This window comes from Boleophthalmus pectinirostris, unplaced genomic scaffold (assembly GCF_026225935.1).
Source record: "Boleophthalmus pectinirostris isolate CB_2022bp ecotype Guang Dong unplaced genomic scaffold, ASM2622593v1 HiC_scaffold_8, whole genome shotgun sequence".
NCBI classification, from domain to species: Eukaryota; Metazoa; Chordata; class Actinopteri; order Gobiiformes; family Gobiidae; genus Boleophthalmus; species Boleophthalmus pectinirostris.
In genome coordinates, this window is record NW_026571515.1 from 21,064,754 (window position 1) to 21,125,701 (window position 60,948).

Below are 60,948 nucleotides of genomic sequence, written 5' to 3' on the forward strand. Positions count from 1 at the left end.
AGTGTGTATGGGTACATGTAGAAGGTGCTCGTCATGTGTGAGTGTGTATGGGTACATGTAGAAGGTGCTCGTCATGTGTGAGTGTGTATGGGTACATGTAGAAGGTGCTCGTCATGTGTGAGTGTGTATGGGTACATGTAGAAGGTGCTCATCATGTGTGAGTGTGTCTGGGCACATGTAGAAGATGCTCAAGATGCGTGTGCTAAAATATCAAAATATAGCTATATTGTGATACTAAATTTGCTGATACAGTATCGTTATCGTGGGCTTCTGTATGTGCATTTCGACAAGAGTATTTTTTCTTATATTTTACTAAATAATTTTGTGACAGTGCTACAATTTTGAGGTTTGTTCAGAGAAAGGAAACTTGCAAAACATTTGACATATTCACTGTTTTAAATGGTTACAGCTGGTTTATTCCATATTTATTCCATAGTGCTTTAATAAAAAATACTGTTATTAAAATGTACTGTTTTTAAAAAATAGTGATATATTGCAGAATATCATGTGCAACATATTGATTATCACACGTATCACCATATCATGACAATATTGTATTGTGAGCCATGTGTTGAGTATCATATTACATTGTAAGGAATCATTTGATGCCCTGCTCTAGTGTTCACCATGTGTTAGTGTGTATGGACACATGCTGAAGGGGCTCATGTGTTGGTGAGTAGGGGTCCATGTTGAAGGGGCTTACTGATGGTCCAGAAGACGTCTATCCAAACAGGATGAATCATAATGATGGGCACGTTGCATCTTCAGTAATTGCGTGAGGGACCTTGCTGTTGTGCTTGAATTTGTTTGTGTTGTTCCTTCAAGGTCCACTGCCCCTCCAAAGGACAACCACTCCTTTGGCCCTCTCCAGTGGCTCCACAACATGGCAGAGTCCAGCCGAGCAGAAAAAGGGGTCCAGTCCCTGTCCCGGCTGACTGGCACATCGCTCACATTGTGTGGATGGATGGGACAGAAGGGAGTAAACACATGTAACAAATAAGCAGACACTCATGTGGAACATGGCCACTTATTTAGAACGCCAGAGCCAGGAGCTATGCAGCACTGCTGCAGGGGACACAGCTCTCATCTGTTTACATATTACCTTCATTTACCAATAAATGCACAGAGGCAGCCTTTTATTTGCTCAGCTCCAGGGAAGATATGGATTTATTATTACTGTACTTAAATACTGGCAACATGAGTAACTCCTCCAGTAAAAGCACATTGAGTCTGTCACCAAGACAGTGCTCACAAATATTTTGTAACTTTGAAAAAAAATTCCAATTTCATGTTTATCACAGAAGAGTAAACTGTCAAAACCAGAGAGTTTAAGAGTTCACTTGACCCTGAAAACTTTGTAATATTTGCGCTGTAGATGTGTATTTCTTCAGTTCTGTTTCACAGCCAAGCGAGAGCAGTTTTAACTCAGCAACAACAGCTGCTCTTATTTATGAGCAGCGAGAAAGTATTTAAAAATCAATGCTGTTCCAAGGCCCCAAACAACATGACACCAAACATTTCCTCATAACTCTGCAAGCAGCATGCTAATGCTAACTCAGCAATGGTTGTGGCTACAAATCCAGGACAACATAGAATTTATGCTTTTGATTCTGATGAAAAAACACAAGTGACTCTGGTGCTCTGGGATCTTCTTATGACGACAATTCTGTCTGCAGTACAGTGCACATTTTGGCTGTGAATGCACCTGTGGAATATAATCTATTGATTATTCTATTGTCTATTGATTGTTTTATGATAATGTGTTCTGTTAGTTATTAAATAAAAATATAAATCAATTTTGAAAAATTGTAATAATGTCATTTTAATTACACCATTTAAAAAAAATCATTATTTAAGCAAGTAGTTGTTAGGCTCACATGTGACATTTTCAAATATTTTTTTATTTTCCAAAGCAGTCCCAAAAGAACAACCAAACCAACCAAACCAGATTTTTTGTGTGTAACTGTGTAGTCCATTAATTCAGGAGTTAACTCAGAAAGTACTTTGAAACTGCACCATCCATTTTCCTAAACAACATACGGCTATGCTAATAAACAAAGCTATATTTTGCAGTTGCTGCACGGGCCCATATGCCTGTTCACCGCCCATACAACACAGCAGTGAACAGCAGGTGGCTGGGAGACAAGGATTAAAAGTGTGCTGGCTATGGCTGTGGCCTGTCGTCCTTTGATAGAAGCTAACAAATAACACTGCGGAGGGACTGCGTTTCCTGGTGCTTACGCTCATACATTTTCAGGCCTCTAATTTGCTTTTTGTCCCCAGCGATTTGATAAATGTTGCAAATTAACTGTAACAAATTCTCCACCTGTTCCAGTATCCCTGTGTTTATGTAAGCAGGTATATTTAACAAACCAATAAATTACAGCAGTAAAGCCGCTTGGATCATAAAGAATATGTGCCGTTGCTCTTAAATCAAAGTAGAAATGAAGTGGTCTTGAGTACTGCTGACGATTACATATTGTGGCCCCAGAATGTTTTTATATACACGCTTTCATGTGGCACTTACTATAGCAACACACAACACTACATCTATTATGGTGGTGAAGGCCAATGATGTCAAAGAGCACTGTACTCACTATACCAGTAATTAAATTAGTCTGTGGCAGTCTAAGACCAACTCAAGACAGCCTACATTTAGGTGGCATATCTGTGGGAACTACAGTTTCCCCATCAAACTAAAACATGCACACTGCAGTACAGTAATCCTCCAACTACTATGTGCTCCTGACCGAGATCTGCTCACTGAGTCCTGGTAATTGCACAGTCCAGCATTACCTCTTGAAGAATTGACCAAATGCAGATAAACTATTTCCCTTATAAAACAATAAACAAGATTACTAATAGAAAATACAATTGTTTAGTAAATATAAAACTCCAATGATTCAGTTCTCTGCCCGCTGATTGAAAGTACCTTTTTCAAGGGCAAAATCAACTGGACCATGGAAAAAGCTCGAGAACCACGCCTTGTTGTGGATTGTTTTCCCTTTCTGTCTGCATGTTGCTATCAGCACAAAAAGCACATTTCCGAGTGTGAGTGGCGTCTCAGCAGGCCACAGTGTAATTAATCATAATCCATCAGTGTCACTGACAGCCTTGAAAGAAAATATGCCAGTTTGTATTCCCTCATATGTATTTGAATGTTTACCTATATTATGCTATCCCACTTTAATTGCATATGCACGTTATGCTATAATGTGACACTGGCATCAACATTCTAAATAGCTGTGCTTGACAAAAAATACCTTGCTATGGCTGGTGAATAATTTATGATCTCACTTACTGTGTACTGCTGGATGTAATTATTGCTTAGCAGTGAAGACGGTCATTAATAGTAATTTACTGACATTTTCCATCAGAACAATCACACAATGTCAACGTGTGTGCTGCTCTGATTTGTGTTATTTTCTCAGGTCAATCTTTATAGCAGACCATATAACCTTACAAAATAAAGATGTTAGAAACATTCAGTAAATTACTGACAAGACTAATAATTACAGACACCCATGATCATTGTGTGGTTCTACACAGCTCCTCACTCAAACATCAATGCATCTGCATGAGGATCTGCTTCTACATGTGCATGTGCACGTGCATGTGCATTTGCTCTGCATCTGCATGCGCATAGGAACCTACAGTTCCACCCAAGCCTGTGTTAATGCTTCTTGGCACTGATCGAAGTATAGTGTACCATCATCCTACACTCTGTTGAACATGGGAGATTGATCACATATACTATCCTTTGCAGAGAAGGCGAGGCCATGTATAAGTTTATGTTAATGCCAATGAAGATGTTGGACTGGGTATTAAGGAACTCTGCAAAATTCACAGTACATCTGTCCCATGGGTGGGCCAATGCGGTCTCCTAAAGAACCACTTGAGACAACTGCTGCACATAGCATGTAAAACTGCATGTAAAACTGCAGCACCACCAGCCCAGTAAAACACAGCAAAAACATTATATCTAATGTATCTATCTACACAGTGACTCACACAATTCAACTGCCACTGTATTCAGAATGCCCACAGCACAGGGGACTAAAGACTGTTTTAAGACACATTTTGTTGTGCCACCTCCCAGAGTGCAGAATCTCAAACTGCAGGTTCAGGCAGTGGGAGGGGTCTGATAGTGTATTCTTTATTTAGCTTTATTTAGTGTCCTCAGGCTCAGCATCATGTGATTGTGCCTGCAGTCACATGAAACGGTAAAGCACTGTGGAATCTCTGTACACAGATTCTATCATTTGTGTATTGACCCTGATGCTACTTAGCTTTCTTAGGAGTACAGTCTCTGTGCCAAGTTAGTTTATCACTTAAAATGGAGAGCAGAATCATAAATTGTATGACAGAGCTTTAAAATTAAAAGATGTCTCCATAATTGGAAATGATAAAAACATGGCTTGAACAATTTATTTTCTATGCTTTAATGGGATACATTATTTATTGCTATGGCAAAATGACAATATAGCTTTCAAGCCATTTTTATTTCTTTTGTGTTTTTTTTATTTCTTTTATTTTTATTTTTGTTCACTATCCTCAGAGATCATGATAATTGAATAATTTGCATCTCATTATACTAACTTTTTATATTTTAGCAGATTTTTTTAACAATATGGTTAAGGCTTTGTGTTATTGTATCAGTGGCACAAAGTGGTCTTTAAGGGTATGCGCGTCACTTCATTTGCACTTGTCACTTTAAGACTCAGTAAAGGGTTGAACTTGGGAGACTAGTTTATAGATTTGAATGGTTTCCTTTCTTTCTGCAGTGAAGTCTGGTGGGGCTTGTGGTGGTCATGCAGAAATCACAATGATACGACAGCAGAGCACTGGTTTAGTGTACCCCCAGTACAAAAGCTCCAGAGTCATTTTTCAGGCTATACAGCTGTGATGTGATGGGCCTTGGCTAGCACCGATACGTCATCATAAAAGCCACTCAGTGAGAGGCTGATAGCACTGCAGCGCGCACACACAACTCCTCCATCTGCTAATAAAGTGCACATTTACTGGTCATGGAATCTGGCCTGCATAAGTGTGCGTAAGGCAGCTGAGTTATAGTTATGGACCTCGAGGGGAGAAACGTTTAAGGTGCTCCTTCAGAAAACCACATATCATACCCACACAAACACAGAGAACTAAACAATCTGACAAATGCAACTCTAACTGTACTGTAGCCAATATAAAATGAATAATTATAGGAAAAATAATATTGACTTCCAAATGTAGGTTTTAAGCATGTTGCGTAAGTGTCTTATCTCTACTGAAGGAGTTGATGTTAAAGTGTTATGGCATTTTATGTGCCATTTATTTGCACTTTAATGTGAAATTGACTGGACACTCAGAAGCATAAATCACATTTTGGTGTGACCAAATGAAAAAATGATTGGTAGCTGTGAGAATGGGACAGGCATGAGGCTGTTATCCTGTTTTTTATAAAGTTAAAGAAAATGAGTTTCAAACATTTAGTAAGTTTTAAGTACGATCTTGTGATGAGTCCTCCAGTTTCTGTATAACACTGCACACTGCAGGATACAGTGCATGTATTTGTGCTTGGAAGCCTATAAGATGATTACAGGATGGGCACACTGTTTTGGTAATAAGCCTGTATGACAGTTATTTTATCATTCCCCCATTGTAGCCTATTTACATCAGTTTTAATCAGCAGTTATGTGGAAAAAAAACACAGATTGAGGTTTCCTTAGTAGCTAATGTAGCCCAATCTGCCCCTAAATTCCCTTTACATAGGACATAACCTAGTCAGTATTTCACAGTGAATAGGCTTCTGCCGTGTCTTAAAAATAGCCAAGTTCCTTCTTCCTTCATTATGATTTCTTTTTTGCAACATCCGCCCTTGGGACAAGTACACTCACTGATGTCATGAAGCAGCTGCACCAGCCAATGTGCCATTCTTTAAAGAGCTTTTTAGAAGTAACCTGGTGCTCATATTTCTGTACCTCCTGTCCTAAAAAGAAAAAGTTCACACAGATTTTTTCAAAAATATTAACTGTGTAGGTCTTGATAGTTTCAAATTATGCAAAATAGACTCTTGTGAGATTTAAGCCATGTTAGAACATTGTTACTTCTTCAAAAACACACCAGAGTTTTGTTTTATTCACCCTTTATCTTCAAAGCTCAACCTTAAAATGTCCCACCTTAAAATGTTATGAAGTAGTAGTTTGGAGATTAACAGCTGCCTTTTACCTTTCATTGAGTAGAAATGGGGAAATCCAGGGCTAGAATGGGTTTGTGTGTTAAACATGCGTGAATGAAACACAACTCCAGGTATGTTTTTGATCAGGAAACAACATTAGAACTTATAAAATAACGTAATATAGGCTCTTTAATGGCACATGTGAAAAAATGCTTGCCTAGAACAACGCGTAGATGAAGCCTATATGTAAAATCACCACATCTCCAAGATTTATAGGCTATAATGAAATGTTTCGTGTCTTCAGTTTAGAATATATTGCCCGGAGCGTAAAGTTTTTTCCCACTTTGAGGAGGAAGTAGGACACACTGTATATTCGTGCGTGCTGTGGGCGCTCCTTTAGCCTACCCGTGCGCGATGGAGAGAGAGAGGGAGGAGAGCAGATGGAGAGCGGTGGACTCCAGCTAACTCCGGCTCCAGCGCTCCCAGAGAGGAGGGAAGGCATGCGTTTCCGGCGTTGCCTGAAACACCGAACCAAAACGCCTTATGAATGACAAGAACTGGAAATAACGCCTTACATTGAGGGTGAATACGCTACTTTTCTTTCCATCGCCACGCGCATCTCCAGGGTGACTCGCGCAGGTGACTCGGTGCCTGTACAGTAAAGTTCGTCTCCTCGGGTCCACAACCTTTTGCGCCTTTAACTGGGTTTTCTATTCGAAGCCACCTGCAGCCTGCGTTAACTTCGTTTGTGGTTTTACGCAAAGAAACGCTTCCAAAGTTGGAGGTAGGCTGATTGCGACGCAGTGGGAAGAGAAGGAGAAGACGTCCACAAGTGCTGATTTCATTTCCAACAGCACCGACGGCACCACCGAGAGGAGACGAGAGACGGGGCAAAACCGCGGGGGACCCAAGCGTTTTCTCTTCAAAATGAACAAAAGCAAGTAGACTATGCTGCGTTTAGTTGAGAACTTGTAACAAACTGGTGACATTTTAGCCCGGTGAGTGAAAAAACCTCTAAGTGGATATGCGTCTCTCAGAGGGATTTTAAAAAGGGGGGTTACATCTGTTCCCTATCCTTTTTTAGAAGCTCAAAATGGATGCCGACGACAGGCTGCGGAGACCCCACTGGATTAGCCACTTTCTCGCTGATTTGGGTGACATCTGAAGCCGTGTCGAGTGTACAAACTTTGGATTACCTACGCCGACAGAGCTGCAGGTGTAGGATGCAGTCTGGAGTGAAGACGCTGTCCGCAGGTGGAGGTGCGTCACTCTGCTGCCTGCTGCTCCTCTGGCTCATCTACTCCCATCTGCTCAGAGAGGGTAAGTCTGCACAGAGGGAGCTATTAACGGGATCTAGCGCTTATTGTTCCTCTGGGGTGCAGGTGTACAAGGGTGGTCGATCCAACTGGCTGAGAAAAACACATGAAGACGCTTTCTGTGACCTTGTAGGCTGCTGGTATTGTGGTATATCACAAAAGAGTAAAGTTTTAACCCCCGAAAAGGTCCTATACTACACAAAATTGACTCTTGTGAGCTTTAAGTCATTTTAGAGTGTCATGAAAAACATATCTGGAGTTGTGTTTTGCCTCATGTTTAAGCAACCCTTTATTATTAGTCTGTCTACATCTCCAAAGCTCAAAATGTGAGGTCATGAAGTGTTACTTTTCAAGTTAACAGCTCCCTTTACCTTTAGTTCAGTAGAAATTGACAGCTCCAGGGCTGAAATCATCCACATGATTCAAATGAAGGAGTATGGAGTTTAAAAACACAGTAGTGCTCTTCCAGTATTACCACATGACATCACAAGGTGAAACAGAGTGTTTTCTGTTTGAGAGAAGACCTCAGCCTAAATCTGCAGGGTTTGTGTGTTAAATGTGTATGAATGAAACAAAACACAACACAACTCTAGGTACGTTTTTGATGAGGAAACATTATGACATAGATCCGAAAATACAGTAATAAGAGCCCTTTAAAATGTGTTTTCATTTATTTCTCAATAAAAGCAAACTATCAAGCTCCTGGGCATAAAACATAAAAGGAACGCTATAAACCACTTATTTTCAGTCCAATCAAACAGTCTCATTTTAGTGATACTGGCTTCGGCTTTGAAATGGGAATGGTCAGGACCCAACAGATGCTCAGTCAATGTTAGTTCTGTCACAAAAACACATTTTGAAACACAACACATTGCTACAAAGAAATAGAATGATAAACGATAATACGGAAATTGCCTCATGCCACTGACATAATAACAATAATACAAAATAGTGAACCATTATTTAAACATACGGTATCATTAAAAGGCCTGAGCTGCAACAAATAAATAGCAGAATGAAGCAATAATTAGCCACAGAAGCCACTTACTCAACCCTCTCTGGTCCAAATCTTACCGTATTACAGCAAAAATAACAAAAATCTCCCCACTTTTGCCAAAAATCTAAACACGATAAATACTGAGCTCCATAATACACTGTTGCAGTTACCTTATATTGAATGATAAGTCGATATAGTAATTATCCTTACAGGTCTACCAACAGCACATATTTACTCATCCTTATATTTACCCCAAAAAGTGGGATTTGAAATGGGATGTCCCTCTGTGCATAGCCTGTTACTATTAGAGTAAATCAGACAGCAGAGGCAAAAGCTACAGAGAATCAGCTTCACACAGAGTCCAGACATTTGTGTATAGCCTGCAGGGTTCAGGGCCAGCTTCAGTTTGAATTGGGAATAATTTTAGTCTGGCATTAGGCAGAATGATAAGAGGTTAATCTGCTAATCATGCTGCTTTGAAATGCCAATCAAACATGTCACGCACAGAGCTTTGATGAAGACGTAGGTCTAGTGCTGTGCTTTTTTATTTTCCAGTTGGCCTTTGTTAGAGATCATTAATGCATGCCCTTTAACTCCCTGTTGTTGTGGCTTCTGTGACCTAACCCGGTCTACAGCGTTTGAAAACCTGCACAACACAAAGCACTTCCTTTAATTCCTAAGTATTTTACTATTTCTACTGCCATTGCTTCGAAATAGTTCCTCTATAGGGATGCACTTATAGGCCTACTTGTACCTGCTAATGACTTTATGAATTATGTGAGTACTACTCTCGAGGACACTTCTGTGTTTAAAAATAGGTGTGTCCTAGAATTAATATCCATTTCTGTTTCTTCTGATAAGACAAGAAAGTAGAAAAAATCTCTTTACCGTGTTTCAGTGGACAGACTTACGCCTTGGTCAAGGTGTCTCTTATCAGCTGTTGTTCCCAGACGTGATCAGTTTGACAGATCTTGCAGATTGTTGCCGGCCATGTGGAAAACAGAACATAATATTCAAACAGAAGACCATTTTCTAAATATACCCCAAAGCTAATGCTTTTAGAGTTTTAATGGAGGTGGAAGGGGCGATGATTACCCCACTATGTTTGTGATGGGAGCTAGTCGGACTCTTCCACAGAGCCAGACGGTCCGATCTAAAAAATATGCAAGATCATTATCATTCCACAATTGCAGTTCAGATGATATCACGGCTGAGACAAATGTTTGTGTCTCTTCGTGAAGAGAGTGAGCTCACATGCTGCATGACTGCTCTGACCAAAACTCACTTTTTCAGCTCAGCCTGTAAGGCCTTGTAATGCAGTAGTCTGTATGTAGTTATTGTGTATAATTTAGCAATTCAGATTAAATTAACATTGTTTTAAAAATTCATGATATGGGGGTGTGTGTCATGATACTGGTGTGAATGTTTTGTGTACAGCCGTATGGAGCCACTATGACTAATCATCATCTGCACACACGACCATTTTCTTTTTTTTCTTCTTCAATAAACAGGCATATGCATTTATTGTGCTTTCAAATCATTGAAACCCCACAAACTCTATTCACAATGTTACTAACAAATCCATTTGTGCAATTACACTTTTCACTCTAGTGCCCAACACCAGTGGATGTTCCACGGCCTGACATTGGCCGTCTTCCATGCGACTAAACAGTGTGTCACTCTAAAAGGCTAGTACAAGCTTAACGTGCTAGGACACATAGGGAGATGTCGAACACTAAGTTTGCAGATTAGATCTTTTAATCAAGCAGTGGCCGGCAGTATAATTACCGCTGTGGAGGAGGGATAGTGTCTTTGGCAGTGTGCCGAGTACAAAAGTAGACAGTGATGTGAAAAATGAACTGTCCGTGGTGTGCGTTGAAATGTGCGCCTTTTGCTTCTAATTTGCTGTGTCTTAAAATGCCCTGTCTCCCACCTGTTATTATAACCCCAGAATGAAGCTTTTACCATAGAAACAACTTTGGCCTCCTCCCTCAGACATCTCTTATGGACACATTTTCTGTTGAAATGGTCATGATTACGGCTTTACTGTGTAAAAATGACTTAATGAGTCCACTCCATATATCTCTGATATTCCTTGATTGTCAAAGCTCTGCTCATGCCTCAAAATATTCTTGGTTCTTTGCTCACTTAATCCTCAGAGCCATGAGCTTTAAGAATGGAGCATGGAGTATTCTTGTACTCTTCAAGTCCTTTTGAAACAGGCTGCTCTGTCCAGTCTTGCTGTTGGGAAAGTTGTATGTGAACTATGTCTCACAAAATTGCTCTCTTTGGCCTTGTACAATATGGATGCATTTTCCTGATGATATGGCTGCTCAGTTTGACCAAATCTCTTCTCTCCAAACTAGGGCTGCAATCTAATTATTATTGTAGTAGTTGACTAGTTAAATATATATATATATATATATATATATATATATATATATATATATATAGAGAGAGAGAGAGAGAGAGAGAGAGAGAGAGAGAGAGAGAGAGAGAGAGAGAGAGAGACAGAGAGAGAGAGAGAGAGAGAGATAGATATAGATATATAGATATATATAGATAGATAGATATAGATATATAGATATATATTGATAGATAGATATAGATATAGATATACGGAGATATATAGTGATATATATATTGATTAGCCAAGTCACACAATTTTTCTGTAGTACATTCACATTTTTTGGAAATTGATAACCATGCCATGCCCAGGGTACACTGGGGAGATATTGTTTTCCCTACTGGTATTTAATATGTTGCAAAAGACCAAGTAAGCCAAGCTGCATGAATTAATGAGAGTTTTCTTCTGCTTGTTTTGCAAAAGACATGCAACATACAAGAAGCAGAGAAGAGCCCTCAAGCTTTTGCTCTTTGCAGTCTACATTTATCAGAAATTAACCATGAATGTGGCAGTCAGTGTAGTTCACATTTAAAGTTTATTAACCTTTTACTCTGAAGATCACTAATGCAAATGACAGCTGCACTTGTTCTGTACACTGTTCATGATGGGCACATTTTAGTAGCCAGTTAGCACAACCCCAGAAGGGAACTTTCTCATCACATTTTGCCAAATTTGGTGCTGTTACAAGGGAACTATGGTTATGAAGTTTGATCTCAGGCAAATTGAAATCAAATTCACCAGTTGTCCATCAGCAAGATTGCAGCTCTCCACAGGGACCAGAGTGAGCCGAGAAACCGGAGTGAGAGTAGTGGACCGGTGGGCAGGAAGGTACGGCCTTGTGAAGAGCCTTGGCTATAGCTCATCTGTCACAGCTCCCAAGACAGGAAATCAAAGCACAGCAGACCTGCCCGAGCACACCATTGGGCCAGTGCCCGCTACAATAAATGGCCTGTCAGACGCTCGCCACGTTGCCAGTTTATTCAACGATAAATTTGAAAATGTCTGGATTTCCTTGCTTTCCGCTTCAGTGGTGCAGCCAAAGAGCAGTGGCAGACCTCTCTGCTTTGCCGACCACTCGCCTTGGGGACTGCTGTGAGTGTAGGTCAGTAAAGTGTAGAACTAATACTCTACAGCAAACAGGAGCTCAACATAGTACTGTCCATGACTGTAACCTGTCTTATTGTAACTGGGAATACAGAGCCAATTTGGGTGTCCCACTATCATTTAAAGGGCCTATGTTATGTTATTTTCTGATCTATGTTATAATGTTGTTTCCTCATAAAAAACGTACCTGGAGTTTTGTTTTGTTTCATGTGCACATTTTAAAACTCCACACACCTTCACTAGAATCATTTGCATAATTTTAGGCCTGGAATTACCAATAACTTCTGAACAAAAGGTAAAAGAAGCTGTTCACTTGAAAACTACCAGTACATGACATCACAAGGCAGAACAGAGCATTTTGATCTTAAGAAATGTAGACAGCCTAAGAAGAAAGTGTTACTCAGCCATGTGTGAATGAAACAAAACCCAACGCCAGGTATGTTTTTGATGAGATAACAACATTCTAACATGACTTCAAGCTCACAAGAGGACCTTTAAAACGCACATAATATCAGATCTGTAGAAAGGCTGCTCACAAGAATGATTTTTGGTGTATTTTTGAGGAATAACATTAAATAAATACTAGAACTTTAATGCCAGTCTATGGAACGTTCAAGACAAAGCAATAACATCATGAGACAAGTAGGTGCCCCCCACCCACACAGAAAGTGCACCTAACAATGTAAAGGCCTCAGGCACAAGACAGCATATTGACCGGCTTACTAAACACAGCTGTGAATGCAATAAGAAGTGGTGAGTCATGGCACTGTAGATAGCTATAATATCTCTGTTTTGTGGTGATTTTATGGACAGAAATTGAAAATTCTCTGGTATTGTTTTTGAAGCAAGTGCATGTTACATCACCACATTGTATTTTAAATGATTATTGTAAGTGACCGAACTGATTCGGAGAAAATAAAAAAAATATGCTTAAACGCATGGCTTATATAAATCATTATTTTACAGTTTATTCATTTTAATTGCATTATTGATCAAAATGACTTAATAGAAAGGGAAAAATGTGGTTACTTGCAGTTCAAAGTAGCCCAAATGAAAGACAAAAACAATAACTTATTCATGCCGGAATTACTTAAAATCCAACTTTGAGGAAATGAATGATGACAGCAAACCATTATAATATAGCTAAAAGCTCTTAAAAGTGGATTTTGCATAATATGTTTCCTCTGTGGGGTAGAGTGATGGCCTGCCAGGTTATAGCTGCCAGGTCGAGGCTTATGCCTTTGGAGAAGACAAACATCTATGGATACAGCTGAATGAGAGCAGATAGGATTTGTTCTTGTACATGTAGGTAATTTAAAACCAGGTTAAAACTGGTCCTTAAGGTCCCAAGTGTTATTCAGCTGTACATTCAAGCATCCTGAGCACATGTTGTAATTAGTGCGTCACGTTGAGTTGTTTGAGCGCTCCAATCTGTGAGTGTGGACGTAAATAAGTGTCCTGCAGAGGAGAAGCACATGTATCCTGTCAGGGCCCGGCTGCACAAGCTGTCGATGCCAATGACAAGCCTCTTATGAAATATGTCCACAAGCTGTGTCACTAAATTTCCACTGACTCGCACACTACGCAGCTTCATTTATTTTATCTCCATGGGCAGTCCAGTGCTGTGGCATTGACTGTCCTGCTGCTAATAGCAGAAGCCTCAGTTTTGTGTGGCATGGTGTCAGAGAGTTTTGATCTTAATAAACATCTAAATAATATCTCCTATTGAGAGTAATCAATTGAGCAAAATCCTGTAAGTATACATAAAAAAAATCATCTCAACCCAATCATAGAGGTAGCTGATCAAGACAAAACCCAAAGTTCCCTTTTCATCTACAGCTTCGAGCTCCTCCAGTTGACCTGTCTACACTCTACATATGTTAAATTACTTCAGGTGACTGTTAAATCAAGGTTACAGCGAAATATCAGCCTTCAAGATATGCCACCAAATATAGCAACCATGCTCAAAATCACCTGCTCCTTTCATCAGCTCGAGATCTCACTCTGACTCACGCTGCTCTGCATATTGCAAAATTGCCATAAATTCAAATTATAATATTGATAAAATCTCGATCATGCAAAATATAAAACTCTAACATCGCCTTGGGTCTTTTCATGGTGGTCATGTCCAGAACATCCAAAACTGATGCCTGAGCTACTTCAGCTGTATCCTCTTGATGCACAGGAGCATAAGCTCTAGTCTAAGCTCTCCCTGATTACACAATCACCATGAGAGTGCATGTATTGAAAGAAACTGGAATACAACCACTGTAGATTTTCTGTGTGTTAAATTATGGACATTGCCCCCCAGTTTCATGCAACATAAAATTAATTTAATGGCTGTCTGATTAAAACAACTGCAAAGAAGAAAAGATAATAGTGAACAGATACATTAACTGGCAGGCAGAACAAGTAGATGTCATTTGTTTTTATTCTTCTTCTGGGTAAACCAAAGTTTACACATGTAATATTTGTGATGATTACATTACCACAGTTTTTTTGTTATTTTTTTTAAAGTTGTTTGTGACTTGCAGCAGCACATCCAGAGTGCTGCAGATTTACACAGTCAAAAGTGTAAGACAAATTAGGGGGCACTTGTTTAAAGTTTGTGCTTGTGGTAATGGTAGGTGATAACTGTGCTTCAAAAGCTGTATCAAACCAGACACTTTTCATCCTGATAAATCATCAGCACTGCTATTACGGTTCCTTGTTCATTTTAAATACATGGCTGGCTGTGTGGGAGTGGAAGTCTTCACAGGACATCAGTCTGATGAATTTCAAACTCTTTGGTTGCTATTCTCTTTTAACTCACTGAACAGCCCCATCCACCCGAGCATTAAACTAATCAGAGCGGTAGAGACTCACTGTTTTTTGAAGTGAGAATTATCATTTCTATTCCTGTCTTCTTCACAGGGAGGTCCCACTTTTGATTATGACCTTGGCTGTATAATGTAAGCAAATCATCCGCGGCTCACTACAGTATAGGCAGCTGCAATAATAGTATGAGCATCTTTATGGAACAAAATGAAAAGACTTTTTAAAGCTAAATCAATTTGGCAGCACACAAAGCTCATATTTCATCGGTGCATGGGTATGAATTCATCTTGGCCTGTCGGCGTTGGATCCCTTGTGGTCGAGTGTAGCGGGCTGCTCTGGTGTCAACGCATTGTTATTCTCTTTGGAGTGAAGTGTGCTTGAAACAGCTCGATCATTGGCAGAGTGCTGTAAATAATTTGAGCAATGCAGGGCTTCTTCAGCATGATATGTCTTTGTAAGTACATTTGAGTAAAACTTATCTTTTTATGATTGTTTCTCAATAAGCATAAGTAGTGTTTGACCTTGTGGCAAGTAGCTAACAGCAGCATTAGTCACAGTAATATTAGAAGGTGATGGCAAATAGTCATAATCAAAGTTCAGAGTATGTGAAATTGCAGCGATAATGAAAAGGCTAAAACATTCTCATATATTGTTTTGTTTTGGGTCTGGGCTTGAACATAGAGCATTAAAGGTCCTATATTACGCAACATTGACTTTTTACCTCATCAAAACATACCTGGAATTGTATTTTGTTTCATTCACACTTGTTTGAGTAACCCTTTATGTTAATCTGTCTACACCTCCAAAGCTCAAAATGCTCTTTTCCACCTTGTGTCATGAATCAGTAGTTTTCAAGTTAACAGGTTAACAAGTTAATCCTGCCTCTTGGCCAGGTCGTCGTTGTAAATGAGAAAGTGTTCTCAGCTGACTTACCTGGTAAAGATATTGAATAAATAATAAATAAACCGCTACCTTTTACCTTTTGTTGAGAAATGGGCAATTCCAGGGCTGAAATTATCAAAATGATTCTAATGAAGGTGAGCAATGTATGACTACATGAGATCACAAGGAGGAACGGAGTGATTTCCTTTTGAGAGAAGAACTAAATATGCAGGGTTTGTGTGTTAAACATGTGTGAATGCCAAAATATAACTCCAGGTATGTTTTTGATGAGGAAATAATATTATAACAAACAAGATCAAAAGCTGTAGAAAACACTTTTTCTCATGTTTGACTGAACATTTCCCATTTATAGTGTCATTGCACTGAAATTAAAGCATATAACAAATAAGCAATTTGAGTTGAAAAAGAAATCATGGAATCAATTTATAGATCAAAAGCGTCCACCTTTATAACAGATGAACACACTTGTGGCGTGTTCTTTTTGCAATAGAAATCAAATATTCTTCAGAAAGTTCTTCCCAAGTCTGTTACAGAAGTTCCCATAAATGTGTAGCATTTGTAGGCTGCCTCACTTTCACTCTTCTGTCCAGTTCATCCCAAAACCAGCTCAATCGGGTTTAAGTCTGGAGACTGTGCTGGACACTCCAGGTTTACCACTTTTTTTTTTTTTTTTTAACAAAGCTTGAACTTGTGTTTGGGTTCATTATGTTTTTTTAACCTCTGGCTGTTCAGTTCTTACCTTTGTACCATTTCAAGCTATTCATTGGACTTGCATGAGTTGAATTGCAAAAAATAACTGGAAAAGTTAGGATGTTCTAAAACATTTGACTGGTAGTGTAGATCAGAAATGGCCCTTTAAACAGAAACCTACCTCCTCAGGTTAAACAAGTTTTCTAGATGAGTTTATCACAAGATCAAATAAGGCTCACTATATGTATTTTAACATGGGTACATTAACTGTATGAAATCATCATCCAGCTCCCACTTTTGTGGTCTGTTCTTATTTGCTGCAGGTTTCATCATGCATATAATGACACATTGCACACATCCTGAGCACTAGTCATGCTAACTGTGTTTTTGTTTGCATCTAAATATGAAGAGCAACGGGAAGTCAAAGATGAAGCGTCTCACCATGCCTTAAATTCTGCTCTGCTAGTGTTAGATTTTGGCTCCTGGCACCTCCAGCCTTTGCTCAGCCATAACCAATTATCTGTGTGTATCCTCCATTGTCATATTTCTGCAACCTGCGCTGATGATCCAGGACAGAACTCTATCAAAAGGAGCTATTGTGAGATAAACACGAGTAGGAAGTAGCTAAACACCGCTTCAGGGCTTGTGCTTCTTTGTTGTCCTTGGCGGGTAGGCACTTTAAGATTTTGTAGCTTGAAATGAAATCAAATAGCCCAAATAAATCTACTTTTAGAACAGTGTGAAAACAACACAATGATGCATTTTGTTATAACATTTGTCCACTTTATTACAGGCTTATAATTTCTGTGATAGACTATAAGTCCCAATTGCCAACATGAAACATAGTAAAGGAAACTAAGCCTAAAAGGAAAGTGAAAATGGTGTTTTTATGCCTGTGAAGCACTGTTCATGTGGTTACCTATTACCATAGATAATAGTCAGGGCTGCTCCTGTCTGACTATGCTCCTGTCTGTGCTCCTGTCTCTCTGACACTGCTTCTGTCTCTCTGACACTGCTCCTGTCTGTACTCCTGTCTCTCTGACACTGCTTCTGTCTCTCTGACGCTGCTCCTGTCTCTCTGACGCTGCTCCTGTCTTTCTCACACTGCTCCTGTCTCTCTGACACTGCTCCTGTCTGTGCTCCTGTCTCTCTGACACTGCTCCTGTCTCTCTGAGGCTGCTCCTGTCTGTGCTCCTGTCTCTCATATTGATGACTGGGCTCTGTAGCTCTTTCACTGTTTTTTTTTAACAAGACTCAATGCAGCACCATCTGACTTTACAAGTTCTGCCTGCTCCGTCATCTGCTTTCCATTAATTAATGCCATCTCCACACAGACAGAAACTGCCATTGGAAATTTAGACTTCAGCTCTTTATTTGGATGGTTTAAACAACCCAGAATCCAAGTTAACAAGTAAGTACTAACAGTAGTAATAGTAACTGTATGCTGAGCTTATGACTTTATGAAATATTCTTTTCTAATAAATACTTTAGCTTGAATACACCATCCACTTCTCCTCACAATTGACCAGAATATCCCACCAATGACATGCCTGGCACAGAAGGGGAATATTTCCTATTTAAAAGAGCTCTGGGCAATGTCACACAGAAGCAGCCAGTCCCCAATGTTAGCGAAGTCTAGAGAGCTTCAAGTCCTGAAGTGACATTAGCCCACCCCTCACTGTGATGCTCTCCCGTGAAACAATCTAGTGCTGTCGACTTTGGGCTGTCTCCCAAGGGTGCACCTTCTTACTGCTCGCTATGAGGAGTTTCAATTTGTCATTCCCTGTGGGCGGAGGAGTCCACACACCTGACACGAGAATTAAATTTGGGCAAATAGAGCACATCTCAGGCGTGCCAGCCCTCTTCCCGTCTCCTCTGCCGCCCCACTGGGTCTTTGCATAGTCAAGTGTTGGTGCAGCTCTAAAAACGTCAACAATCAATGTGAACAGTCTTTGTGAGGAGAAGAAAAAACTGTCCTCAGGTTGTGAGAGTTACAGCTTATTCCAGGAACAATGAATGCTTGAATGTGCTAGAATATTATTTGTTGTGTTTATACAGAAAAGCTGGTGTGCCTTTATGCACCTACTTCTAACCCTCCTCTTAACCCTTACTATTATACTAAACATGTTTTGGTATTGTAAGATAAAGTACGTGGTGTTAATAGTGCCTTAGTGAGCTACAATTGTTTATTTTTCTTTAATTATTTTTGAATAAAATGTTGGCAAATATGCTGTGACCATATATATATATAGAGAGAGAGAGACTTACTGTATATATATAAGTGAGAAGCGCATTGTGCTGGACCAAGCAACTTTTGACTGTAACGAGTTGTTGGCCAAAATTCGGGGTATGACTTGACTTGGGCAAAGCTTGCCAGTAGATGCATTCTCTCTTCAGATTGCTGTGTCTTTGCAAATATTTGTTTATTTAACTAAGGACAGAAGATGTGTGTTCCAACGGGTTATAAATTTTAAACATCTCTACTTCTTGCTTGTAGAACTGCCAATACTCACAGTAGCCAAAAGTGTTAATATAAAGTGTAAAGTAGATAAAATGCACTCAGATTTCTCCATTTTTGAGCATACAGTACAGCGTGACCATTTAACACTTTTCCTGTGATATTTAACAACCCTTTTAACCAAATTAAAGCTCCTGTATTAGTAACAGTCTGTCACCAGCTGTTCAATTTCTTTGAACAGCCCTAAACCTGTAATCCACTAGGTGCATTTGGAAAATAAATTAAGAAAACCACACTTTTTGCCCATTCATATTCACATCGAGTATATAGCTGGAACCATTTCCAAAAAGTTGAATCTGATACTCTGAGAGGTCATGAGACCCTATGCCCTGCACAGCTTATAATAGAGTGAATACTTTCTTCCCCAAGGCCCACCCCAGACAGGCTTGGTTTGGAGATTGCATACTTAGACACCATTACAAGCCCCTGAACTTTAGCCGCTCTCACACATAAATATTGATGAAACTCTGCTGTACTAGTGATGTATTCAAATCACACGCAGTGGATTGCTGTTAAAGGACACACTGGATGAAACTTTTTGTAACTTTAACTTTATACCTTGTTATATTTTTGTCCCCTCATCAAATGCATACCAGGAGTTGTATTTTGGTTTCTTCACATTTGTTTCATCAATCCATAAATCATTATATGAGGACTCAAAAATGCTCTGTTTGCATTTCGCACCTGCGTCACCGGTAAAAATCTGTATTACTCCTGTGCAATTTTTAAGTCCATAAACCATCACCAAAATTGTTCTGCTGTCAAATTGTCTTCACATTGAACGCATGGCTCGTATAGCAGAGCATTTGTTTATATTCGCATTGTTCTTTGCAATTGCTGACAGCAGAGGGAGCTCCATTGTCCAAATATGTGGTCTAGTTTGGTCTAGTTTATAGAGTATTTTCTCCAAATGTAGATATTATTTTCAGTTAGAAAAAGTAAAATATTTATTCCAAAGTGACCAAAAGAAATCAAAGCAATCAGAATGCAAAATATGTGTTCTTTAAAACTAGCCTTATTATTAACATGAAGCTTCTGTGCCCGAACTGTTTAGCAAAAGAAGATCACAGCTAACTCAGAAAGTGCGTAGGACAGGGGTCAGTACAGCAGCTTCCTTTTTCACCTGATGGCCCATTACACATTACCCACTGTGTGCCGGACTTCAAATGGTGTTAAGATAATGAGATGTGCTTGGTCGTGGCATATGCTCAGGTGAATAACACTGCTGTTTGATGGTGTCCCTGGTCGCTAAGGGCAGATATGGATATGAGCTTTCATTGGACATACAGAATCATAACAGGCCTTGGCTCTGTGGGGTATTTCCACTCACACAGAAAGAATGGGTCTGAATGAGAATAAGAAACACATAATTAGTGCTCTGGTCTATGGAGGGTTGGGCTTTCTGTGTTTTTATGAGTAACACTAACTGCATAGTGTATCACTATGTTCTAATGCCATATCTACCTGCTCTGCTTCCTTCTTATTATCGAAAAATACCAGTTCTGTAAATGGTTTTGACTATTTTAAAGATGCATTGTGTAATTTGTCTGGTGGAGGAGCCACCATTCCTCTTGTCTCCATGGAAATGTGCCTAGAATGTTCCACAGTACATCCATAAACTTAACAATATCCATGGAGACTTGCAAGCCAAATTACAGGTTAGATTTGTGGAGAAGCAATCCCACTCACACTAAGAGTAAATGTTTTTTTAGATGTTTTTGAACATTTGTAGTTGAAAAAAATTGAGACAGATTACTTTAAACCAAAGCATTAACAGGTAGCAAAGCCTCCACCAGAGAGGGAGAGAGTTTTCAGTCTGTTTGACTCCATGGAAAATGTATTGCTTTGTCAATCAGGTTGCAGCACTATACTACATTACAAATCAGCTCTGTGGAGAATCCTCTCTATTCACAGAAGAAATTATTGTATTTTTGAGCAATAGAAACACCCGTAATGAATAAAAGTTAGATGAATATGTTTATTGTTATACATGGAAAAGCAATAACATCTCCATGGAGACAAGCAGGTAACAGACCCTCCACCTGAAAAGTTATGCAGCACACCTTTAAAGAATGACAAAGTAACTTGTCCGATTGGGAACCACCACCTGCTTGCCTCCATGGAAACTGATTTGCCTAGAATGTTCCATAGCATGGCTTTAAATATATCTGTCTTGGATTCAGTTGCAGGTGTTATTATTGCTCAAAAAATATCTTGAAAAACAGGAATCTTTCTTTTTCTTTTGTCAGTGTACATGTTTAATGCCATATTGTGTAACATTCCAGGCATTTTCATGGAGAATCTTCACCAGAAAAGTAATAGTGCACATTTAAAGTTAGGACATTTTTTATTGTCTTATTCTGAGTTTAACATTTTGATGAATGAATGACAGTTATTTTTACCACTACATCTTCAGTATAGTATGACTATGAGGAGATCAAAGTAATCATTAGATACAATAAAATGTATTTGCATAATTCCAACCCTTATGGGAGTATTATTTAGAGGAATCGCACTCTGCAGTCATGCTTCATTTGGCTTATATTGCTTAACAGTATGAAATGATTTGACATTTAGCAAATGCTCAAACATAAAGAGCCTTGCATTACATATGATTATGGTCATAATTACTTTAAACAGCACCATCTGTCAGAAACACATTGATTTGCACAGTATTTTCATACCATAGCCTCATTCACAAGGCTTTTGTAAGATTTTGTTCTTAAGATTATTTTATATTGGTCACAGTTATAACAATTTAACACTATTGATTAAAAGAAGACTTTGATTGGCAGTCCTTTCAGACATGATTGAATAAGACAAATATTTGCAGTGTCCCTTTCAAGTCCCTGTCTTCTAAGAGTAAACTCTACAGACCTGCTTGCAGACCTGATTACATCTCTGCTCCCTCAGAGCTACTGTAATGTCAATCAATAATGTCTCTTTTGTCAACCTGCTGAAGTGTCCTTAAGCAAGAGTCTTGGGCTATAATTGCTTGTGATGAGCTGACAATGCTGTAATGGCTACTTAACTGTCCAATTCAGGAGAGTGGATAAATGAGAGCCATGTTCCAGGCTATAGTTCCAATAGGATCAGTTTAGACATGCAGAGAAAATGTCACTGTAAGAAGAGAAAAAAATATGTAAAAGACAAAAAATTACAGCAGTGAGCCAGCTGTATGTGCAAGCTGGCATCTACAGTGTACTCATTCTAAATGTTGGTTTACAGCTATTACAGAGACTGTCCATATGAGTGGATTTTATATTGAATGGGCTGTTCACATGAGAATGACTAGTTCCTGTTAAATTACAATATCTTTAGGGGATTTGCTGGGACTCTTCCAAACGACTGAAATTGAAAATTCAGATTCAGCTGTTTACACCATGAATCAATACTGACTGATTACTTGCACTGTTAATATCCATAATGTCTGGCTGTAGGTTTAAATCATAGAGATGATGGGCTGAATATGTCTCTGCTCCAGTACATGCTAATATGGCTGTCATGCTGGCAACCACACTCTCCTAGAGAGGAGCACTCATGTCCTGACAGAGGCACACAATGGAATGGAGATAATCACTCCAACTTCTTATTGTGTGTAGTGCTGTGATTAGCCTCTGATTGGCTCTTTGGGGATCCAAGTCTGGGGTGTGTAAAACCAGCTGAAACTGTTCCCACCCAGAGAGAGAAGATACTCTCTTCCAGGGGTTCATTCATGCATTCTTTGTATTTTTATGGGTTTAGGAGGTCGCTAAATGCTTCTTTTGGAACTTTACTGTGATTGGTTTAATCTGCATGTAAATTACTCAGAGCTGGCATAATCTGAGCAATGAGAGGAGTAAAAGCAGAAAAGTGTCTTTTTTACTCATTGACCTTTGAAAAAAATCTCTTGACTTTAGTTGGTCTTGGACCAAATGCAAAAACAAAAGTCAACTTACTTGACTCAGAAGAAGAGTGAAAAGAAATGTAATCAAATTTCTCAAAAGCAGAAAACTATATAGCTACATGATTTAATAGATCCTATTCGGAATGAATGTAAGAAGTAGAAAGATTTCTCCTCAATAAAACCTTGTAAAACCATGCTTTGTCTTTATTGGCCATTGTGTAATTACAGTCTGAGGAGGAAGATACAGTTTAATTTGAAAATGGAATTGTTCTGTTCAAAGCAGCTCGTCATTTCATTTTATGGCAGATTCCCAGAGGGATCGCAAAGTCATTTTCTCTGCGACGTCTGGCTCTAATTCTGTGAGAGAAGCGCACAAGGGCAGCTGAACATTAAGTGACGCCTGCTCTATCTGATACAGCTCCTATCAGAGGAGACTAGAAGCATCTTAATTAAAGAAATTAAGAAAAAGGAGGATAAACTCAGATGAAGCAAAGGGAAGAATTAGATGTGATATGTAGCTTTGCATTTTTTTGTCCAACCAAGGCTCTTATCACACCTGGCTCTTATCGTCTCTCTGTGGCCCAGGCTCCTCTGAAAATGAGATTCCAAATCTCAGTGTGACTATTCTCGTTTATTACAAAAGTGAAAAAAAAAACCAGCAATAAAATGGTTGACACAACTTAACCAACAACAGTTGAAAGTGATAGATATTTATACTTTTGTGAACATGTCAAAAGGTATTTAAAAACACTGAAGAGGTACTGTATAATACTTTACACTTAAAGTAATACAATTGGTTGATCTGCTTCTTTGGTCCAAAGATATCTGAATGAATCCAGTCGCTGTGACAATCACGTGTTAAATGTATCATGATTTGTAAAATATACATTTCGAAGTATATATTTTTCATTGCTCCCCTTTGGGCATGTGCCGGTTTATTTAAATATCTTTTTAAGAAGTATTAGTGGACATAGTGAAGTCTGTGTTGTTAGCAGTACATTTATACAGAAAGACCAGAATCAGCCTTAGAGAATAAGGTGAAATATTTTACCAGGTCATGACAGGTCCTCGATCCCTCTTGGATCTTTTGAACTATTCAGTTAAATGGTTTCCCCTTGACAACATCCTGTTCTATGGACAATTGAATGTGCTAGTTTTGTGTTCATTGACAGATAATTCAGATGAGAATGCACTGGGCTGCATGTGGATTCCAGTCTCTTAGTGAAAATTGTGGCATTTGCAGATGCAGTTTGCTGATGTGGGTCTGATATGTAACGCGCTCTCAGGCCTCTGCTCCGAGCAGTTTCTCAGCCTGTATGTACGAGCTGCTGCTTTACTCTTGTATCATCTTGTGATCCAATGATAAGGTCGTGGTGCTGCCAATCACTGTTACAGCCCTTTAAAAGACTACACTAATAAAGTATGGAGCTGGCCATAGTGTTAAGCCGAAAGCCTCGGAATCTCATTTTCTGATATTTCCTGCATGCCTGTTGAGTTCACATCGAGCTAAAAGTTTTGTGTTCAGAATAAGATCCAAGGTCACATTGAATGAAATACAATGCACACTTCTTTCTCCATGATTTCTATTGGTTTATATTGAACTCAAGTGTCACCCACTCTACTACTGTTGCTCTTGTAAAGCAAACACATAAGCAATCAATGATATAATAATTCACTTTCCACTATTTCACTTCATTGAAATAAGTTGATGTCATTCCCAAAGTGCAATTAAAAGCACATAGAGGTAGTAATACAAATTTAGACTTCCAAAATTAGAACTTTAAAGGACGTCTTGCTGACTAGGCCCATCATGAGCTTTACAATATTAACTTATCGTTCGGTATATAAGATGACAAAATTTTTTGCGGGTCAGTATTTATAATGTGTACATTTTCTTTGCACTACTGTTAAATTTTTTGTTATTTTTTGGCTATATGATAAGATTTAACCCATAAAAGGTTGCATAAATAACTTCTGTGGCTAATTGCAGATGCAAACTAAGTACTGAAGTGTTTCATTCTACTGTTTATTTATTGCAGCTCATGCTTTTTTAATAATATTGTACATTTTGTGGTGTAAATGTGCTTTAGAGTAATCGTGTAAGTGGCATTTTGTTGCAATATGATCATTTATCATCTTATTTGTTATGTGTACTTCAGCAGTATATCACACTTCAAATGTGTTATCGTGACACTTCTACCATTGACACCAACCTCCTGTCGCGTGGATTAACTCCCAGACTCATGACAGAGAGCCTAGCTCTTTGCTATTGGCACTTTAACGGGCCCATACCAGCGCCACTCCCATCTCATGCTCCACTCTCCTCCTTCAGGGTCAATGCATTGAACCTATTCATCTGCTCTGTGATGAAGGCACTTGTGTCCTCCAGCACCTTCTGCACTAAGGGACTGATGGTGGGCAATGGATGAGAGTTGAATAGTGATCGACTGATATGGGTTTTTTCATGGCTGATGTTGGTATGAGTTGTTTAGAATCCAGATAAAGCTGATAAAGTCTGCAGATATTTTTGGGCCAATGTAGGCAACAGGGCAGATTATGATTATTTTGATTAAAGTTTATTTCATTTTTATATTTGTATAGATTTATATGTGTATATATGTGCATGTGTATATGTGTGTACGCATGCATGTGCGTATATGGGTGGGTGTGTGCATGCATGCATCCACACATTGTTACGAACATATAATGTACATGAATATAGAGAACGGATGTGTACATGTATGCACGTGTGTGTATATATGTGGGTGTATATATGTGTATGTATGTGTTTATGTGTATGTATGTATATATGTATATAATGTGTATGATACATATGGATGTGTGCTTGTACTTATGTGTAAAAAGCTAAATGGACACTGAACATCTCTAATGAAATGAAATGAATAAATATCATTTTATTTTGTTTACTACAAACCTTTAAGAGAGCAGTGTAGTCATGTCTCGTGCAGTTGTCATTTTGCACTGAATTGTTCATATAAGGCTTTGTGTGGATTCTTTAAGCAGCAGATCAGCCAAAACAAAATATTGGCCTGTGCTCGAGATTTAGTCCCGACAGCTGATGTGCTAAAAAGGTCAAACAAAAATGGCCAAACAATACATTGGTCTCTATCTCTATGACTCACATAGAGACTGCTCAAGGTAAAAATTGTACCTCTAAACCAAAATGATTGTTGTTGTTTAAGTTTTCTATGAGCACGCTCGATATGTTCCTAGAGCAAGGTTCTGAAGACAGAATGTGCAATGCAAATTTATTTCACATTGGAAGGGATATGGATTTTGAAGATAGACTCAAACTTTGGTTCAGGCATCCAGGCACATTCTGCAGAGCTTGCCTTATTTTAATTGCCCCAAAGAGTATGTATGATTATCATTCTTTCACTGACAATACGTCTGGATGAGGATTACTCATTGGAAAAGTAAGAGATTAGCTATTGTGCAAACCAATTTGAAAAATACAATGTTGCTCTGATGAAAACTAGAAGGCAGTCCCTTTAGTATCACACTTACCTTTGTAATCCACCATGTTTGAAGTGGCAGTACAAAACGCCCCTATTCATGCATTAGCAAAACCTACTATATGTAAACAAAGTAAATAAAAGATCCATGAAACAACCCAATAAGCTGATTGGCCACTAGTATCAGAATACTTTTGAATGCTTACGTAGTATTTTACATCTTAATCTGTGATGACACAAGGCCTAGCTCTATCCAAAAACATGTAATAATTAGATTGATAAAACATTACATAAAGTAAAGTTGAAGACTATTGTAAAAGTTGGGTTACTATAGTGTTTTGGCACAAGTCTAGCACACAGTGAAAGTTTGTACCCTGGAAACTGCTACATCCTTGTCTGGTTGAGTGTAATCGTCAGTAAGGACTCCCCTGATCAGAGTCTTATGAAGCGAGAGACAGTGACCTCTGCTCAGTTTTCTCTCTGGTTACACCAGCCTCCTGTCAGGGCTACACTCCACTCAGAGCGGGCCTGTCCTCAGCCTGTCAGCTACATTGTTATTTAAATGTCAAATATAATGTCCATTGGCAGTCAGGAGTAGGAGGGGTGGATTCGGTTATTATAAGTGAGCATGGGAACTCCTCCAAAAGTTTAGTTTTTCTTATGGAAGATAATTAGTTTAACCATTTTTATGAAACAAATACATATTCATATTTAAATGCCACTGAATTTCTCACATTGATTTTTTTAAACAAACATGCTGAACTATTTTTATTCTGTATTTCAGTTGTTTAAATTTTAAATATACTTTTTGAATGTGTTTTAAATGTCAAAATAAAAATTCACCTTTTAAGTATTCATCACAAATATTTTCAATCCCTCAGATTCAACAGTCTAAATTCAGTGTAAATTTGCAGTGAAAAAATTCACCTCAACGATCCAAGATCCTGATTGTTTGTGAGCGAGGAGGACAGAGGGGGTTTTCTATTGGAATATCAGCCTCCCTGCTCCTCCCTTCAGGCAGATGTAAGACAGTGCCCACCAGCAACCTGACCAGAACTGAAGAAGTAGCTTGGATGAGCTGTGAAACGTCTTCACTTTAAAAAAAAAAATCTTTTGTGCAGTTGACAGAATACAATTTTTCTTTTGCTGTTTTATTATGCTACTTCTGAACTATCAGACTGGTTCCCTACAGCATTTTCTGCTAGTAACTAAGTTAGATCGATGGCTTAGACCTTGGCACCTTGGATCTTTGCTGCAAACATTCTCACTACAAATTTTACTTAATTTTAATTAATAAAAAAATGTTAACTAAAATGTATTATTTATTATAAATCATGTCATCCTGTCCTTGTGGGTATTCTTCCCAGAGCTCATAATCATCATCATCTCACTACAACAAGAACGAAGGGCAAGCAGCTGTCATGTTATTATGCAGCAGACTGTGGCCAAAGGACACATGTACCAAATGCATGTATCAAAACATAGCATGCTAAATGACATCTTGTACACTTTAAAGCTCAGGTGAATCACTGAATAAATACATACTTATACTTCATGCACTTTATTATGTATTGCTCAAGTGCTGTTGAACTTATTCTGTTGTATTTAAATAGCCCGCCTTCTTATTTTCGCAAATGCATTGAAATCTGTTCTATAGTGTGGTTTTATGCTGCAGTTAGCTTTATTCAGTGTATTTGAGATTTGTTGGGAAGTGGCTATAGCAGCCGTTTAAAGCTCCAAATGCCAGGCTCTGACCTTACGAGCACCGTTGCACTAACTTGCCTCTAGTCGACTATCTCCCAACTGATTTGATTCCTCACGATGTATTGGGCTGGCTGCTTTTTATTCAACACTTCTCCACAGCCTTGGAGCAGGTAAAGTGTGTGAGTTTGACTTGTGTAGAGGAACTGTAACATGCACCGGCTCATTCATATTTCACCAAGTGTGCCACAGTCGAGCAGCTTATTGATCAGTTTTTTATTTTTGCTCCTACATGAAAGCATCTTTTGAATTCCAAATGAACATGTTTATTTTGACAAATGCCACTAAAAGAATACAAAGCAATTAATTCATTTTGAGAACTTTCTGTACAACACAAGACCATTACTTTTGAATAATTTTCTCAAATAGACCTTGAAGCTCAGAAAATACAACTATTAAGCGTACCCCCCTGGAGAGTAGAGAACCATCAGCAAAAATCATTACACATATTTAGTGAAAGTTTTGTAAGACAAGTCTTCATTTTGAGAGGAAAATAAGGTTAGAAAAGTAAAAAAATAGTAGTAGTTCTCCTTGTCAAACACATACCTGGTGTTGTGTTTTGTTTCATTCACATGTTTAACACAAAGCCTTCATATTTAGGCAACTCTCTCTTCCACCTGGCGGTACTTGCTCAAATGACTATCTAGTTTTGTTATTATTGATTAGTGTCTGATTTTCAATATGACTGACAACCCAAATAGTCATTAATTGTCTTAATGTAGGACTAAACAGGGCTAAACCAGAATAAATCAGGTCCAAGTAGAGTATAAATAACTACACTCACACTTTAATACACTCTTAAATACAACCTGTCAAATATGAAGCCAGAATCACTACATTTAATTTAACCTAGTGCAATTTCTAACTGTGCTCATAGATGTCTTTAAGCTGCTGGTGACTTTAACGTAGGAGATTTCTGAAGTGCTTAACTGCAGGAGCTTTGAGTCATCCATCAATTTGTAATGCCTCAGCACTCCAAAAGTCCTTCTTAGTGCTGGACATGGGTAAGAACAGAGCACACACTGTTCAGAAGAAGGTAATCATGGGGCTGGGACAGTGTCCATTTGCACAGCCAGTAGAGCTGAACTTTGTGGGATTGAAATTGAACTGTGGCACCAGGCAACCCAATCATCTCATCATCCTGAGCCAGAGCTGCACTATTTCAGCTCACATGTTAAGTATCCACACAGCATTAATAAAAAACAAACAAACAAACAAACAAACAAACAAACAAAAAAACAGCAGATTCCTGGGCTATAATTTGACAACTTTTTCCCCATTTAGAATTATTAATCGCTATGGAGATTATCCTAATTTATTATAATGAAACCCATGAATAAAATTTAGGACTAAATGTCATAAACAACTGTACCCTGGAAGTCCACCATGTTTTTAGCAGAAGTGCAAAACACCACAGAGATACATTAGCCAAAATAATGTAAAAAGTAGATAAGGCAGATAAGCAGCTGGATCACTACTAGTAAATACATTTGGCACTAGTGTGAGAATACTTGATTTAATGCTAAATTTAGTGTTCAGCAACTTAAAATCTCCATTGGTTTATTAGACTGACAATTCTATGACTTTTGATGCCACAATCCCAAGATTTATAGTTTTGTAGAGTGCGCTCACATAAAGCAAAATATGTTCAATGACATAAAGTACACATACAAAGGTACACTTTTGTTAGGCCAAAGCTCATGTATGCACAGATGCACATCTCCAAGCCCTGATATATTGTGCATTGTTGTGAATCACAATCACATTTTTTGTCCTTTAAAATACCTCAACAGACCTTGTTGAAAAATGAAGCTTTTGATTTTGAGGAATTATTTGCACAAGGACTTTGGTAGGGAAGGTTTCAAAGGGCGGTAGCATAGACTGTATAAGGACATGGACTAAGGGAGTGTGAGATCAGTCATATACTGCTTGGCTCCAGTCAAATGAAACGCACAGAGGCTAGCAGTTACAAGAGCACAGGACTTCTTGCAGCTCAACAGCTCCAAATCCATAAATCAGTTTAATCAATCCTCCCCAGTTCACCTCTCATATCAGCAATAATCTTGGCCCTCTCACTTCCAACATCACTCCTGCTGCCAGAAACCTTGGTGTCATTTTTGACTCTCATCTCAACTTCCACCTTCACATCAAAAAAGTTGCCCAATCCTGTTTTCTCCACCTCCACACAATTAGCAAAATCAAAATTATCCTCTTCTGCCCTGATCTTGAAAAAGTCTTCCACATGTTCATCTTCTCTCGTCTAGACTACTGCAGCTCCCTCCGCTCCGGCCTTGACTCCAAATCCATCTCACACCTCCAGCTGGTTCAGAAGGCAACAGCTTGACTCCTCACTGGGTTTAACCGACATCAACACATCACCCCTATTTGAGCTTCCGTTCACTGGCTGCCTGCGTGCTTTAGAATTGATTTTAAGATTTTACTGATCAAAGCTTTTTTAAAGCTCGTTTAGGTCTTGCACCAAGTTACATTTCAGAACGTTTAACCCCGGACGAGCCTCCTGCAGCCTTAGATCCTCAAGCAGGTCCCTGTTCACTGTTCCAAAGTCCAGGCTCCAGACGAAGCCTTTGCAGTCCGGTTGCCTCGGCTTTGGAATGACCTGCCTGAGGAGATAAGGCTCCCACCATTGGTGTCATCTTTTAAATCACTTCTTAAAACTTTTTATCATTTGGCCTTCCTTTAACTGGTTTTAGCTAGATTTTGTATGTTATTTATTTTTATTCTATTGTATTCACTTATTTATTATAATTAATTTAATTTTATGATTCCAAGAAAACAATACACTAATCAAATGTGAAGGAACGTCTTCATCACTGAGCTCTCGTGACATGGTCTTCTCTGTTTGTTGCAGGTCAGTTAGCAGTTGGCACCTGTGAGATCGTCATGCTCAACAGGGACAATAGTGTTCCCAGACGGACCATTGCCAGGCAGACGGCTCGCTGTGCCTGCAGGAGAGGGCAGATCGCCGGGACAACAAGGGCACGACCAGCATGCGTAGATGGTGAGTTCAACACTTTCTCTGTGGAATATAGGCAAAAGTATTCATGAAGCTCTTCTATATTATACAAACTGACTCTTGTGAGATTTAAGCCATCTTAGAACATTGATCTGACCTGATCAAAAACATACCTGGTGCTGAATTGTTTCATTCACACATGTTTGAGTAATTCTTTATTATTACCCCCAATTGAGACCACAGGTTGTATGCGCCGCACGTGCACACACACACGCGCCGCAAACAAAAAAACAGCAGATTCTCTGGGCTATAATTTGACAACTTTTTCCCCATTTAGAATTATTAATCACTATGGAGATTATCCTAATTTATTATAATGAAATCCATGAATAGAATTTAGGACTGAATGTCATAAACAACTGTACCATGGAAGTCCACCATGTTTTTAGCAGAACAGCACAGAACACTGCTGCAGGCAACAGTGGGAATGTAGCACCAGCGTACATTGGGTGAAACCATGACATTGTTTTTGTTTTTTGGCAGAAAAGTAACCTAATTTGAAAAGAAAAACTGATAAAAAAAAAAAAGAGTCACGTGCCCTTTCAAAATACGTTCTCTAAAACCAGTGCAGTCACATAAACACTGTGCGTCACATCCAAGAGCTTGGGGAATGACTCGTAATGGACTATGGAAAGTTTACAGCTGTGGAGAATAAATATAAAACACTTCATGGCATCAGACAGCAACTTTACAAGAACAACTTCTGAAGGAAAAGGCACGTGATGCAGACAACTAAAGTTAAATGGAGAGTGACTTAATTAATGCGAGTGCCGCAGATTCGGCTTACTATTGCCGCAAAGCATCATCTCTCATGTTGTCAACTTTTGTATTGTGATTTAAAACATAATTCATCCAAACAACTATGAATACATATACAATGTAAAAGTTTTAGTGTTTAAACATGAGAATACATAGAGGCTGGTATAAACTGACACTTTTAAAAGTGCGCGTGTATACAGCACTGCCTATGTTACGTGTCGCTGATGGTCCTGGTGTGAATCCCGGGTTAGTCTGCTAACATCTCCAAAGCTCAAAATGCTCTATTCTACCTTGTGCTGTCATGAAATGGTTATTATTTATTTTTAAGATTTTTGCCTTTGGTTCAGTAGAGATTGGCAATTCCAGGTCTGAAATGATCCAAGTGATTCTAGTGAAGGTGTGCAGTTTAAAAACACAGTGGAGCACTTTCTGTATTACCACATGACATCACAAGGTGAAACAGAGTGATTTCTGTTTGAGACAAGAACTAAATATGCAGAGTTAAGCATGTGTGAATGAAACAAAACACACCCCCAGGTATGTTTTTGATTTGGAAACAAGATTATAATTTAGATAAAATAGCCTAATATAGGCCCTTTAAAGTCCGTTCATCTTCAGCAGGCTCAATCAGATCTTTTTGCTGCTCTAATAAAGTACGCAGCTAACCAATTACCTGCCATTATTTTTAGCATTGTTCAATTTCTTTTACTCAGTAGTGAGTGACTGGTTTGAGTTCTTTCATCCACTGCTTTTGTTTCCTATTTAAAAAAAAGATCATTTCCATAATTTCTTTTTATCACCAGATATTGAGAACGGTTCTCATTGTACATGCTTGTCTGTACAATTCAGACTGGATAAGACTTTTTTTTTTTTTTATCAGATTTTCTTTTCAAATTAGGTTACTTTTCTGCCAAAAAAACAAACAAAAACAAGGTCATGGTTTTACCCAATGTACGTTGGTGCTACATTCCCACTGTTGCCTGCAGCAGTGTTAAACTCAAATTACTTTGTGCATATTCATTTTGTTTTAGCTTAGATCTGTCTTTAATAAAACCATATGAGCCATGGGTGTTTATCTTCTGCAATTTAGAATCATGACTCATCTTGTGCAAAAGTAAAAAGTGCATAATTCCTCAGTGATAAACAGGTAGTGCGCTTTTATAGTGACTGGAGACAAACTCACAGGAGAGCTTATTTGATAAAGTCTCATGCAGTAGCACAGTCATTAAAAGTTACTATTTTATTTCTGCAACACAAATTGACATGGTACTGTATAGGTTTTTATGAGGTAAATGATAAAAATCCCTTTCCTTGAATTTTATGTTTCCAGTTTCACATAGGAAGCACTTGAAATTGCAGCTGGCTAAGAAAAAACCCTGTACATCATGAACTGCAACTAGTACTATTATAGCATATAGAAAAAAGATAATAATATACAGTATACTACACAAAGGCCTTGACCCAGTTATGCATAAACCCAAAAGATTCAAAGGAGTTCCCTAAATCACTGACTACAATATTGGCAATTAGGGATGCACCAATAGCTGGACTGGGTATTGGTTCAGTGATACTGGTTGAGTTGAGATCCTGGTTGGGCCTTAAATTGGGCCAATTTACAGGCTGATTTTGACCTTGAACATCACATAATGTTTAAACTTTTATTCATACAAAGCTTTTCAGGAGTTATTTGAAGAATATCGCACAGTTGGATCTCTTGTGTAATAAGTTAACTGTGTTTTAATGAAATAAGTGCCATTTTCCGTCTGGTATTGGTTAAAATCAAAGGATTGATATCGTAACCGATGTAGCTGGATCGGCATATCCCAATCTGTGCAATTGGTCGCAAGTTTACCAAACAAGTTAATGTCCAACTCTGATCCAGACATTTATTCAGGTCACCTTTTTGTTCTTGAGATTTCACCTTGAACATAAAAAAAAATAAAAATAAAATCACAAGTAGGTATGCATTGTTTTCTTAACTGGATCCAAAGTATGTTTTTAGGTTTTTATTTGGCATTTTCCCAGGTACTTTGACCAATACTCTACAATTTAAGAAAAATCTAATGGAAATGTTCTGTTCCACAGCCTGACAACAGTAAGGCTGAGGCTGTGCTCTATATTCACATTACACCTCTTGCCTCAATAACCTTGACTCATTTTGGTTAAACTTGCATTTTCTCGTTACAGTTTCTTTCACCCATAAAAAACTGCAGTCCAAGTTAACCAAAATGGATCGCCTTCTTGCACTGATCATTAACACCCCCGCTGATGTAGTTTAGTTGTTTAAACAGAAAATCAATTCTCACTGTCAACCTTTTGATGTGTGCAGTTTGATTCCAGCTCTGCGATAGGCTGGACCTGCCACAGTCCATCACCACAGTCACAACCTGTCAGTACGGTCAGGACTCTGGAGCTTGTCTAACGCAGGGATAGTGGGAATTTTATTGCAGCTAATCTGGATATAATGTTTTAAATTTCTATTACTCTTACATGTTTTCTTTTTTTGTTTGTTTTTTTAATTACTGTTATCAAAAAATATATCAGAAGTAAACCAAAAGAACACATAAATAGGACAAAGTTGGATATTTTCTGAATAGTTTTGTTAAACTAATATACAGGGATGTAACAATAACCAAAATATCATGATACTGTATCATCAAAGTTCTCACAATAATATCGTGGACCATCATAATATATCAAATTACAAGTCTCTTTGCTTAAATTAAGAGTTATGGTGCAGCAATATCCATCCATCCATTTTCGTCCGCTTATCCGGGGCCGGGTCGCAAGGGCAGCAGCCTAAGCAGGGACTCCCAGACACGTCCTCCAGCTCCTTCGGGGGGACCCCGAGGCGTTCCCAGGCCAGCCGAGAGACATAGTCCCTCCAGCGTGTCCTGGGTCTTCCCCGGGGCCTCCTCCCGGTGGGACATGCCCGGAACACCTCCTGAGGGAGGTGACCAGGAGGCATCCGGAACAGATGCCCGAGCCACCTCAACTGGCTCCTCTCGATGTGGAGGAGCAGCGACTCTACTCCGTGTTCCTCCCGTGTGACTGAGCTCCTCACTCTATCTCTAAGGGAGCGCCCAGCCACCCTGCGAAGGAAACTCATTTCGAGCGCTTGTATCCACGATCTCGTCCTTTCGGTCACTACCCAGAGCTCATGACCATAGATGCAGCAATAGAAAAAAAAAAGACAAAGGGAACTACATAGACCATGATCCTTTGCTCCATTTCAGTGTAGACTACATAAAGAAATAACAGTTCGAAACACTTTTAAGTCTTAGTTCTTTGGATTAAGTCTTGTCAAGGCATTTTCAGAGGAAAATGTAGCATATTAACAGTTTTGTTAGCCTTTGTTAGCCACAAACTATTGCAATAAATATCGTTCTGTGAGATGTATATTGTGAAAATATTGTACCGTGAGATTTGGATATTGTTACATCCCTTCCCCACCATATCCCAATGAATATCGTATCGTGAGGTTCATACCGTGACAGTATCGTATCATGAGACTTAGATATCGTTACACTCCTACCAATATAAAAAGATAAATATTAAACACATGGCATTTGTATTATGTTTCAAATTGCATTCTACTGAATAAAAAGTAATGCTTTTAATTATCATTGTGGTATCAAAATTGGTAGTGCTGTAACAGTAATAATTATAACTTTAAAAAAACAAAAAAAACAACACATTTTCTGATTTAATTACATCAAAATGACACAGGAAAGGTTACGTTAAGTGTTTTTGATTAAATATGCATTTTCGTCTGTACATATACTTCAGCAGCATCACTTCAGCTTCATCTGGGTCAAATGCAGCACAGATCTCATAGTCATGGGCTTTTTTGCATTCTAACAAACTAATCAATTAATCTAAAAAATAATTGCTACATTAATTAATAGAAAAATCTTTAACCGTAGCCCTAAAAATGTATATTGAGTATTTTCCTTAGTATCAAATCAAGTTTGAAATGTAACTATTGTTGTCACACTGTATGAACTTGGACATTGAATATTAGATGGCTTGGTGGAGACAGTTCACCTACAATGCTGATTGCCTCTCACAATATTCCAAACTCTAATCGCAATCGTAATTGCTGTAAATTGTGTCCCCTGTTGCAAACCCAGAGTCACAGTTCTGCTCTTTGCTTTTGGCCCGCTCTCCACAAACTCGCTCAGTAACACTCAGCAGATGCTAATTCACTTAGAGGGACGTATGATTACAGCAGCAGGAAATTGATTATTACTGGCGTCTGGCTGCATCCCACCCCGCGCTCTGTTAATGGCCAGCACGGTGGAGACAGGACCAGATCTCAGCAGCGTTTGATGAGAGGCCACAGGGGTAAATAAGACTTACACCCACAGTTACAGATATTGATTATGAACAAGCTTTTATTCAATCAGGAAATGTGATTTTAATGCTTCTTGTCCCCAGGGTTATGGTTGTTTTGGAGTTCTAAATAATAAAGAATCTTATATTTCCACTTTAGTTTTTAAATTTGACTGAGTTTGATTAAGAACATTCGATTGAATCCCAATAAGCAAAAGACTTAAAAATGTTCCCCTCAAAAATAAATGATGGCACCAAGTAAGATGTCAGAGGGTTGTCAAAAGATACTAATTGATACTAAAACTAGTATCAAAACCAGATACTCATTTAAGCAGGTATTGATACCAAAAGAAAAAAAAAGTCACATTCACAAGGCAGTATAAAACGACATAGAATAGTACACGCCCATGAACCGCTATGGCTGATATAACACTACATAGTAATATAAAAGATAGTACTATTATGTAATGTTCAAAATCACATTTATTGTCTAAAGAAAAAGTGATTGTGATATCTGTATTGAGGATCGAGTCGTATTCCTTAGTCTCAAAATTGAGTTTGAAATTTTAGTATCGTGACAACACTTTTACCTTGACGCGTTTCCATAACCTAAGGAGGAGGAGCATTAAAACTGAGGACATCAATGTTCAATTCAAAGCAGATAATAGAAATGACCCCTCAACAGTAAAGTGAGGTGAGGGAGGCTGGAGGTGTTTCTCCGATTTTACAGTCACGTCAGCTCCAGTGAGGACAAATTCGATTTTACAGTGAGTCCAATCCACTATTTATGTAGCTTGTATCACACACTGAACATTTCCGAGGTGCTGTACAAAACATCAAAACAAAAATTCTACCTGTGCTTATAAAAATAATAATCAAAATAAAACCAGTAAAATCAAGACAATACCTTAAACATTAAATAGCTAAAATTATAAAATGATTTGGTACTTTGACCTTAACCTTGAGAAGTGATTGTCTGTTTCCATTTCTCTTGTCTTCCTGAAAACAAAAGCTAGGGATAAGCTGAAATAGATTTCTTTGAGCCGATATCTAGTATTTGGCAATACCAATATTTCACTTTTCCGTAGCAAAACAAATTTATCTTATCTTATCTTCGTAGACTGTTCACAAATATACTTTTTTTTTTTTTTTTTTTTTTACATAAATGTGTTATACAGCCATATTTATTCTATTTCCATTTTGACTCTGGTTTGTTCAAAAAGGGTACACAGAGAATAGGGCAGTGCCAAAAAATATCAGTAACAAATAACAAACCGATATATCACCCATCCTTAACAAAATCAATCCGACGGGCTCAAACAAAAGACACAGTAATGAGGTGTAGGAGGGCTGGACAGAATTTGCAGAAATATGTAGCCAAATTTGAATATAAGTCTAAGTATATGTGTTGTATATGAGTAAGTATGCGTAAGTCAGGCAGAAAAGTTAAAAGACTCACTATAGAGACTCAGGTGGGGATAACCTGTGACCTCCAGCTTACTCACACACCTCGGTTTACTTTTCATTTGATTTCTTATAAAAGCCCTCTGCCTCTATAAGCACATAAACCTATTTACATTCTTATAAACATGTTTATTCTTTTGCATCTCCTGGGCTTTGAAAACTCTTTTTTTCACCAAGCGATATTATTAGTTATATTCAACTGGGTCATTTTAATATATCTCTCACACTGCTGTAAGTGCGGGCCACTACCTTTTCTTCAAACGCGGTATAGAAAATTCTGATGCTTGCAAACGTAATGTTTGGTTCATTGATATGCAGTGTTGGTGCCCAGGTTCTTCACATGCAACCTAATGCAACATTTGATTCCCACCGAAGATAAATGATGATAATAGCCTTACATAGAATATTCAATCATAGGATTATGACAATTGAGAGGCCACATCATTAATATTGATGATGTGGTTACCATGGTACATGTTTGCGAGGGCAGTAGATGAAGTGATATGTTGATTGAAGGATCGCTCTCATGTGCTGTTAGTGGAAGGAAATTAGACATGTGGTCATTTGTCCTTGAAGTCAGTGCTCTGTTAGAAATAAAGCTGCTGAATTCTATTTCGTTTCTTGTTTACCTTCATTAGCTTTATACAGGCATTTACCCAGCTACGCCTCAGATATACCTTGGGAACAGAAGCATTAACCCTAGCTTGATAAAAGTGTACAAAAGTTATTCAGGAATATGGCTATTTAAATAACTCAGTTTGACAAAAAAAACGAAAAAAAAACCAAAACATCCATAATCCATCATTTTAACAATACTTTTATTTCTTAAAAACGCCACTGTCTCATTGTTGTTTTTAATTTTAGAACTGAAACCAACTTTCATTCTTGTATTGATGTCTTTTGTATTGATGGAGGGTTCTACCACCTGCTTTTCTCCATAGAGATGTTGTTACTTTGTCTGGAATGTCCCCGTGTGGCTTTAAAGATATTCATTTTGCATTTACTGAATAACATGGGTTTTTATTTACTTAAACTTGCATTCTTACTGTCTCTCCTCTTCATAGATCCTGTAACTTGACCCTATGGCATTGCCTGTTGTCTCCATAGAAATAAATAAGTGCAATGCCGTATTGTAGAGCATTCCAGGCAACATCTCCATGGAGAAAAGATGCTGATGGACCCTCCATGAAAAGCTATGCAGTACACCTTTAATTTGTTATTGTAAATATTTGTTCTTGAAATCAAATTTTTGTTGCTTGATATATGAAATTTGCTTTGTAAATATAAATCTGGCTGGCCTTAGCTCCTAAAGTAGCCACCACATTCTGATTAGCCCACGAACAATGTAGTGATGGGCTTGTATACTGCTTTAATCAAAAGTAAAGACTGGATTTTTGAAAACATGTCTTAAACTTATGAGCTCTAGTCCAAATTGATATGAATGTTCAAAGATGCATTGTGTACCATAATTTCTGAACTATAAGCCTCTACTTTTTTCTCACACTTTGAACCCTGCAGCTTAAATATCGATGTGGCTAATATGTGAACGGATTATTTGTTCATCAACACAGTGGATGCGTGCAGACTGAGTGCAGAAAGCACCGCTGTCTGTGCGGGTAACACGTGGATCTAACGTTAACATGAAGTTGCAATGTTAGCTAGTGATGTTGTCAGTGCACTAAAACAGTTTGTCACCATGTGATAAAATAAGTTGCTAAATGAACATTATTGAGTGTGATACATCTTTCTCGTATGTGTTAAATGCAAGTGGGTGCGTAAATGATGAGAAGAAACCTCTCAAACTTCAGCAGCCGGACATCCACTCATACCTGACCGATACACCTATCCCCGACCCCCAGGAGAGCCTGAAATCTCCTGAAATCCTACAAGACACGAGAGGTGAGATCGGGCCTAAAAAAATCCAGCCCGACCCGACCCGGCCCGCGGGTATTAAAACCCGACCCGGCCCGAGCCCGACCAATTAACTTGATTTGCAGGCCCGAGCCCGAAGCAAACCCGAAATGTCATATTTTATTTGTGAGGACTCGGGAGGAGGAGCAGTGCTCAGCGTCGAGGTGCCAGTCTTTTTGCTCTCGTATGAAAGCAAAGCACCACATTGACGACATTCAGCGAAGCCAACGCAAGTTTCTGTAGCATTTTCAACAATCAATTTGAAGCTTTTCCACACCTCACTCTTACCAGGTGCGTGTTTGTCTTTTCAGTTCTCCTGCCTTTAGTTTAACTTCTTGCTCCTCCATATTGGGGACACCAGGTCAAAATAGATGCAGACTTGCGGAGGGGAAGATTATTAAATTAAGAGGGGGCGTTCACGTGCGCAGAGCTCTGGCTCTGCGGATCCTGTTTAGTAGTTAAATAGCAATTACATTACATTACTTCTCTGTTTTATCCATATTATTTATTTTATAACAAGTATTCCTTAGTTTAGTATCCACACATCGTTTTAGCATACATTTTATAAACATATATTTATTTGAAGCCCGACCCGACCCAAAGTAATGATTGACATTTTAGGCCTATTCGGGTCGGGTCGGGTCGGGCTTGGGCTCGGTCTTAAGATCTTACCTCTACAAGACACTGACATGATACAGGACCATTCAGTCTATGTAGAGGATATGACAGCGGGTTTTTCTTCAGGAGACATGCTCAGCAATGGGGTGATGTACTTTTTTGCACTGTTTTACAGTTATTTAGCACTTCATACACACACCCTCCTCATGTAAAACACATGAAGAAATGCAGATGATGCAGCTTTTAAGTTAAAGGGAATTGATGTGGCTATGGAAGAAGGAAACAGAGCTCCTGCACATGAGCTCAGCATTAGTGAGTCGATGGTGAGATTTTAACGGCAGCAGCGTGATGAACTGACTCAGTGCAAAAGGACGACAAAAGCTTTCAGAGGCAATAAAAGCAGATGGCCCAAACTTGAAAATGTTCTTGAAGACATGGACACCTGCATCTTAGATTCAAGTGCGGCCTATGTATGCACAATTTTAAAATTAAAATAAGTTAAAATTTAGTTGATGCGGCTTATATTCAGGTGCGCTCAAGAGTCCGAAAAATACGGTAACTAACTATGGGTCTGTCAAATGCTTTTTCCGTGGAAATGTTATTGCTTTGTCTGGAAAGTTTCACAGTATGGCATTAAACCTTTTTATCTTCATGGAGACCAAACCAGGCCAAGTTACAGGTCACATCTGTGGAGTGACGACCCTGTTTACAGTCTGAATGCCTGTTTTTCTAGATATTTTTGAGCTACCTATAATTGAATAATTGTAAGGTAGAGCTGTGAACATTCTAGGCAGAGCAATAACATATTCATAGAAACAAGCAGGTGATGGACCCCCAACCAGAAAGTTACATAGTGCACCTTTAAATGTTTCTCATGTATTTAGACACTTGACTTTGGCTAGAATCAATCTCTCTGCATTAAAACTCTAACACTGTAGATATCACATGTAAAGCGCCCACCACAACAAGTTTAATAAGTTTAAACAACACTCCCACCTCGCTTACACGTTTGGAATAAAATTACAACACCACATATGGGAGGAATAACTTTGGTGTAAAAAGTTTTGCAGTTGCTATTTGTAGGTCCTTATCACTTCTAGCAGATCACCTTGCAAAGTAAACTTGTTCAACCTATATTCCCATACAGCCTACAATATCTCCATCTCTTAAGCTGTGAATCTCGAGTGAAACAGAGCCAAAGATAAACTTCACAATCTGTTCAGCTTGCTCTGTTTGTTTGCGTGCCGTCATGACGTCAGCCCTTTATTTAAAGTCCGCTGTAACAGTGGGCTGGACTTGGGCCCATACACCATGTTCTAGTTTCTATGTAAATATGCAAACAGAATGCTGCCGCTAAAGGGGTCAGTGATAATAAGACTAAATATAGACCAAAGTCAAAAGAAAAACCAGGCCTAACTTATGTCCTCATTTTTGTGTTCTTGTTACATATAGACTGCTTTCTCAAAGTCAGTGCACTGCGGATTATGTGTTTGATAAACCGCAGTGTAAATTCAGATATTATAGCTACAAAGGGTTGGGACTAAAGGCAGCGCAAGAACAGAGGACACAGACTTTGCTTAGTTCTAACATATTGAGAAAAAGAAATACTTGCAAGATCATCTAGAGCATTTTAAGTTTCATTTGAGCTAGAGCACAAGTCTCAAAATGATATTCAACAGTGTGAAAATACAAAATGTTTGGAATGGTTTTGATTTAGTTTTTGACAAAACAAATACAGGCATGAAAGAGGGTGAAGAGTAGAGTCAGTCCTCGAACTGTCAGATCCAGAAACCTTTTAACTGTGAGGCTGGCACACAGCCCAGCATACTGCACCAAACCCCTTTTGGTGCTGTAAATATTCCCCTTAATATTCATCAGTTTCATGCAGTTCAGCCATGTCCCTTCCAGACAAATAGTCCTGAAAATAATATGGAAATCATATCAGATTGGTCACAGATTGCAATGATTTTTTAAAGTTTTTTTTAAATTTGTTAATATATGTTCAGAAAATATATTTATTTATATAGTGAGAATATTGTGATTTAGTTTTTTGTCCAGCCCTATTGAAAATCTTCTCTTGCTGTTGAACTGATCTGATTATTATTGTATAGCCTGTATCATGTAGACCTGACCTTTCCATCTTGCTGGACTGACAACTCATATATATTTGTCCTGGAAGGATAGATGCCTGTAAAAATCTGTACTGGAAAATATATTCAACCTTGTTCAGAGCCATGTTAATAACTTTTCATAGCTTTTTTACCTTTCAATAATTTAAAAGAAAGGTGTAATTTAATGTATTTTTCCATAACATTGTAGAAGTGAATGCTTTTAATAACTGACTGGCATTTGATGAGGTGGTTTAGGTTATTCGATTTTTAGCACACTTTTTGAAACTTTAGTTAGATATATCTGAACAGCAGCATAGGTGGTCAAATCATTTGGAACATGTCTCATCAGTTCACTGTTCTAAAGCTATTTCTCAGAACATTTCTCATGTAACTCTCATTCACAAACATTTGTGAATTCAGTGAATTGACCTTGTTTAATACAACCAGTCTGTCCTCAGGTGGTTAAGGACTTTGGCCAAAATTCTGTTACTTTTAATGAAAAAATTCAAACATAACAGAAAAAAGTTCAATTTTATGAGCACCTCAAATCTAACAACAAATGATTTCACCTGAGTCAGAAAGGGACAAGGGCCTCAGCAGAGCACCGACAATGAATAGAGACATCCTACATACAATCCAGAAAAACTCTATCTTCCTCTGATAAATTTGTGTTTATGGAAACTGAAACTGTTTGGATTTCTATGTGAGCTGTTTTTGCAAATGTCAATTTCCAATAGCGAAAAGTGTCAAAGCGATTGAAAAAACTTGTATATACACTGCAGTGAGAAGTTGCTGAACAGATGTACAGAATAAAATGTAGGTTGAAGGACATTCTAGGCAATGTTCACTTTCTTTGAAACAATCGTGATGTTTAGTGCAGAGTATAATACTTACTCTCTCTCTGCAGTCATGTTTACCTGTTATGTTATGCTATGTTATGACAGCCCTGTTCCAAAGATGTGTTATTATTTTTTTATGTGCTAGTCAGTTCAAAGCAAAACAGTTCGCACTTCTGAAGCGAAAGTGAGCCAAAAGCAAATATTATATCTGAGCTGAAGTCCCACTTGGATTTAAGGCCTGAGCTCTTTAAATGTACAGTACTTTGTTTGTCATATATTGGATGTGTACATGAAACTGCATAGATATGTGTTCTAAGTATAAGGGAAATCCTGAGCCCTGCAGGGAAAAACTATGCAGACAATATATACCCTACAAAGTCTCAATAGAAAGAAGGGTTGTCAAAAGTAACTATTGAAAGTAGATACTCATTTAAGCAAGTATTGATAAATGATTTCTTGGTTATAAATGCAACACCACATGACATAATACAAAATACTATTATTTTAGGTTGTAAATTATATTATTGTCTAAAAAGTGCTTTTGTATCGAAAACAGGTTTGAAATACTACTAACAATAATACTACTAATAATTGAAACACTAATAGAAGACATTTCCCCCACCCCCTCCTCTTGTTGGTTAACATCTATCATGCTCTGAGTGGATTTAACCAATCACATGAAATGTGAATTCTCAAATGAAGTTTTAGTTGCCAGTACAAATGCTGTGTACATGAAACAAAATCTAAGAAAATTTTGGCCTACATTTTTAGCATATACCTCACCTATTGTTCCTGTTTATATGTGATTTTTTTTGCTACAGTCCAAACTTTTTTTGGGATCTTTTAGTAATTTCTTTTCAGGTTTTGCAGAAGAAATGTGTAGCTCTTTTGTTGTAACTGAAATATTTTAACAGAAAATGATTAGATTAAGCCATGTGTACACATATGAGCGCACTGAAGATATGTATTTATTCAGCTGTTTGTTCGGGCATGATTTGGCTGATTTACCCCTGTCAGTATTTCTAATGAATCCTGTATAAACCTCACATAAATACAGCTCTCCAACACCTCTTGTGCCAGTTAGCTTGATTGGCACGTTGGCAGCCCGGGATTACACGTCAGCGCTCAAACTTCAATAAACATCCTCACTTGCCCTGTAGCCGTGAACGATGAGAGCTTTTTCTGCCTCACAACTTCTCTTCAAGGACCATCAGTTTATGTCATATTGGATTTTACCCTTGTTTGTGAATCCCCAGCTCGACACAGGTTAGCACACCTGATATCTGCTTAGAAAACTAACTTGTATTAAGCTGTGCACACAGATCTGATGTGCTTGTTCCTTCCCACTGTTTCCAGGCAACAGGAGAAATATAAGTCGTATACCCAGCAAAAATTAAACTTTCCTATTGCTATTCTATTGTATCGAAACGATACTAATATGAGCAAGTATCGACACAAAAAAAAAGTCACATTCACTTGAAAATGAACCCTTCCTGAATAGCTTTGGAATGATCTTGAGCTGTATCAGAACAAGTATAACAAAACATAGATACATATTTCACTCCTCTGGACCACAGTGGAACAGACCTAGGTGACACAGATGGAAGGCCACATGGTAATATAAGAGAAAGTACTACGATTTAATGTTGAAAACTAGTTGAGTGCCCAAGCCACCTCAACTGGCTCCTCTTGACGTGGAGTTGCAGCAGCTCTACCCCGAGCTCCTCCCACTCCTCACCCTATCTCTAAGGGAGTGCCCAGCCACCCTGGGGATGAAACTCATTTCAGCTGCTTGTATCCTCGATTTTGTCCTTTCGGTCATTACCCAAAACTCATGACCACAGGTGAGGGTAGGAATGTAGATTGACCGGTAAGTTGAAAGCTTCGCCTTTTGGCTCAGCTCCCTCTTCATCACAACAGTTTGATACAGCACCCGCATCATTGCTGGCGTTGCACCGATCCACCTGTCAATCTCACGCTCCATCCTCCCCTCAGTTGTGAACAAGACCCCGAGATACTCTCCACCCACCCAGAGAAGGCAAGCCACCCTTTTCTGGTTGAGAACCATGGCCTCAGATTTGGAAGAGTTGATCTTCATCCCAGCCGCTTCACACTTGGCTGCAAACCGCCCCAGTGCATGTTGCAGATCCTGGCTTAAGGAAGTCTGTAAATTAATAGTGTTTTTTATTACTACTGTGGTATCAGAATCGGAATTGAATATTAAGTCTATTGAATATTGAGTCTCTACTTTAAATCGAGATTGAAATTTTAGTATGGTGACAACATTGGTGTTATATGCTAAATTTACAATGTGTTGACAATAGCATTAAACGTTGTGGGCTATTCTATAGTCTTGGAGTATTCATGCATAAAGTCTCATCAAGTGATTACATTTTTGTTTGCTTACTGTTGGGAAAAAGAGCTAAAGGATAAAAACAGCAGCTTTAAGTACAGAGCCATGTTTTAAGGGCCTAATGGACATCTGCACTCTTTAAGTTTCTTTTAATCTAATTGGATAAATCTTAACATAATGGGGCAAGAAGTAAAAAAGTCCCTATTTACTTCGAAACAGTAAATAAAACTTCTCCGTGGGGATGGAGAAAGTCTTGTTTGTGGTACTGTTATTGCTTTTTATGTTCCTATTTTTGAGCCAGATTCCAGCCTTTATACCCCCCTTTGTGCTAGACTGGGGTGCTCTCTGGGTGCTCTGTACACGGGAGGATTAGCTGCGCGTCTCGTCTGCCTCTAATCTGCTCCTCTCCCTCCCTCTCTGGTATTGGCCTGTTGTTGCCATGCCACCACATTGCTCTGATGCCTGATGGCCATAGTGATAACATTCTGCAGGCTGCAAGAGCTTTCTGCATAGGCTTTTGAGATAAAGTACAGAGAACGCTTTGTACAATTTCATTAAAGCTAGAATTAAGCTTCTGAAAATAATATTCTCAAACACAGACTGATTTGGCTTTAATATAAATACTTAATTCTAACAAGCCAATCAGCTGATAAAAATATGCCTCACATTTGTATTGAAATTAGCGAGTTTGGTAAGCCTTTTAAAGCACTGTACATGACAGACACTCACTGGTGGTAAGCTACTTCTGTAAATGGATAAAGCCACAGTTGCCTTGTGGTAGACCGACAGAAGAGAGGCCATCAATCTGCGTCTTTGGCCTTTTTTGTTGCCACTAGTAAGACTAAATTCACACAGACAATGATTCTCCTCCAGAACACCATGGCCTCTGACCAACCACTCTGTGTTTCCATGCCTGTGTTTATCACAAGGCCAGACTTGTTGTAGAGCCTCAACATACTGTGAACAAAAGTCCCAATGTACAAATGTGGCAACAGTACCAGAACCAAACACAAAAACTCAAGCAGCTTTGCTACTTTTGGCTGTTGCATTATGTAAAATAGTGAATTTTGCGTCCGAATTAGAAAAGCCTGATGACCAGACTGGTGGTGCACATTGATCCATGATTGGAGCTTAATGAACATTGTCCAGAATTCCTGCTAATTACTGTTTATACTGCAGCATGATGCTAATCTTGTTGAATATTTAGCAAGTGGCATTTAACAACATTTTTCAATTACCCAAAATGAGTAGCTTTTGATTCCTGCTATCTTTCAGCCAAGCAGTCTATTTTTAGTCACTTCCCCTCTAATTTCTTACTCATCTGAATTTAAATGAACCGCCTGTGGCCTGGGTAAAAATTTTATGTCACTTATGACAGAATTTCATCAGGCAGACGATCACGCTCCCTGCTCTAAGTCCCGTCTGGCGTGTGGTCTTCTGCTGAGCTGGACATGGCCTGGCACAGTGCAGGAGGGGACAGATGGGCTCGTGTGTGATCTGGGGGGAGGTCCAGAGCCAGGGGCCAGCAGGGACATTGGCAGCTGACGAGGCCTGGCCCCAGTCCTCTGTCCCTGAGTGTGTCTCTCTGGGAGATGGGAACAGGGAGGGCCGCCCAGGAGTCAACCAGACTGTGTCTGCTTCAACCAACAGGGCCAGATGTTCCATTATCACCACTGCTGCTGCTCACTGCACTGTCACACAAGATGAACTTTATTTCAACCACAGATGGGACATGGGGAAGATTGGGACTATAAAACCAAAACAAAAAAACACCAATCATAGATTTGACCACAGATCAAACCCTGTCCACAAATATTTTATTTCATTTCTGCCTCGTAAAGCAATGAACAAATGAAGGCCAGGCATCCATTTCTATTACTTGACTAAATAATTCATTGGGATTATAGGGAGTTATAGGGACAAAAATTAAAAGTAGAAATCAAGAGTTGATTGAGAGTTTTGGGAGTTAACAAAGACTTTAATCTGCCTTTTCACTTAAAATGCTGTTTACTTGTTCATAGCTGTTTTTGCACAGGATCTGAAAGTTAAAAGAGTTTTTGCCAGCACCCCACTGTGCCCTCTTCTAGACTATTACCTGATGCACAGGGCATGTCTTTAACCGACTATAGTCCTACCCATGAATACAAATATTATGCAACTAATACATGATGAAAAGGACTGTTACCATTGACTTTAACAATTGGAAACCAAATATTATATTTCAAATGCTCAAAAGTCCAACAAATGGCAACCATAATAAGAAAAAGTAAAACACATACATAGGCCTGTAATTTTGAAGTGTGATATGTAAGAAAATATAGACTATGATAATATTGAACATAATTTATGCCACTGATGTAAGTAAAATTATCCCCCCAAAAATATTTCTTTGTTTAACATAAACATAGCTTAATTAAACATTTAAGTACTTAGTTTGTATCTATAAAAATCAGAGTAATTTCTTCTACCCTCTACAGTTCAAATCTCATCATAGAACAATAAAAATAACAAAAAGACCCCAACAGTACAAAGAAAAACTACCATGATAAATAATGACCCTCAAAAATGATTGTTCCATCAAACATGTTCTGAACAATAACTCGATATAGTATTTATCGTGACAGGCCTACACATATACATACATATATACATACATCAGACATCTAACCAACATTCACGGCACAAGTCTGTGTGCTTGAACTCAACATACAGCTACATTAATATTCCTCTCAGAATCCTCCTGTGAGCTAAAGATGTGACTGTTAAGAATAGGTGGCAGCGCTGTGCAAGCCTTCAGAAAGCTTACACATTTGTGCGTGCCAGCGTTTTTGACAGACTGTTTTGATGGATGGAGACAGCGCTCTAGCCAAACTGCACAGTGTTGATGCGGCTCGCGTTATTCATTCCACTGCTGCTGATGAAGTTAAAACAGCTGCGCTCCCCATTTCACCAAACCACCGCTCCACGGCTTGCGGCGCACAGAAACTCATCAAGTCATCATAGATCAAGTCACCGTGTCGTGTATGGCATTGAAAAAGTTACAAGGGCGAGTTATCGAGTGGCCGTATCCCGTGGCAGCCGCTGAAAAATGCATTTATTGGAGCCCGCCTCGTCCAGTGCTCCGCTCTGGCTTTTGCTTTCCACGGTTAGTCAGCAATCCCAATGCTTTGCCAACTCAGCTTTTTATGCCATGCCCCTGGAAATGGAGTGTTGCTGGTTCTGTAATGTACTCAAAACTACATCTGCAACCGGCTGATAAATCTATGCTTTGTTGCGCCTGACAGATGGCTTCGAAAATCTAAATTCACCACAGCACGCTGCTTAGGTCACGTGAATTTTTCCCTACCTAACCAAACTATTTTTGACTAGGGCCAGAGCTAGTGTCTTCTGGAGTTGAAGAAGCTTTAATATTTTCTTCGGCTTGCTTGGAGGAGAGAGATGACAGCTTTCTGGCTTGTTTTGTTCCACGGATGTCTCACGGTGCCATCTCCCTACAGTGTGAGAGCAGATTAAAAAGCACTGCTGCTCTTCCCATGTGTCAACAATATCTATTATTTGCTAAGGGAGACTGACTGTCCGGGCAGTAATTCGATGCGGGCTTGTGTGTGGTTACATACGTTGAGCTTGATAAATACCACAAGACGACAGATCCTTATAGTGGAGTGGCAATTGCAGCCTGACACTCTAAAGACCAATTCCAGACTGATATCTAAGCCCGGGCCAGAAATACCTCACAGTGAAATACCACCAGGCGTACTCTCCAAATCCCCTCTGTCTCCCTGTTTTTGCCTCATCTCTATGGACATTCAATGAATTGTGGTTCCTCTCTTTCAATTGGCCCACCATGTTCCACAATGTGACGCCCCGAGGGATTGTGGGATAGCAGGAGCAGAGCCATGGCCAGGTCCATGGAGAGCAGATAACCTTTCAGTGTTGCTTTAGTGCACTGTGTAAAGAACAATCAGAGCTTATCAGCGTGGACTACAAGGGGATGCTAATTCTGAGTCCCGCAGACTGACAACTGGGGACAGTCTGTGTCTGTTTCACCAGAATAACTTGTTTTAATTTTATTCGGTTACTATGGCGAATTTTGAATAAAAAAGACCACCTCTCTGCCATCATCCAAGTGAAATGTATGCTTTTCGGAATGTACCTGCCTAAGGCCTCAAAGCTCATGGAATCCGCCTCAGACAGCTACACTGCAAGAAAGAGATAGTAGGTGGAATATGTAGCAGGGACAAATATATCCAAGGCACGGGGCAACTAATCAGGGGTCAATCTGAAGAAGTGATTTGTGATCAAATGTTGTTTCAGGGATGTTTAAATTAGAATTTAATTCCAAACTCAATTTTGATACTAAGAAATAGGCTTGAAACAGATTCCAATGACCAATGATAATAAAAAAAAAACATTCTTTATACAATTGGATGTCATTTTCAACATTAAATCCTAGTACTTTCTTTTATATTACCATGTGGCCGTATATCTATCTGTAATACTTCAGTGGTCCAATAGGTTCCACAGTGGTCCATGTCTTTGTACTCTTATACTTGATCTGATACAGCTCAAGATGGCTATTCTTGGAAATGTTCTGTCCTGTAAATGTGCCTATAGTGTCAATAGCTGCTCAAATAAGTATCTAGTTCCAGTACTGGTTTTAGGATCTTATTTTCAATGCTGAACAACCCTTCTTTAATACTGGAGAACCCTACTTTAAAATGATATCCAGGAAATTTTCCACTAATGACTTCCAAAATTATTTTCACCACTAGAGCACTCTATCTGGCCTCACAACTCACTCAAATATTCAGCTTAGCAGTTAAACACGCAATTATTTTATGCTTCTCTATCCAGCTACACTACACACACATTTTGTACAGGGGTGAAATTGTAATAGCAACTACTTTCCAAAAAAATCATGTCCTGCACATTTCACTATTTAATAATATATTTTACTTTGACTCTCGTCCAGAAAATTATTTAACCACCATTTCAAGTAGGATTTAATTTAACAAAATGTCAAAAACATAAAAAACCTCAGTGTTCTGCTGCAGTGAAGAGTAATTTATGAAGCACCAGCTGCTCTGTAAAGGTTACCACCACAGGCAATTTAGATTTGGTGGTCCCTCTGAGAGACCCAAATGAATAGGACAGGCTCATACAATCATGTACATATGAGGAGGATGTCTGTGGAGCATTGCAAGAGTTTCCAGCCATCTTCCGTCATTTGCTTACTGCACTGTGCTCCATAAGGCAATTTTTAATATTCAGTTCAAACATCTTTGCTCAGAGTAAGCCTGAAGTAGACTCAACAAAACCCTTTAATTAATACCAAAGATTTTTCAGTACACTTTGTTGGTGTGAGATTGTAGTGTTTTAGACAATCACTGTGTACGCATTCACTGAGCATTCTCTTGCATGTCACATTGTGCAAAATTCAGATAGTGTCAGCCAAAATAGTACTTACTGGTGGTATGTTGGTTTAAGGCATTGTTTCCCAAAGACTGGGTTACGACCCTCTGGTGTGTCACAAGAAATTTTTTTTGGGGTCACCTTCTCACGATCTGCATGTAGGTCTGCAATATACAGTTCTGACACATGAGAACTATTTTTTTCCAATATTGCTGGTTCAATTGAATGTTGAAAAGAGAAAGGTTCAGTTAGTTTTTCATTGTTTAAAATTTGAGTAATACTAATTGTTCAGAGAGATACTATCACTCAATCAACAATAAAATATCCTCATTAATGTTCAACAATGGTCAAATCCACCTTTATTTTGTGATTTAGGAATAATGTCTACTGACTTGGGTCGCAAAGGTTTGTGACTTTTAAAATATAGGTCCCCAGAAAAAAGTTTGGGAAACATTGATTTAAGGTGTAGCACTTATGTGGTTGTTACTACCTTGGTACCATGGGCTCTCTTCCCGGCTGCAACCATTTACCAAAGAAACTATCAAAATACAATACTGTTATACTTGTATGTAAATATAATGTTGCAGTGACACATAATCTCAATCTGTAAATGGGAAATGTAAATCATAAGAAGCATATGTTAACTCTGCTTCAACTTTTGGATCCTAAGAGACAATTAGGAAAATATTACACAGACTAATATTATTGGCAGCACTATAGGACTTTAAATGTCTATTTCAAATATTACATTTTATTGTTATGTGTTTTGTGTGTTTCTGTTAGCCCGTATTGTCAGGAGCAGACAGTGGTGTGAGATGACCCCGTGCCTGGAGGGGGAGCTCTGCAGTCTCTTGTTCAACCGCTCGGGATGGACCTGCACCAAAGGCAGCGGCCGCATCAAGACCGTCACGGTAATCTACAAGGCAACTCATTAATGTATCCAACCTCTCTACTGTGAAGCTGTGGGCGATGTGGAGTTTGGGCCCAGCGCTAGAACCAGGATTTTGACTAAAACAGCAGATTAGTCTCCAGGATTAAAGAGGACAAAAACACTGGCTCGCACAACCTACAACTCTGAGGTCTGGCTCTCCCACACTCATTATTTTAATGGCAAACTCATAGCCATAGCCTTTAATATTAATGCGTTTGGTCGAGTGCCAGTATAAAGGATACAGAGAAGACTGGAGTTTGAACATGACTGAGCTGTTAGATTAGCTCTGCATTAGCATTAAGGATTAACATTTAAAAGTATTCTGGACACTTCCCAAGATTAAAGTTAGAGTAACTCTTCGAGCAGGTGAACTTCTAGATGTTACAGCTCATTTCCAACTTTAATTACAGGAAAAGTAGATGAAGGACAGCTGTCTCATCAGAGGAAAGGGTTAATTGGCTAGAAAGAGTTTAAAAAACTCAAGCTCCATCCATCCATCCATTTTCTTCCGCTTATCCAAGGTCGGGTCGCGGGGGCAACAGTCTGAGGAGGGCCTCCCAGACTTCCCTCTCCACACACATGTCCTCCAGCTCTTCCAGGGGGATCCCGAGGCGTTCCCAGGCCAGCCGAGAGACATAGTCCCTCCAGCGTGTCCTGGGTCTTCCCCGTGGCCTCCTCCCGGTGGGACATGCCCAGAACACCTCCTGAGGGAGGCGTCAAGGAGGCATCCGAAACAGATGCCCGAGCCACCTCAACTGGTTCCTCTCAACATGGAGGAGCAGTGGCTCTACTCCGAGCTCCTCCCGTGTGACTGAGCTCCTCACCCTATCTCTAAGGGAGCGCCCAGCCACCCTGCGGAGGAAACTCATTTCGGCTGCTTGTATCCGCGATCTCGTCCTTTCGGTCATTACCCAGAGCTCATGACCATAGGTGAGAGTAGGAACGTAGATTGACCGGTAAATCGAGAGCTTCGCCTTTTGACTCAGCTCTCTCTTCACCACAACGGTCCGATACAGCGACCGCATCACTGCAGACGCTGCACCGATCCGCCTGTCAATCTCACGCTCCATCCTCCCCTCACTCGTGAACAAGACCCCGAGATACTTGAACTCCTCCACTTGAGGCAAGGACTCTCCACCCACCCGGAGAGGGCAAGCCACCTTTTTCCGGTTGAGAACCATGGCCTCGGATTTGGAGGAGCTGATCTTCATCCCAGCCTCTTCACACTCGGCTGCAAACCGCCCCAGTGCACATTGCAGGTCCTGGTTCGATGAAGCCATCAGGACAACATCATCTGCAAACAGCAGAGATGAGATCCTGTGGTCCCCAAACTGGACCCCCTCCGGCCCCTGACTGCGCCTAGAAATTCTGTCCATAAATACAATGAACAGAACCGGTGACAAAGGGCAGCCCTGGCGGAGTCCAACATGCACTGGGAACAGGTCTGACTTACTGCCGGCAATGCGAACACAGCTCCTGCTCCGGTCATACAGGGACCGGACAGCCCTTAGCAAAGGGCCCCGGACCCCATACTCCCAGAGCACCCCCCACAGGACACCACGAGGGACACGGTCGAATGCCTTCTCCAAGTCCACAAAGCACATGTGGACTGGTTGGGCAAACTCCCATGAACCCTCGAGCACCCTATGGAGAGTGTAGAGCTGGTCCAGTGTTCCACGGCCAGGACGAAAACCACACTGCTCCTCCTGAATCCGAGGTTCGACTATCGGCTGGATTCTCCTCTCCAGTACCCTGGCATAGACCTTACCGGGAAGGCTGAGGAGTGTGATTCCCCTGTAATTGGAACACACCCTCCGGTCCCCCTTCTTATACAGAGGGACCACCACCCGGTTTGCGGTTTGCCAGTCCAGAGGTACTGTCCCCCGCCACGCGATGTTGCAGAGGCGTGTCAGCCAAGACAGCCCCACAACATCCAGAGACTTAAGGTACTCAGGACGGATCTCATCCACCCCCGGAGCCTTGCCACCAAGGAGTTTGCCAACCACCTCGGTGACTTCAGCCAGGGTGATGGATGAGTCCACCTCTGAGTCTCCAGCCTCTGCTTCCTCCTCGGAAAACGTGACAGTGGGATTGAAGAGATCCTCAAAGTATTCCTTCCACCGCCCGACAACATCCCCAGTCGAGGTCAACAGCTCTCCCCCCGCACTGTAAACAGTGTTGGTGAAGAACTGCTTTCCCCTCCTGAGGCGCCGGATGGTTTGCCAGAATTTCTTTGAGGCCGTCCGATAGTCCTCCTCCATGGCCTCCCCGAACTCCTCCCAGCTTCGAGTTTTTGCCTCTGCGACCGCACGGGCTGCAGCACGCTTGGCCCGCCAGTACCTGTCAGCTGCCTCAGGAGTCCCATGAGCCAGCAAGGCCCGATAGGACTCCTTCTTCAGCTTGACGGCATCCCTTACTTCCGGTGTCCACCACCGGGTTCGGGGATTGCCGCCGCGACAGGCACCACAGACCTTACGCCCACAGCTACGAGCGGCCGCATTGACAGTGGAGGCTGAGAACATAGCCCACTTGGACTCCATATCTCCAGCCTCCCCCGGAATCTGGGAGAAGCTCTCCCGGAGGTGTGAGTTGAAGATCCCCCTAACAGAGGGCTCTGCCAGACGTTCCCAACAGACCCTCACAATACGCTTGGGCCTGCCAGGTCCTTTCCGGCTTCCTCCTCTGCCAGCGGATCCAACTCACAACCAGGTGGTGATCGGTTGACAGCTCAGCCCCTCTCTTCACCCGAGTGTCCAAGACACGCGGCCGGAGATCAGATGACACGACGACAAAGTCGATCATCGACCTCCGACCTAGGGTGTCCTGGTGCCACATGCACTTATGGACACCCTTGTGCTCAAACATGGTGTTTGTTATGGACAAACTGTGACTAGCACAGAAGTCCAATAACAAAACACCGCTCGGGTTCAGTTCGGGGAGGCCGTTCCTCCCGATCACCCCTCTCCAGGTGTCACTGGCGTTGCCCACGTGGGCGTTGAAGTCCCCCAGTAGAACAACGGAGTCCCCAGTCGGTGCACTGTCCAGTACCCCTCCCAGGGACTCCAAGAAGGCCGGGTACTCAGCACTCCTGTTCGGCCCATAGGCCGACACCACAGTGAGAGACCTGTCCCCAACCCGAAGGCGCAGGGACACGACCCTCTCGTTCACCGGGGTAAACTCCAACACGTGGCGGCTGAGCTGTGGGGCTATAAGCAAGCCCACACCAGCTCGCCGCCGCTCCCCGTGGGCAACGCCAGAGAAATGGAGGGTCCAACCCCCTTCAAGGAGTTGGGTACCAGAGCCCAAGCTGTGCGTAGAAGTGAGACCGAATATATATAGCTGGTATCTCTCAACCTCCCGCACAAGCTCGGGCTCCTTCCCCCCCAGCGAGGTGACATTCCATGTCGTCACAGCCAGGTGCTGTGTGTGCGGACCAGGCCGTTGGGACACCCGTTCCCGACTGCCGCCCAGTCAACTCAAGCTCAAAGCTCAAAAAACTTGGTATAAGCAAATTAACTCACACTGTTCCTTTAGGTATATTGTTTTGTAGTTGTTTTTCATCTTTTCTTTGGAGTCTGTACATTATTTAATGTGGTGTCTGTTCTATATTACATTAATTCATAAATCATATCTTAAATACAATTTACATCCAAACTGTTAGTCAATTCTTAAATAGTAGTTTTTCCAAATACTTTTCACTTACTTAACTGTAAATTGTGACCACTCTACCCACCTCCGCACACTAGGCAAGACATTGAGTTAAGCACATGTTAGGTAGGCAACTTGTTTGTAATTGTAAAAATATTTTCCTCAACCTGTGCAGATCTAGAGCCAGTACTATTTATGATTCGCCTATCATTTCTAATTCCTGACTAATAAAGATTTTCCTTCATTGTAATAACTTTTTAAAGAATTGCTTAGCATCAAAGTTTGAAACAGAAAACACTGAACTTGCTGACTAACCAGTGTTCCAATCATGAACCAGATGTGAATGCTGCGAATGACTGAAATATGTCTGTGACCTCCCCCTGACTCTATGGGAAATGTAAATGAACACAAAACATGTTCAATTTTTAACTGCCTCAATATCATCTGCTCCTCGTGGGCTCTCCACACTGCAGCGGGGCTGCGTTTTCCTGATCATGAATGTGAGATTTAATATTCATATGCACAACTTGTCAGGCTCAGAGCTATGGATTCTGAATCTACAGAAAGCCGATGTTCTCTGTTGCCTATGGAGACGTACTTTGCATCTGGGCATATTTTAAAATAGTAGGATATGGCTTTTATGTCTTAGCCCTGTCTCTTCTTTATTCATTTGGTCTTACTGTTTATTTGTCAGCTAGAAAATAAAGAAATTATTTATGAATTATGTATAATGTTCTATAAATCTTCAAGCAAAATCTCAAAAAAGACCAACACAACATCAATTATTATCATCTATTATTAAGACATTGGTTTGTAATTAGATTGCTGCAAATGTGTCCCCTAATAAACAGACAATACAGAATTAGAAAACGAATTACTATTATTATTATGCATTTTTGACCTTCTAAAAATACTATCGTTAAGGTGCAACTTTTGTTATATATATTTAGATATTCATGGGTTTCACATTCATGTTATATATATTTTGAGGATTTTTTTCCCAATCACAAGATATAATATTTAGTTTTAAATGGTTAATCACTATGGCAATGGTCCTAATTTTTTACCATTCTAAAATCCATGGATACATACATAATTTTTTTTCACATAAAGAAAATGAATTTTTGTTTAAAGGTGCATTATGTAACTTTATGGTTGGGGGTCCGTCACCTGCTTGTTTTTATGGATGTGTCATTCCTCTACCTGAAATGTTCCACAGTATGACATTAAACAGCTCTGCCTTAGATTTATTAAGTTACAAGTGGTTTTATAGCTCAAAAACAGCAAAAAAAAAATCATGAATTCTCATGATACCTCTCCACAGATCTGACCTGTAACTTGGTCTGGTTTGGTCTCTATAAAGATACTGGTTAATACCATATTGTGAAACATTCCTAACAAAACTGTAACATCTCCATAGAGAAAACTATTTGGCAGTACCTTCACCAGATACATTACACAATGCACCTTTAAAAGAAAGACATCTAGAGAGTTTTACTTCACGTACAAGTACAGGAGTAAGGTCACATTGTTTTCAATGCGACTGCTTCTAAAACAGCCAACGATGGTCCCTCCCCTGGCACTGTGTTCTACCGGTCCACGAGTGAGTAGCCATGGATACAGTCTCCTGTGCCGTTCACACCACGGAGCTCTGCAATTTCACACTGTGCTACTCTGCGCCTGCTGCAAAAGATGGGGGTCTGTTCTCTCAGCACTAAAGGCATGTAGGCAGTGTTCTTACATGGAAATCATTATGAGCCAGAATACGCTAATTACCTCCACTGTTGTAGCACTGAAAAAAGTCAGTGTTTAAGATTAGAGAATGGGTATTGGGCTTGTCTGCTTTTCCTTTATTAATTTGTTGGCACATAAGTTCCTTATAAGCAAAAAGAAAAAGGGACACGTTTAACAGATGCTGCTGTGCCATTTTTTATCTGTCTCTTTTATATATGGAGCTTTTGATGGCAGGTTCATTTTCAGCTTGATAAATCTATACCATTTCCTGTCATCAATTCAGCGGGAGCGTCTAGTGCAGGCAGTGCATTTGAAAGCTGTAAAAGATAATATAGTGGTAACACATAAAGATATTACCGAACCAGGTGAGACATCGTAATATATATTCAGATGGATTCAACAAAATGCGTCGTCTTAAGTGTAACACGGATGTAGCACACCTTGAAAAAGTGCCAACCAAGGGATATCCAAATCTGGTTCCTCTCAAGACTCAAGTCCTAGTTTGTTGACTTCAAGACTCAAGTTTCACTTGACAAGCCCCTGTTTGTTTCGTTCAAGCCTCAAGTCCCGCTTTGTTAGCTTCAAGACTCAACACCTACAATAGTTTGTTATCTTCTAGACTCAAGTTCTAGTTTGTTACCTTCCAGATACAACAGGCTGGTACCACTACGATCTATTAGTCCCCTCTTCCTGTCTTTGTTGTCAGTGATTCAGTTGGATAATCAGTACAGTTGTTTACTGTTTTCACAACATAACTGCCCTAACAAGCACACCACGCTGTCAGGTGCATGCACCAGGCTGTCTGCTACAACTAATTGTGGAAGCAATTAGTTGTATCTTACTTTAATTAAGTGTTTGGTTCAGTCTACACAGCTCAGCATAGCAGCCATTCTTACTGCAGTGGCTTCCTGTTTTTCTCTCGTATGTTTTGTCAACAGAGAATGTCGTGTATGTTTAAGGAGTGCTACACAATCAGAAACAGAGTACAGCAGAGGCAGATGGAGAGAAGCACAGTGCAGTGGGATGATTTCAGCAGAACATGACAGAACATAACACAGGACCTGCGTCTTAGTGGCAGCAAGAAATTTCTGGGTTTGATTCCAGGGCTGTTCAAGTTTGAGCTTCAATACAATACATGGGTCACGATACATTAACATCACAATATGGCGCTGCATGCAATAATCTATATATTGCTCATAATATTATGTGATGAAGCTACCACAGGCATTACATAAAGATGTTACTTTCACTCATAAGAAATATGCTGCTACACCTAATTTTGTGAACCAGAAGATGCTTGTGCTGATATATCGAGAAAGAAACCTGCAATATTGATATCAACAATTAGGTATTACAGTATATATTTTGACACACCCCTACATCCCACCTCCTCCCATTCCCTGCTTACACTCGAATATAGGCCGACAGCACCATGAGCTCGGCGCTTGGAGCTCTGGCAAATACATCTCCACTGCAGATTATGTATTCCACTGCATATCCCACTGCAACCTCAATTAGCTACTGCTGAGTGGACTTTTATCGGAGACGCTAATCACTAGCCTTTGGTTTTTGAGTGGGTAGAGGTAGCTGTTGGCAGCAAAACAGACAAGGTATTTGTGCTAAGACCCAAAATGGAAGAAAAGCACATTCGGGAAGATAAACACAAATGAGAAATCTATACAGACCATTGATCACACTGGAGTGCCAGAGACGGATGAGGAGGATATTTTCCCTAAAAAAGAAAGTCTTCTGTGGATCCAGGGTTTATTAGGAATCTTATTGTACAAACTTAACAACATTCTACTTTTAGTGTTTGATAGAAAAGAACTTTCTCTAGAGATATGAAGTGTGGGCTGGTGGCTGACAGGCAGCCACAAATCAATACAGTTTGAGGAATAGAAGCTGGATTTAACTGGACCCTGCCAATTACCCAAGCATGTGATTTAGAATAATGATGCCAGTTACACCTACCCCGACACTATATTTTGTTAAAGAGGCGTATTATGTTTTTTTAATGATTTTTTATTTTATTTTATTTTTTTAAGCTTTCTACCATGTTATAGTGTTCCTTAATGAAAAACATGCCTAAAGAGGTTTTAGTTGTTTTACTAATTTAGCAATCTCTCCTGGGCTCTATGTGTACCCTCCTTATGTTTGCTGGAAGATTTTTGGCGAATATGGTATTTTCAAAATAATAAAAGGTAACATGGTGATCTAATGATGTTATGTTGTTTACAATGTTACCCTGAAGAGTACTGTTTGGGTAATATCTTATATATGTAACATTTTACTATAAAACATGTACTAGAGATGTATATGTATGACAGCGTTGTATGTTTTTGTTCTGTCATCCATTCATTACACTGCATTACCATTTGGGTCTTGTCTTGGTGCTTTTATTACTCTGCGGGAAACTGCTTATAAAATCTCTGGTTAGTTCCAGGAAAATTATTCACAGACACAGTCATTTACCACTGGAAATGTACATGTTCACCTATACATCTCTGTCTTTGGACTGTAGGAAGAAGCTGGAGTGCCCAGAGAGAATCCATGGCAGCCCAGGGATTGAACCTGCAACCTTCTTGCTGTGAGGCTGAAGTACATTTTACATATTTGTTTACAAAATATTCAACCGCATATGCCATCATTGCCCTTTTAACATGTTATTATGCTTAGTTATACACAGTTTGAAGTATTTTGTTCATATGTTGAAGTAAGCACAGGTCAGGTAGCATCAGGTCAGAATACTGTTTCTCAAAATTCAATGTGAACCAAAGCAAAACAGAAATGCCGTCCAGCTTACACACCCTTACCCGTTCACGTCACACCACAAGGCACTCTTTAAATCTTAGTATACACACTGTAATAGTAATTCTCTGCTCTAGTGAATTAACTTAAATGGTTATATTGTATTAGCATAAACATAAAGCACTCAAACCACCCTGCCTTATTGGCTACGTGATGAAGCGGTCGCCATGGACGCGCGAGGACATGCACCTGCAGCTGTGTCCTGTCCCGCTGTGTTTAGCTCACAGTGGCACTAGGGGTCACCGTTTCTGCCTAACCTGTTAATGGAGTTTGCATATGGCTGCTCTCCTCTGCCAGCCAGCTATTAATATGAATCGCCCTCTGGAGGCTGGCCCCCAAAACAAGCAGGCAATTTGTCTTCACTAGGCGGTATGAAAGGTATGATATCCTCGGAGGGGGAGAGCGAGCGGTGTTGGGGTAAGGCCTGTCACAACAACAAATTCTGAAGTGTGAAATATTGCTAAAGAAAAATATCACTATAAACGATAATATTGAAACTACTTATTACCACGGATAGAATAATCCAGACTGTAAAGAAGTGGACTAAGTTTGAGTTACAGAGAAAGGGGTGACAATTTTTTTATGTAAAGTCAAGTGGAGCTAAAGTTGATGGTGCTCCCATGCTCACTTTGGGTTAGCTAGGTCCATTTATAAATAATGTATAGAAAGTTGTGCTTTAAACTTGTTGCAATGAGTATTATAATATTGCTGTAAAAAGTATCGTATTATTAACATATTAATGCAAATCTATTTTAACTGTGTTAATTTTTAACATTTTTGAAAAATCTCAAACTATTTTTTTCATAAGCTGTGGCCATCGCTAGTAACGTTAGAAAAACTACAGAATCCAGCTGTAAACAGGAAGCAAAACAATTTGTATGAAACTGAGAAGCCCTATCAGGCATACTGATGTTATTCATATGAGAAAAACTCATATGAAATAAACTCCA

General features: G+C 39.6%; 1 protein-coding gene across 1 annotated transcript; it reads left to right on the plus strand.

Annotated features, from left to right (window-relative positions):
- The first annotated feature begins 7,389 nt into the window (after positions 1–7,389).
- On the plus strand, positions 7,390–59,759 carry tafa5l (TAFA chemokine like family member 5, like). The gene is made up of 4 exons (XM_020922504.2): positions 7,390–7,486; positions 30,911–31,060; positions 51,661–51,788; positions 59,712–59,759. Exons 1-4 carry the CDS (start codon positions 7,390–7,392, stop codon positions 59,757–59,759), a joined length of 423 nt encoding a protein of 140 aa, XP_020778163.2.
- Positions 59,760–60,948: the final 1,189 nt, after the last annotated feature.

Bases quoted from the DNA above. Each gene is read 5' to 3' on its own strand.
- tafa5l (XM_020922504.2), top strand. From the start codon at position 7,390: ATGCAGTCTGGAGTGAAGACGCTGTCCGCAGGTGGAGGTGCGTCACTC. The intron at 31,061-51,660 runs GTGAGTTCAACA...TGTTTCTGTTAG, and splicing joins ACGACCAGCATGCGTAGATG to CCCGTATTGTCAGGAGCAGA. The intron at 51,789-59,711 runs GTAATCTACAAG...TTTGGACTGTAG, and splicing joins GCCGCATCAAGACCGTCACG to GAAGAAGCTGGAGTGCCCAG.